General features: G+C 38.5%; 2 long non-coding RNA genes across 3 annotated transcripts; both read left to right on the forward strand.

Annotated features, from left to right (window-relative positions):
* The first annotated feature begins 15,703 nt into the window (after positions 1-15,703).
* LOC129643206 (uncharacterized) lies at positions 15,704-21,658 on the forward strand. Of its 2 annotated transcripts, none has more exons than XR_008710147.1 (3): positions 15,704-15,833; positions 18,321-18,470; positions 20,096-21,657. It is a non-coding gene; the product is annotated as an uncharacterized LOC129643206 (long non-coding RNA). The 2 variants fall into 2 exon arrangements; XR_008710148.1 differs by lacking the exon at positions 15,704-15,833 and adding an exon at positions 16,367-16,605 and having other exon boundaries at positions 20,096-21,658.
* Positions 21,659-29,414: 7,756 nt separating this feature from the next.
* On the forward strand, positions 29,415-32,598 carry LOC129643207 (uncharacterized). The gene is made up of 3 exons (XR_008710149.1): positions 29,415-30,817; positions 31,434-31,532; positions 31,910-32,598. It is a non-coding gene; the product is annotated as an uncharacterized LOC129643207 (long non-coding RNA).
* The last annotated feature ends 39,491 nt before the right edge of the window (positions 32,599-72,089 follow it).

Genomic DNA, 72,089 nt, shown 5'->3' on the forward strand with positions numbered 1-72,089 from the left:
ACCTATGAATGTGACCTTGTGGAAATATGGTCTTTGCTATGTTAACTATATTTAGATGAGGTCATACTGGATTAGCTGGGCACTAACTCCAGTGACCGGTGTCCTTACGAGGAGAGAGAGATTTGGTTACACATAGACACACCGGAGTGAAGGAGGCCATGAAACGACAGAGGAAGAGGCCAGAGTGATGCAGCTACAATCCAAGAAAACTGAGGGGACTGTCAGCAACCAGCAGAAGCAGGACAAGGTCAGTCTTCCAAGAGAGCATGACCCTGTCAACACCTTGATTTCATATGTCTAAGCCTAGAAAACCATGAAAAGATTTATATTTGCTTTAAGAAGTAAAAAGTTGAGTTTGTTTATAATTTTCAAAAAGCCCCCCTCCTGATTCCCGATGGTTTTGCAGTAGAAGCCAAGGTGTGCTTTGACATTGGGATCCCCTTATCTGGTTTAGCTTAAGTTGGAGCCTGTCTTACAAGAACTAAATTGTGCTTTTCACCCTCTAATGTGCTGTAACCTGACTTGGTATCAGTTCACTCTTCAAATATATGTTTAATTTTCAAGTAACATCTTAGCCACTGTGATGTTTAGAAAGTTAAATAAAAACGAAGAGGGTTAGTGTTAAAAAAATTTTTTTAAGTCCTTTACATCTTAGGGCTTAAAAAGAGGCTGGTAAATATTTTTACCTGTTTACACAAGAATTTCAAGACTCCTTGTTTAATATTTTTATACGAATTCAGAGAGCACCTTCTTTAAGAAGAACACAACCCTTGAAAACTGTTGCATGATATAATGTTATTTCTAAGTTAACATTTTAGTTCTCTATATTGGCATGAATCTCAGCATGATTTAGAGTATTCACTAAATCCACTTTGCTTTAGTTGAATTATGTTCCAGGGGTCTAGGTTATGTTTTTGATTTAACACTGGTTTTACCTCTGTTGATTGCAATGGTGCTTAAAGTTGTTAGCGGTGATGGTGAACTTAAGATGGGAGTTTATGCCAGTGAGTGCAACAGGAAAGTGTGTAGGTAAAAAATGAGAAAAAATGTGCTTGAATAAAGGTCTGCCTATCTGCAGAAAATTTAGAGAAGATTTTAAAAACATTAATGGCAGAAAGATTAATATTAATTTATTTGGACAATATTTCAGAGATGGCACTGTAGAGTTGGCAGTGGTTTAAGGCTGTGAGACATTACTTTGCCAACAAAGATCTGTCTAGTCAAAGCTATGGTATTTCCAGTAGTCATATATGGATGTGAGAGTTGGACTATAAACAAAGCTGAGCACCGAAGAGTTGATGCTTTTGCGCTGTGGTATTGGAGAAGACTCTTGAGAGTCTCTTGGACTACAAGGAGAGCAAACCAGTCCATCCTAAAGGAAATCAGTCCTGAATATTCATTGGAAGGACTGATGTGGAAGCTGGAAGTCTTACTTTTGGCCACCTGATGTGAAGAACTGACCCACTGGAAAAACCCAGGTGCTGGGAAAGATTGAAGGCAGTAGGAGAAGGGGATGACAGAGGATGAGATGGTTGGATAGCATCACTGACTCAATGGACATGAGTTTGAGTAAACTCTGGGAGTTGCTGATGGGCAGGGAGGCCTGGTGTGCCGCAGTCCATGGGGTCACAAAGAGTCGGACACGACTGAGCGAATGAACTGAACTGAATGAGTGCTTAATGTTGAGGGGCTACTTGGAGAAGAGATAAAGGATATGAGGATGGAGGGGACACCTCAAAGAAATTTTATACCAGACAATGAGTGCTGGGGGCAATTCCTTCTCTTCTTGGTGTCTATTAGCTAGAAAACCAGAGAATCTTTAAAGGACCAATGTAGAGTTGGAAACAAGTGTTGATACTGAGAACATGAGGGAGAATATGAACCTTCTATCTCTTGAGAAATTTGTATGCAGGTCAGGAAGCAACAGTTAGAACTGGACATGGAACAACAGACTGGTTCCAAATAGGAAAAGGAGTTCGTCAAGGCTGTATATTGTCACCCTGTTTATTTAACTTATATGCAGAGTACATCATGAGAAACGCTGGACTGGAAGAAACACAAGCTGGAATCAAGATTGCTGGGAGAAATATCAATAACCTCAGATATGCAGATGACACCACCCTTATGGCAGAAAGTGAAGAGGAACTCAAAAGCCTCTTGATGAAAGTGAAAGTGGAGAGTGAAAAAGTTGGCTTAAAGCTCAATATTTAGAAAACGAAGATCATGGCATCTGGTCCCACCACTTCATGAGAAATAGATGGGGAAACAGTGGAAACAGTGGCAGACTTTATTTTTCTGGGCTCCAAAATCACTGCAGATGGTGACTGCAGCCATGAAATTAAAAGACGCTTACTCCTTGGAAGGAAGGTTATGACCAACCTAGATAGCATATTAAAAAGCAGAGACATTACTTTGCCAACAAAGGTCCGTCTAGTCAAGGCTATGGTTTTTGCTGTGGTCACGTATGGATGTGAGAGTTGGACTGTGAAGAAGGCTGAGTGCCGAAGAATTGATGCTTTTGAACTGTGGTGTTGGAGAAGACTCTTGAGAGTCCCTTGGACTGCAAGGAGATCCAGCCAGTCCATTCTGAAGGAGATCAGCCCTGGGATTTCTTTGGAAGGAATGATGCTGAAGCTGAAACTCCAGTCCTTTGGCCACCTCATGCGAAGAGTTGACTCATTGGAAAAGACTCTGATGCTGGGAGGGATTGGGGGCACGAGGAGAAGGGGACGACAGAGGATGAGATGGCTGGATGGCATCACTGACTCTATGGACGTGAGTCTGAGTGAATTCCAGGAGTTGGTGATGGACAGGGAAACCTGGCGTGCTGTGATTCATGGGGTCGCAAAGAGTCGGACATGACTGAGTGACTGATCTGATCTGATCTACCTGTCTTTCCCCAGAGAGAACTGATTGCCATTGTGCCCATGAAAAAGCATCTGTGCATGAGTGAGTGAACTTTGTGTATTGTTTGTGATACGTATTTTTAGAAATCAGAGTCTTGTGTCCATAGTATATTTGGGAGGTGGAGGGGTGAGGAGTACCGCTACCAAATAAGCCAATGGCATGAATATTATTTAATCCTGATCAGGTTTCCTGGCATTTGAATACTGGGATATGGGTTGGCCAAAATATTCTGGTTTTTTCTATAGCATCTTATGGAAAACCTCAACAAAAATTTTAGCCAGTCCAGTACTCTTTCTGACCCAGTGTTCTGCACTAAACCTCAAGTGCCACATTCATTCTGTCCCTTTAGAACCCAGAACAGGTTTTGAGTAGCCACATCCTTGCTTCTTTTCCCTGGGATCCTACTCTGATCACTGTGAGTTCTTCAGGAACTTTACAAGTAGAAATGATATCTAGTTTAAAAACTGGTCACAGTTCCTCTCCTCTAATATCCTGGGCTAAAAAGTCTTTGCTTCAGCTGATTGCAAAATGTCATTGCTACTTTCAGCTAGTAGCTATGGAGAGAACTTTGGAAATATACACATCTTTAACAAATGCTTCTAATGCCTAAAAATAATATAATAGAAATAATCAAAATTCAGAGATTGGTATATAGTATTTTCAATATGAAAACAAAGTATATGCTATGAATTAAATGATAGCATGTTAGATTTAAAAATTGTAGCATTCAAGAAACTTTATAGCTATTCATAGTTATCTGTGGGGGGAAAAGGCTACCTGAATATAAAATAAAAGTTTCTTGTTCACTTAGGTGGTTTCATAAAGTATGTTAGTAGTACTAATTTGTAATCTCTACTTTTGTAAATAAGTTGATTTAAATATGCTGAAATAGGGTATTTTATTCCAAAGTTTATATCTCCAACAACAATTCTACTTCTTCCCTCCAAAACCACATATCACTTCCTATTTAATATTTCAATTTGTACATTCCATCCATGACCATAACTGTATGTATTAAAAATTGACCACCATTATGCTTTATTTCAGATACAGTACAATCATTTGCTTTCAAGACAGGAATCTCCACATTTATTTGTGCATTTATCCTAGTATGATTTTTATAGGATATGGAACATAGTTTCCTGTGCTAGACAATAAAACCTTGATGTTTATCCCTTCTATATATAATAGTTCGCATCTGCTAGTCCCAAATCCCCATCCCATCCCTCCCTTTACCTCCCTCTTCCTTGACAACTACGTCTGTCTCTATGCATGAGTTTATTTCTATTATGTAGATAAGTTTATATTGTAGATTCCACATATAAATGATATCATGACATTGCTCTTTGTATTCCTGACTCACATCCCTTAGTATGATAATCTCTAGGTCTATCCATGATTTTGGGAGAAGGCAATGGCACCCCACTCCAGTACTGTTGCCTGGAAAATCCCATGGATGGAGGTGCCTGGTAGGCTGCAGTCCATGGGGTCACTAAGAGTCAGACACGACTGAGTGACTTCACTTTCACTTGCCACTTTCATGCACTGGAGAAGGAAATGGCAACCCACTCCAGTGTTCTTGCCTGGAGAATCCCATGGACGGAGAAGCCTGGTAGGCTGAAGTCCATGCGGTCACACAGAGTTGGACACGACTAAAGTGACTTAGCAGCAGCAGCAGCAGCATCCATGATTTTGCAAATGACTTCATTTCATTCTTTTTTATGGCTAATATTCTAAGTATATATATATGAGATACACCATAGAACATGTATATTGTACATACACCTTCTTTATCTTTTCTTCTATTGAAGGACACTTAGGCTGCTACCATGTTTTGGCTATTATAAATAGTGTGCTTTGAACATAGGGATGCTTACATCTTTTCAAATTAGAATTTTCTCCAAGTATACTCCCAGAAGCGGGATTGCTGTATCATATGGCGACTCTGTTTTTAGTTTTTTGAGGAACTTTCCATAACATTTTTCATAGTGACTGCATCAATTTATATTCCTACCAATAGTATAGGAAGGTTTCCTTTTCTCTACACACTCTCCAGTATTTGTTGTTTGTAGACTTTTACATGATGGCCATTCTGACTAGTGTGAAGTGGTACCTCATTGTAGCTTTGACTTGTCCAACATCATTAATTAGCTAATTATTAGAGAAATACATATTTTCATTTGTCTATTGGTCATCTGTATGTTGTCTCTTGAGAACTATCTATTTAGGTATTCTGCCTATTTTTTTCATTAGCATTTATGAGCTGTTAATATATACATATATATTTAAAAGATTTTATGTTTACCATTTTCTTTAAATTCTTTATTGAATGTGTTACAGTATAGTTTCTGTTTTGGGTTTTTGGTTACAAGGCACATAGGATCTCAGCTCCCCAACCAGGGGTCAGACACACTCCCTGAGTTGAAAGGCAAAGTCTTCACTGCTAGATCACCAGGAAAGCCCCCATTTGTATATTTTGGGTATTAAACCTTTGTTGGTCACATCATTTATAAATATCTTCTCTTGTTCTGCCGACTGTCTTTTTGTATTGTCTATGGTTTCCTTTGCTGCACAAAAGCTTATTAGTTTGATTAAGTCTCATTTATTTTTGCTTTTATTTTTATTGCCTGGTAGACTGACCTCAGAAAACATTGGTACAATTTATGCCAGAGAATATTTTGCCTATGTTCTCTTCTAGGAGTTTTATGTCTTATACTTAAGCTTTTATGCCATTTCAAATTTATTTTTGTGTATGGTATGAGGGTGTGTTCTAACTCTTTTGATGTACATTTGGTCATCCAGCTTTCCCAACATAACTTGCCGAAGGTACTGTGTTTCCCTCATTTTATATATTCTGGCCTCTCTTGTTAAAGATTAATTGACCATAGGTGTTTAGCATCATTCTTGATTCATTGCTATTTCTTACTTCCCATACCCAAGTAGTATACATTGTAGTTTTGGCTAGAATTTTGTTATGGTAATAATCCTGGTCAACAACCAGTTCTCGGCATTACTGTTAAATCTAAACCTTAACCCCCACATCCAATTTTGTCCTCCTGAAATTAGATCTTAATTCTAAGTAACATTTTCAATGCACTTCATGTAAATGGACTTTCAATTTATTTTAGAAGAAAAAGATGAATCTATAACATTGTATGCTAAACTCAGCCTTTGGGTTTCCTACTTTCTCTTGCAGCCACTCTGCTTCTTCTTACCCCAGGGATGTAATGCTCTTCTTTATGTAACAATTTTCTCCCCACCTCTTCTGCTAATCAGTTAACTAACTCCTACTCATCCTCAGAGGCAGTAGTGGGCAGTCAGGATGCAATTACAGATGGGGATCCATGTATTTGTATCATGGTTAAGGTTAATGGCACCTTTTGGAGTTGAGAACTAAATAGCGGTGGAGCCATTACCGAGAACTCTGCTCCATGCTTCAGGTTTCTGCCTCAGTGGCAGTGCCTGCAGAAGCTTTCTCCCCAGTCCCTTCCGTGCTCACCTGTCTGTTTCACTTCTCCACAGCAGCCTGGCTTCTCCTCTATAGCACTTAACATCCACAATTATTTGTTTAATGCCTTTCTTCCCCATTATACTGAAAGCCCCATAAAGTCAGAATCCCAGATGTCTTGTTTGCTGGATTCCCAGAGCTGACGACAATATCTGGAACTGGTGGGCGCTCAGTAAATAACTGGCTAAAGTTCACACCCTGTATGTAAACTCGTGGTTTAAAATGTAACAGGGCTTTTCATGTGCTCCCTCTAAAAGACATTGTGTGTGGGACAGGAAGAGCAGGGAGCCAACCGTGTCGGCAGAGATGGACTCGGGGATGTGTATGCGTCGATCTCTTGACACGTATTAGCATCAAGGCTAAGCCCAAAATTGAGGAAGGCAGAAATTTCCTCTGGCACTTGTCTTTGGAAGTCCCTCCTGTACCCATCCCTTCTTTCTCTTCTCAGATGATCCCTGTAAATCTGTCCCCCTGCCCTCTTTCTTTTCTCTATAATTCAGACCACTTATCTTGTATGGGTCAGTTCAATTTAAAGTCACTCTGGTTCTGATTGCTATCTAATTCATGAGGTAGTACATAACCACATGACATTTAAACATGTAATTGAAGGAGAAATTGATGGTTATTTTGAATGTAATAAAAATTGATGCTAATAGTCATTCATTACGGATAAAAAGACATGATACACTCTAAAAGTCATTGGGATGGTATCAGCATAAGACCTGAACAATAGACCTACCATTAAAAAAAAAAAAAAGGTAGCAAAAGCTACTTCTAAAAGCTACTAATTTGTGAAACACGGAACTGGCATGATGACTATAGGCCTTAGGAGAAATAACTTTTGAGACTAGTTGAATTTTTATAACTGTGTAACACACGCATATGGGAACACACACACAGTTACCCCTCCAAAGGATATAACATGTGAATAGGCGATAACTTTGTTGTTAAATCAGTATCCATTAATGATCAGTTTTGCTTTAATGGTTATGTCTGTTTTGTAGATTAAATTTTTTACAGAATTTGACAAAAATGATGCATTATTTTCCATGTTACACAGTATGTGTCTCCTTAAAACTCATTATCAGTTGTTTGAATTAATAACTTCTATGCTTGGTAGCAATGAGGGGAAAAAAAAAGCCTTTTTATATTCTGTCAGCAGGATCAACCTTAGGATCAGCTTGGTTTGTTAAAGTGGATGAATTATCTGTAAAATAGTCTTAAGAAAAATTAGTGAGAATTCAGCTTTGCCACTTTATGTACGTGATAAAGGCTGGCCACCTTTCTTTACTGACAGCTACTAATGAGGGATCACTTCCTAAGATCATTACTGGAAATAAGTTCCCTTGCAAAAATTAATCTATGGGTGCCACATAATGCAAAATTTCAATTATTCATTTATCTTATTTATAACCCTATATGTAGGACTTTTAAGCATCTAGCTGTCCTGATTTCAGAATGCATGTTTTTATGATCATCGAGAAAGAAATAATAGTTTAATATGCCTTTCCTCTGACACTTAAAATGCTACTTTTAAAAAAGTACTTTTTCATTTGCAGCATAAATTAAAATCTAATTGTACACAGTTGTTCTTCTAGTTTATGAAGATCACAGTATTAAGAGAAGAGCACATCTTTATGGTATAAATATGATTTTTTTTGTGTGTCCTATTTCTAATTATTATTTGTTTTTTGTTTCAAGACAAATTTGTGGTAACTTTGGTCTAAAGGCTGTGTAGAAAGATCGCATTTTGGAGGAAGAGAACTTCTGTGCATGGACAACCTCATGAAAGTTTCAGTCCAATTGAACTTAATTCAGCAAACATTTTTCCTGCTATGTCCTCAGCACTGTGACAGCTGAGCTCTGGTCCCAAGTATTGGGCCTATCAATGTTTGCCTCTGGCCACAGGGGTGGGTAAATGCGCCAAGGAACCACTCAGTGTAAATGCAGTGCCTGCGGCCTTATGTTATCTGATCAGTAAGCAGAATCTTCATTTCCAGGTGAGCTATTATCACAGCATCTGTTTACCTAGTGTCATTAGAAATAATTTATATTATACTGTGATTAATCACAATTACCCCATCACCACCAAATGTGACTATATTTATCTAAGGCTGTCAGTTGTAAGTTCTCTTGTTTCTCAAAAGGAATTCAGACTTTGGTATTTAGCTTCTCACTTCAATTTTCTCTGTTTTTTTGTGTGAAGTTAAGCCTTCTTAGGGGAGAGAGTCAAGCAAAACTTGAAGTGAGTTCTTCCTCCTGTGTTTTCTGTTCATCTTCAGAAAAGCAGTTCTGCCATTCCCTCCTCTTTTCTAAAAATGTCTAGATCTAAACAGAGGCAGATCCTTTTCCCTAACTGCTGCTCATTAGTTTCTAGTCATGTCTTTGGATACTTTAGAAGAGGTGGGTAGAAGCAGCTATGGATTTAAAGTCAGAAGATGTGGGCTCTAATTCCCACTCTGCCTCCCCAGCTCTCAGGTGCTGGGTATGGTAATTTACTCTCCACGAGCTTGTTTTTCTCACCTGTACAATGGGTTCAATACTCTCTACTGTGCCTTCCCCATAGATGGGGTAATGTGAGTAAAACTCCTTAAACATATCAAATGGAATGATTATAGATGTAAAATAGTTCTTATATGTTTATACTACTTACACGTAATTAAATGTATACCTATATTACATATACATAATGATATGTACATTATATACACACATACCTATACACGTGTGTGTGCATGTGTGTTTGACTACATATATTATGAAATATAAGACCCTTTCACATCTTTCAGAAGGAGCAGCCTCTGATCCTATGAACATTTGTCACACACACACACACACTCTTATACTGGGGCGCAAGACTGTGTAGTGGTAAAAGCACAGTCTGTGAGCCTAGACTTTCTGGGTTGAAAACCACTCCTTCAAACATTGTTCTTTGTGAAAGTTACTTAACCTCCCTGAGCCCCACCTTCCTTATTTGCAAAAGGGGCTCAGTAATTTAATCTTCCTCATCGGATTATGAGGATCTGATGGCTTAATGCATTCACAACACTTCAAACAGTGCCTGATGCTCATAAGAATTCAATAAATATTAGCTGTTATTAGTGTTGTTACAAGTGAAAAATCCAGGTGCTTAGGCTTTCCTGTGTTTTGTGAGCCACATTTATACAAAAAAGTCATGACTCCCTCCTGTAAATATTTTAAATTTTGTTTGTCAAAAGTCTAGCACTATGCTAAAGGTTACCTTTTCTAGTTATCAAAGTAGCACTTATTTTTAGTAAAGACAAGACTTATTTTTTCAGGATTAAGAAGAATGATTTTAAACCAATACTTGGACTGAAAGTTATTTATTATAATAAATCCTTTGTAAATGAGGATAAATGCATGGAAATAAGCCTGGAGGTAAACTTATCAACTCATAGCAGTAGTTATCTTGGGTTGGTTAAGAAGAAAAACTTTGTCCATATTTTTTGAAATTTTAACACAAAGTATGTATTTATATATAACTTTCAAAATTAAAAAAAGTAAATATTTCAAAAGGAAGTAGGCTTACAAATTTTATTGTTCAAAGTAAAAATATCTTTTTTAATTGGTAAAGCTTATCCCAATAAAACTCAAATAATGTAGACTGAATAAAATAGAAAATGAAAGTTCATAGCTACCTAATTACCCTAATAATTATTAGCAGTTTGCTTTATATTTTCCCATATTTTCTTCTAAATTCAATAAATATAAATGAGATTCTGTTGTTAAAAAATGCTGTACTTTGTAGAAATTAAATGACTTTATTTTTAATTACTGTATTAGGCAAGATATATATCGAAAAAGGAAAGTTTGACATAACAGAGCATATGTTATATATCTAGATTGTGAAATTATATTTGAAATCAGTTTGTTTTCATCTGACAGAATTCTATTTTAATTTTTTCCTAATAATTACTCCTAATATTTATTTTATTCCTATAATTAATTTTTTCCTAAAAAAGATATGTATAAAGATTAAGTATTAGGTTCTTCATTTTAAACCTACCTCTCTATACAAAAATAATTTTTTCAATACATTATAGTACAGTTACACAATAGAATATTATTCAGCTTTTAAAATCATATTTTTAAAGAGCATAACTCAGAAGTATAAGGCTTAATATAAGGCTAAATAAAAAGCAAGGTAATCTACAAATTACTTTATAGTTGAAAATGTCAAGTGTATGTACATATATCACATTAAAAATATTGCAAGCAAATATACCAACCCACTCCAGTTCTTGCCTGGAGAATCCCATGGACAGAGGAGCCTGGTGGGCTACAATCCATGGGGTCACAAAGAGTTGGACACAACAGAGTGACTTCACATGTCACATACCATATAAAATGTAATATCCCTGGTGGTAGAATTCTGAATGTTTTTATTTATTCTTAATATGTATAAACAAACATATATATTTATGTTTTCCAACTTCTCAATTTGTTATTTTACAGCAGGTTTTTTTTTTTTTCTTAATTTTAAAAGTGTATTTCAACGTTTTAGCCCATCACATGTTGAGACAGATAAAGTGCTTACTTGGGACTCCATTCGCAGTAAGCCATCAGCAGAGTTGGTCAGATACTTCTAAAATTTTCTCTTGGAAAATCACATTTAACACTTCCCAAACACAAAAGCTTTCTCTGCAAACACAAGAGTGCCAGTGGTAGAAAGGGGTCAAGGAGATATGTTTCGGCAAAGGTATTCTTGGAAAGGGAATCCCGGGGCTCTGTCCCTGAGCCAGGATGACCGAGGGGGAGGGTCCCGGGACCACGACGGAAGCAGCACTTGGAACCAGACAGTCATCAGAGTGGTACGCTTTTACGACTACTGGAAAGACAGAGATGAACGAACTGACTTTGAACCTGAGAAAGAAACACACGGGAGAGAAGGTGGGAAAGAACATCCAAAGGAAACAGGAGGAAAATGACTTACACTCAAAGAACTTCGTCCACTATACTCATTCAGTTCCTACACCACCCCTACTGTAACAATACAAAGAACACCTACACACTACCACCTTAACAACACAGAGAGTCTCAAAATGCTGTTGGTTAGAAGTCCTTGCACAGAGAAAGAAGAAGCTGTGTGGCCACTAAGACGGCATGCAACGGATGGGTAAGAAAAGCCCTTTAAATACATGGCGATCAGACAAAACCTGGGCTGAGCTTTACTTCTGAATTACATTATAAAACTTCCTAACCTCTTCAGGCTACAGGTTGAGCACATCCAGTGAAGTGGAATTTACACCTGAAGAAAAAAAAAAGGCATGTTGCTTTACCTGTCGAATAAAAAACTGTGACAGGGTCAAAAAATGCAGGACTGGCAGATCTCATATGGGGAGCCCTCTGGGGCTTTAAGACGGATTCACCAATTTTCTATTCGGTTTCTTGTTTAAGTGATTTCTTTCTTTTCCTCCTTGCTTTTAGGTGGCTTTAAAATTATCAAGCCAAATGGATTAGATTCCACAGAAATCATTTTCTCCGAAGGTTAAAAAGAGTGATTTCCTGCAACCAGGGAAAGGAACCAATCCTGTAAATTCAAGACTATGCCAAAGGTATATGACATTAACTCCACTCTCTGACCTGGGTTTCCTTGAGCTTGTTATAGTAATGCTCCCTTTGAGGATTTTGGTTTAGGACTGCTTGGGAAGGCTAAATTCAGAGATCTTGGGAAACAGGCTTGCTCTCAAGTGCCCTGGACTTAACATTGTTTGGTTAAGACCTATTGTGCTATTCTCTCTTCCACTAGAGAAAAAAGAAATAATAATCAACCCAGGAGTAGGGCTGACATTTCCTTAGCAGGCTGGAGCAGTGTAGCACTTAATTACCCACTGGGAGATGTGAGGAGAGGACAGTTCAGCTCTGCCTGAGGGCCCTAACCCAGCTGCTCCTGCGAGTACGTGGCAGAAATGACCTGCCAGGCCCCAGCCTTTGACTGCTGCGCTGGAGACAAGGCAACCCCTATTCAACAAGCTGGTCAACAGTAATTTGGTTCTAAAATATCTCTACAATGGAAATACTCAAGTCTTGGAAAAACGGAAACACAGGTAAACAGGCAGAGGGATATTACAAAGACTCAACCTGTCAATTTCTTGACAGAAATGTGACAGAATGTGAGTGAGGGCTTCCCAAGAATGAGACACAATAGAAGTAGGCCCCGTAAACTCAGCTAGTAACTCTCCAACCTCGACAAAAGTCAGGGGCATGCGCAGAGGTTTTGCAAGCTTTGCTCTGTGCCCTGTGTTTCTGCATTCTTGATTAGCAATCCAATATGTCAAACTTTTCAATTAAAAGGAAAATTGCCTAAAGATCAGCCTTAAACAATGGGTTAAAATGTAAACCATCTAAGTCACAGGCAAGCAGTTTCTTCCAGTCATCTGATGTTGGAGAAACACGTATTCAGCTCCAAATGAGAGTTCTATGCTCCGGGAATACCCAAAGCTTGGCAAGTCAAAATGAGAACTTCTAAGCCCTCCAGGCTTGCCAGAGCTTCAGGGCTCCTGGTCCAAAGAGCAGGGCTGGCTGAAGGGAACAGTGCAAAATCCTGATACACAGTTCCATCGCCCGCCTCCTCCCATCCACTCCCCAACTGCTCCATACCCCCTACCTGGTAAACCAACCTCCAAGCACTGAAAACAAAACAGAACGAATTAATGGCCCCTGTTCTGTTTCATTATTTATGCCCTTCTCATGTACCACACTAACCAAAGGATGCTCTTTGATGATTATATCTCCAAAGAACATTACTGTGATCATGGTATGTGCTGGGGAACCATAGATAATTAATCAGTCAAACTGAGAGATATGGATAAGAATAACTTTTGGATTTTGTAAAAGTAAATTTAATGCATAAAACCTGCTATGAACTGATGAATCAAATAGCCTCTTTTCACTCCTAGTTAAAGCAAGGCATAGACTACAGCCGCCTGCAAACCTGTGGTTTCATCCCAAAGAAGAGGAAAGGAATTGTGAGTTTATTTTTGCTCCTTTTAAATCTTTCCAATGACTTATGTATTTGTTAAACAGGTGTGCTTGGTATGGAATTGTTTCCTAGTAAACACCAAAAAATAGGAAATGAGTCACCGATTTGACATATTTTCTACTTGTCCTGTGATAAACTGGTGACTCATTAACCCATTGAGATCCCTATTTGTAAAGTTAGGGATGAAAGAATTCCATACTCTTAAAACCAATAACACTGTGGAAATGCCTTCCTGTACTGTCCCCTCACACTGTCCCAGGTGCATCTTTCCAAAGAAAATTGTGCATGGTTTTAAGAGGTCTATGTCGTGAGTGACAAGGGACCTAGCGGCCTTTGTCTTCCGCCGCCAAACCATGTGGAATTCTGGGAGTGTAGAATGGAGAGGAAAAAAGAAAGAGAAAAATCGAACCTTCTTTTGTTTCTTAAAGAAAAAAAGAGGGCCACCAACAAAGACCTGTTTCCTTTCCCCTTTTGTCAAATGAAAGCTCTTCAGAGATGACTGGGCTCTTGTCTGTCACCGTTTGAATCCTGTAGGATGTGACTTCGTGTGGCTTTGCTCTAAGTACACCAAAGCATCTGATACTTTTGAAGGTTGAAACCACTTTGTGGCGCTCAAGGGATGTCTGTGAAGACACCCGATCCCTGGGAGAAGAGCACCATACTCTCCTCTCAGTTAGAGCTTGCTTTACAGACACACGCTGGATGCCAATTTATCCATTTATCATAGACATGGCGGGGCCAGGACATTTGGGAGCACGTGAATCAAGTTCCAGAATTAACCAAAGAAGAATATGCAGATAATGTACAATCCCATCTCCCAGGGATGCTGGATTGTTTATCGCTAGGAGAGCACTGATGACTGCATCAGAGACCCTTCTGATTTCTGGTCGTTTCCCTCTCTCTCCCTCTTGCTTCTGGAAACAGTTCTGAAAACCACCTCCTCCACCGTAGTCTGAGATGACCACAGACTGGACAGAAGAACAGACACCAAACTTGTTTATCCATGTCTTCAAAGGTACGGGTTTTCTTATACATAGGCTCAGTGTTCTGAGGAGATTGGGTCTCCTCCTTTCTGTTACTAATGAAAGATAAACTGAAACTGTTCTCCTAATAATTACCATTTTTTAAAAGAAAGATGTTGCGAAAAGGTTGGAGGCTCTTTCTGGAAGATTAGCTCCACTAATCAGGGTGCAACAGAATAATTTTCCTCAGATTACTCTAATCACGTCAGAACATTTAAAAAGCTCAAGAATGGATAATAAAAGTAATCTCCTTCTTGGGATATGTGCAGAAGCACAGAACGTCTTCAGGCTTTAAGGAATACTATTAGATTTTTGCAGGACCCTCTCAGTGAGGTAAGAGCATGTCCACCGTGGCACACTGCTATGTTAAGTATAATGATGTATTCTTTCCCCTTGGAAATAACACCAAGCCAAGCACTATACTCTCCTCACATTCGTTACTTACGTTACTTTCAGCACACATGGGGTCGGATGGACCCTTTCATACTTGCTTGATAATGGCTGGTGGGGGAATAAGCAGAGGAAAACGGCAAGTGAAGCCGTCAAATGTTGAGAAACGGACAGTACCGCTTCCCATTTAGCTGGAGATTCGTTTCGCCACCGGGACAGGCTGAGTCCAAGTGCCTCCAATGTTTAAGGATGTTGCTGTATACAGTAAAATCATTTGCTATTGAGTTAGGATCACACATGCCAAGCACCTGCATCCTGCAGTAGAGGGAATATCACACAAAGCAACGCGGGAAGCTTCCGCACCAAACCCACCATTCATTGCAGGGCTCATCAAGAGAGCTTCACGTTTTCCCTTTCCCTGTGCGAGGAAAACTATTTCAGGTAACCTAACTGCAAGCAATTTTTATACACCAGACAGCACTTACACAGCTTATATATTTAACGAGACCAGCAAGAAGCTCATGGTATTCTTAAGAGTTATTTTTGCTCAGAATAGCTCATAACAAAGCGTGAGAGAGGCACGTCTGGCATGGAGACGCTTTCGTGCAGCTCCGTCCAGGAGGCACGCGTTTTACGGGACAAGTTCAAGTGCAGCCCGAGATGTTCCAGTGACAGAGCACCAGGGTCTCAGACATAAAGCGCTGAACGTTGCTTTGGGCCCCGGGCTGCTCGGGTGAAGCCCTTTGATTTCATTTGAAGCATTCAGAGAAAAAGCCCTGGTGGTATCGGCTTCCCATTTCGCAGCGCTCTTTTTCCGAAGCAGCTGAGTGTGCTGGAGAGACAGACTCGCAGCGCAGAAACACTTGGGGCACGCCCTCTGGGATTTTTCCGTTTCCTCTACATTAATGAAGATTAAAGTGTAAGAAAGGGCAGTCATCAGTGGAACGGATAATTAATGATGATTGATGATTTACTTTTAATTTAAGCCCCACCATTAATTCAGGTAAAGCACACAGATGCTTGAAACTTCTGGGGTTGTGAAATTGTTTAGCGTTCAGCGTGGACCGATGGAAGTCTCCACCTGCATGGGAGGGTGGGGGAGGGGTGATATTATCCATAAAGTAAGTTTCATTGGGTGAATATTGAAAGAGAAAGCTCCATCTGTTAGAAAAATACTTTTCCGTCTTTCTTTCTTTCTTTCTTTTTAAATCTCTGCCACTCTTCGCTGAAAGCCTTTGCGGCTTTCTTGGACGCAGCTACTTAGGCAACTATCGCTTTTGGTTTTCTTAGAGAAGTATGGCTTTTTTGTGTTTACATGTAGTTATTTGCTGCTATTACAAAATACTCTTTCTCACAACTCTTGAGATATCACATAAGCAAGTACCCTTTGACAGTGGCAAAAGTGAAAAAAAGTGACAGCAGGATCGGGTGGGCAGAAATATTCCAAAATTCAGGCCATAAATCCAGCAGCAGGATGCACATCAGCACTTTCTCCCTTTTGCCAACACAGCACAGCATCTCCAGACGCCGGTCCTTGCTGTATCGTGCAGAAGTGGTGTGTCAGTACCACATTCAATGATAAGGCTGTTTACAAGTGGCAAATTTAAGGCACTTACGGTTCCCCAGAGTTTATCTCCCTAAGGATGGCAGAGCTCGAAGAGAATGGAGGTTGGGGGGTTTGCCAGCGTATTGTAGAAAAGCTTAAAGCTTCATTTGCTGACCCAGACTTACAAAGAACTTCAGAAATCAGGCAGCCTCATGGGCCCGAGTTCCAGGTGAGTATTTATTACCATGTGTACTAGGAACTAAGACATAAATTCTGACCTGAGCAATTCTGACGCCTCCATGTGCCAAATGGGTCAGGTGGGTGCTGTCTGGGTTTGAATCCTGGAAGTTTTGCTAAACTCCTCTCACCAAGGTTTGTGCTCCAGCAGCCTCTGCTCCTTGTGGTATTTCTAGTTTTCATACCGTGATGACAAAGAGATATGGATCCAGGGAGTTCAATGGCTAATATTTCCTCCTCTTTGCAGAAACAAAACAAAATTATTCAAATTATTCAGGAAAGCTATTAATATATTAATATATGTTAATATTCCTTTTAATATATGTTAATATTCCTTGATGCTCTTAATCTCCGTAAGTACAAAAACAGTCAAGCACTGAAGAAAAATAGTGTGCCACAACCACCTGTAGGCATAAAGTCACAAAACAGAACTGCTGATCTAACCTAGCGCAATAATTACGTCTCTGTAAAAAGTTTAAGTAGTAATTATCGAAGTTTTATTTTTACGTATATTTGCGTCCTTTGTTTTGGAGCAAGCAGTAAGATGGAAATAAGACATTTTGCTTCTACTAGAGGCAGCAAGATGAACAAAGGGATTGAAGGAGACTAATGCTTCTGTAAAACTGATGGGTACCAATTATAAGCAAAGCTACAATGGCACCTTAATATGCTTCATTTTCAGAGAAGAAAGAGCAAGTATGCATGAAAAATGCATTCATAATTAAGTTACAAGGTGCAGCGCCCACCCCCACCCCCCGACCCCTGCAAGCAAGCACACATTTTAAAAACCCGAGCACTGCACGGTCTCTGCCTCCCTCAGTTTTCCTTTGACTTTAAGCCTTTGCTTTCATTGTTGTTCTCTCTTCCCGCATCCTGCTGGTACAATAAGCTCTCACAGTCAGAAGGTGGTTTACCACCGATGTGCTTGACCAGCTGCAGACTTCAAGTCTAAATCGTTGCCGCAAATCTCCTTTGTCAGTGCTAGCAAATATTTGCTTTTCCTCATGTTAAATATCTTTTTTGCTCACCCCGTCTTGAGGTTTAATGCAAAACAAACTCTTTTATTAATTCTCCCTGCCACCCCCCACATTGTATCTTCATGAATTACACCATGTGTTTAAGCAGATTGCTGTGGACTCTGTGCTGTGGGCAATTAGAAGCCCAGCACTTTGTTACACAGCTGGCACCCTGGATGGCAGAGAGACATGCTACTGTGTGGCAAGAACCACAGAGCGCTATAATTCATGGATGTACAGGAATACATTTATCAGCGTGGATTATTTGTGGCTAGGAAGGGATTTTCATAAACACATCAGCATTATAAAACCCGAGCCCTGTCTAAATCTAGGAAATGCCATCAGCAAAGAATATAGAACGTTTTGTCAAATTCTCAAGTCTAATTTTATTTTTAGCAGCTTCAAAAGACCCTACATCCTGACAGTTTCCATATCTGTTAGTAAGGAATACCCAGTCTAAATTTTTACCATGAAAGCTAATGACCCTATTAACTGTAATTTGTTTACTCACTAGCCTGGAACAGTATTTTTTTTCCACAGGTACCTCTTTGATGTTCAAAATTAAGCTTCCTAGAGGCTTGAGAAATTAAATGCTAAAAGAGGTCAATTATACAACTGTTGCCTTAAAGACAAAGATCGCCACTCCCTTGTTGCTTTAAATTGACTTTTTTTTTTTCTCCTTGATGAGCAGATGAACACAAATACAAGATCACTACTCAACACATGTTAAGCTCGCCTCCTGATTCACTTGGATGTGATGGATAGCTTTGAATGAGAGCACCTGAGCGTGCTGAAAAGGGCTTAATTAAAACCAGCAAAATCACCAATGCCTGTTCCTTAGGTAACGTATGAACTCTACACCAAAATAATACTCAAGCTGGACAAAAAGAAATCAAAACGAAAGGGCGTGTTTTATAAAAACAGGGAATTATTCTATATCACTTGCAAAGCTCCATGAGGTAGAAAATGTACCCGGGATAGTGTATGTAAACCATTCAGAGTTCTCCCTATGGTTCAAACATCAGCATTATTATGAAATGGTTGTGAAGTGGAAAAAAGCATTCTGGTTACCAGAAAACAAATGAACAAGCTGATTGTAAGACAATGGGAAGATACTAGGGGACGAAACCCTACCATAGACGTGTGTGCGCAAAGAAAGCCTTTTTGGTTAATATCCTGGGTCCAGTAGCATTTCTGTGATAATAGGTAACAAAAGCATTTTGCAGAGAGGCAGCCTTGCTCTGCAGGGCCGATGCTAACATTTATGCTCTCCTTTCATGCCTGACACAATCTCTGTGTGCCTACCATAGATATGCATAGATGGGTACCTATTCTCCATACTCTAGGGGCATCTCCTTCCATGATAGGAGTTTTCTTTGACGTTAGAAAAGATTAATGACTCAGAAATACATAGATAATGTATCTACAATTCCAGGTGCTGAAAACTAAGTAAGAGAATACAAATTCCTCAACTTGAAAGTTGGTCACGAGTTGAAATGCCTCATCATCTGGTTTGAGAACAATTTTCCCCTCTATCTTATACTGGCCCTATGACAATTTTATTTTCGAGTTCTCTCCAATTTCCTAGTTTCCATCCAGTTACACTTGTTAAGAATACAATTATAGCTCTGTGGCTGCTGAATACGTTGGCGTATACAAAGCAGAAGATATGCCCCGGATTTTAAGGATGCTTAAAATGACTGCATGGGGACTCAGTACAAAACAGGTGGTTGAGTGCAGGACCTCAGTTGTGGGATTGGAATCCCTACCCTGTCACTTATTAAGTGGGTCTCTGTCTTATGTTATCTCTGTTTTGAAGATAAGGAAATGATCTACTTTAAATAATCCACATAAAGTGGTCCATACTTAGAGCCTCATAAATCATATTAATTTTTATGGGACTGATCAACTACCTGTCCAGCCAATGTCCTTGTTACCAGGTAAGATCGGATACCAGGCCTGCATTGATCTGGAGCAGCGCTGTGCTAAAGTCCTCCTTAGGAAAAAATCAGTAAAACTGATTTTGTGCTTAAAATCTTTGAGTTCTATTTACTAGGCAATTTGGGCATTAATTTTGATTTTAAAAAACCCACTGTTTTAATATATAGTTTGATGACTTGGTGGGGTGCCTCTTAAATTTTGTGCCTGAAATGAATGCTTACTTGCTTCACCCTAATCCTTAAAAGCACATGTGGAGGCCCCAAGCATATGCTTTTAAGAGAGCTTTATGAGCCTGAAGAAACCTCTGTGTGTGTGTGTGTGCGCGCGTGCGTGCGTGTGTGTGTATGTGCATGTGTGCATGCGTGCTTAGTCATGTCTGACTCTTTTGAGACCCCATGGACTGCAGCCCATTAGTCTCTGCTGTCCATGGGACTTCCCAAGCAAGAACACTGGAGTGGGTTGTCATTTCTTTCTCCAGGGGATCTTCCTCACCCAGGGAGCTAACTTGCGTCTTCTGCATCGCAGGTGAATTCTTTACCACTGGTGCAATCTGAGAAGCCCTGAAGAAGCCTGGAGAGGCTGCACACACTCAGAGACAGCAGGGGGTATGGCATATCCAGTTTAAGGATGGTTGGTTATACTTGGCACCAAGGAGCAAGTAAGATTTCTCTAAGCTATAAGCAGAGACCCTGAGGCTCCTGTTGCCTGGTGCCCAGCCTGCCTTGTTTGGCCTAGGACCTGATAAATTGTCCTCAGAATGCTGTAGAATTGATCTACTTTCAGAGTTTCAGATCTCCTTAAGGTCTGTGAGCATTGACCGAAGAGAGATGGAGCCTTCAACAGTGTAGAGAAAGAGCTGGAAAGGCTCTTTGTAACTGTGTAATGATTGACTTAAACTTAACTCTTTCTTTACAAGGTTCAGAATAATTTCTCATTACCATTTATGCTAACAGACCATGATAAGGACATGGAGATATCTAAGTCCACTGATTCACTGCAGAGAAAGGGGTATTGGACAGTGCTCCAGAAGGAGTACCATGTGTATTTAAACTGTAATCGGAGACATCTATTTTCAACCTCAACCACAATCTGTGAGTACATTTTAAAGTCCCCTTTTGGGGCAGAGAAACTGAACAGACTTTTTTTTCCAGAAAAGAAAGAGATTGTCAACAAGCATATGAAGAGATGCTCCATATAACTCATCATTAGGGAAATGCAAATCAAAAACCACCAGGAGATATCATCTCACTTCTGTCAGAATGGCTATCACCAAAAAGACAAGAGATAACATGTGCTGGTGAGGGTATGGAGAAAAGGGAATCCTCATGTATTATAGTGGAAATGTAAACTGGTGCAACCACTACAGAAAACAAAATAGAGGTTTCTCAAAATATTAAAAATATAACTATCGTATGATCCAGCATTTCTATTTCTGGGTATTTATCTGAAAGAAATGAAATAATCATCTCAAAGTAAGATCTGCATCCTCTTGTTTGTTGCAGCATTGTTTATGACAGCCAAGACATGGAAATAACCTAAGTGTCCTTCAATGGATTAAAGAAAATATTATATAAATGTCTCCATACTGGAATGTTATTCAGCCATAAAAAGGAAATTCTTCCATTTGCAAATACATCAATGAAACTTGGGTGCATTACTCTAAATGATACAAACCAAATGGAAAAAGACAAATACCAAATTCATTATATTCTCACTTATATGTGGAATCTAAAAAACCAAGCTCATGAATACAGATCACTGGTTGCCAGAGTTAGGAGATAAGAAGGTGGACAAAATGGATGAAGGCAGTCAAAAGGCACAAACTTTCAGGTATAAAACAAAGGTTAAGGGACTGTGATGTACAGCTGGGTGACTAAAGTTCATAATACTGTATAGAAGATCTTAAAAGTTCTCATCATAAGAAAATAAAACTTTATCATTAGGTGTTGGGTGTTAACTAACCTTATGTGGTCATCGTTTTTCAATATAAACATATCAAATCATGATGTACACCTGAAACTAACACATTGTATATGTTAATTACATGTCTCAATAAATCTAAGGAAAATAGTCCCTTTTTACCATTTCTGTAGGGACAGAACATGAGAGGCAGAAAACAGAAAATAAAGAAAAAGAAACAGAGAGCAGATGGGTCATTCCTGGCTTCTTAGTGGCAGATATTTCCAAAGCTTATTGGAGAAGACCCTTAGAAGTACACCTGCTAGAAACTTCCTGCTTTAAGTGTGAAAAGAAAAGAAAGTGAAAGAAAGTGTAGTCGCTGAGTTGCATCCAACTCTTTGCAACCCTATGGACTGTAGCCCACCAGGCTCCTTTGTCCATGGGATTCTCCAGGCAAGAATACTGGAGTGGGTGCCATTTCCTTCTCCAGGGGATCTTCCTGATCCAGGGATTGAACCTGGGTCTCCTACATCACAGGCAGATGCTTTACCCTCTGAGCCACCAGGGTGGGCATTGAGCAAATAAGAAAGACAGTGGTGTGCAGTTATCGATATAAACTGTAATGCAGGAAGGGACAATTCCAGCCCAAACCAGTTGCCATGGCAAGGGCAAAGACAAAACCACAGTGGAATGTTGGCCAGGCAAGTATAAAAATACCGGCCAGAGAGAAGAAAAGCAATTCCCTCATCACTGTCAGATAACCATAGAATCCAGCAATCCCACTCCTGAACATCCATTCAGAGAAAACCATAATTAAAAAAGATACATCCACCCCGGTGTTTACTGCAGCGCTACATAAATATCTAAGACATAGAAGTAAGCTAAATGTCCATCAAGAGAGGAATGGATAAAGAAGATGTGGTACATATATAGAGTAGAATATTACTGAGCCATAAAAGGAAGAATGAAATAATGTCATATGCAGCTGCATGGATGGACCTAGACATTATTAGTAAGTTAGAGAAATACAAATACTCTGGGATATCAGTTATATGTGGAATCTAAAAACAAAATTTATAGAAATGAACTTATTTACAAAAGGGAAACTGGTCTACAGACTTCAAAAACAAACGTTTGGTTGCCAAAGGGGAAAGGTTGGGGGGGATATAAATCAGGAGTTTGGGACTAACATATGCACATTTCTATAAATAAAATAGATAATCAGCAAGTACCTGCTGTATAGCATAGGGAACTCTGCTCAGTATTCTGTAATAATCTATAAGGGAAAAGAGTCGGGAAAAGCATCTGAAAAAGAATGGATATGTGTGTATGTATAACTGAATCACTTTGCTGTACACCTGAAACTAAAATAACATTGTAAATCAACAGTAATATTACATAAAAATTAAGAATTCTCATGCACTGGGACATTATGTCTCAGCCCTACCACATATTATATGTAGTTGCTTGTATACAGCCATGCTTATGAAAGGGTCAGACCATGAAACAAGTGCTGGTTTTAATGCAAAGCTGACTTGGATTTCAGCCTCGGCTCCACCACTTATTAACTGTCTGTGTCCTTGGGGAGTTCACTTTACCTCTTGGCTTCAGTTGTGCGTGTGTGCTAAGTCTTGTGCACTCTTTGTGACCATATGGACCATAGCCCGCCAGGCTTCTCTGTTCATAGGATTCTCCAGGCAAGAATACTGGAGTGGGCTGCCATTTCCTCCTCCAGGGGATCTTCCCAACCCCAGGATCGAACCTGCATCTCTTATGTCTCCTGCATTGGTAGGAGGGTTCTTTACCACTAGGGCAACTTTACCTGATCTATGAAATGGGAATCTGTCTCCAAGATCTGTCTCCCAAGTCTGTTCCAAGTAGTGTCATAATATGTAGGAAATTAGGTTGCCTGGAACTTTTATTCAATAGCCAATCCTTATCTCCAAAGTGTCTACCAGGCAATGGGCTTTGCATTAGTAAATATGAGAATGTATATTCAGTTCCTTTAATTCATACTCTGAAGTGTGTTTTAGCCTTTCTAAATAGACTGTCTTACTGCTTTCTTAGATTTCGTTACAGTGACAGGACTGAGCCATCGATGGCAGTCATGCCCGACAATCCAGAGCGGACAGATCTGGCCGGACGCCCCACCTTGCCCCCAACACAATGACACATGCCACCCAAGATGACTCCCTGCTGTCTAACATGTTACACTTTGTGCGACTTCAAAGCCATTGTCTAATCACAAATTTCTGCAAAGTGAGTGATCTAATGCAAACCTACTCCATAGATGGAAAATTTGTCCTTTTTTTTTTTTAAATTCAGGAGAACAATATAACTGTTTGCAACTAAGTGTGTTTCATTTTTTTCTGTAAGAGAATTCACAGCAAAAGTACAGATTCAACTAAGCTGAAGAAAGAAGTGAAAGCTTTGAATATACGGCCTTTCCTCCAAATCTGGAACTTTTAATATGATGATAACAAGGTAGGCACAGACTAAGTCAGTGAACCAGAGCTCTAAAAAAACTCTGCTACTACAATTTCAAAAATGGAATTACGAATCCTATATCCTCCTAGGAACATACACCACTGCTCCAGAAATGGTCTGAGTTGAAAATGAGAGTCAAACCTTCATTTTCAAGAACCTTATCTGTGTCAAGTTTTTAAAGTAGTAAGAGTGTTTACTTTTTCCAAAATCTGATTTCTTGTTTCATGTTGCAGCTGAAGGGCATATTACTTACTAAGGGTTGACAGGATTACTGCTGGTGTACTGGTGGTTTTTCTTGATTACACTTGTTTTTGAATGTTTCTATAAATCTCCTAGCTGATTCTAAAAATAATTTTCTAGTAAACTAAAAAGTCTTTTTTTTTTTTTTTTTGCAGAATTATCTAAAAATAAGGGGGGAAGAAAGCTTGTTTAATGCTATGCTCTGAAATACCCACTCATATGGCCAGTTTGAAGTTTGTTGGACTTGCGTTTAAAGAAGATGAAATTTAAGTGGAAACAATTACAGGAAAAAGAAAGTATGCAATGTGATGATATGAATAATATGCAGGGAGAACGTTCTATTAAAACTTGTCTATTCTGTACTTACAGAAGTTTTACTTTGTATGTAAGCTATTTTTTTTTTTTTTTTTTTGTATTTCATTTTGTAGGTAGTATGGAAACTGAGATTTCGGGTTATTGATTGTATTTTTCTTTTATTATGCCAGGAGTTTCCCATGAAAATCTCTCCTATTCTTATTAGGTTTACAAGATTTACCTACTGAAAACTTTTTGAAACTATTTCTTTTATTTCACTGATACATTTTTTATCATGACCAATCCAAAGGAATAACATTTGCTTTTATTTGAATTTTCTAGGTTGTGTTAGTAAAGAAACGGACTTTAAACTCTGAGGGCTGTGGCTAATTTTTGTTTGTTTTGTCTAAAATTTACTTATAGTTACTCTGCTTCTCAACAGTTAAGGTAGAATATGTAGCTTCTACAGAACGTCTGAAGAATAATAATATTTTAAAGCCTATACTATATGCTTATATTTGCCTTGCATGTAATGTTATCCCACTCAATTAAAAAAAAAAATGATGTATGATTGAGAACTTGGCCATAGGAACCCTGTAAACCAAGCTCAGCTCAGCAGGCTGAAGACACCCAGCAACAACTGACTAAGTGATTCAAACCGGGGGTAAAAATGCTGCAGAGATGTTTTAGAGGAATCTTGACACTATGCAACTTTTTGTAAACCGTGGTAATGTCTTCCTGAAATATGTAAGTTGCAGGAAAAAATGTAAGTGGTCAATTTTTTACCTTTACAATAGAGATTTAATGTAATCAAATACCCCTGCTACTTGTTTCCTTCCATTTCTGCCTGTTCCAAAAACAATTATAGTCTCAAAAAGAAAGCATAGTCACTTAATTAGCATCATTCTACAGCTGCTCCTTAATAAATCAACATGATAAATATGTGTATCACCCACATTTTGGGCTATTTCTAATCTAAATGAGTCTGGACTCAGGCACCTGATACATTATATAGGAACCAGAGGGCAAATTAACACCGTGATGGAGGAATAAAATGTACTTCACTATTTATTATTTATGTTTGGTTGTTTCCTATGAAAACACTTTTAAGTGCAATAGATAAGCAGGCTCATAGACTCTGCAGCAGAAATATGTCCTGGTTTCAAATGTAGGTGGAAGTCTAGGAGCCTGTGTGATAAAGGGTTTAGCCAAAAAGTCAAGTTTAGATGTGTGTAAGCATTGAGCTTTTCCTATAAAGAAATAAACTTTTGTATTGAAATACAAGGGAGGAAACTATGGCTGACCACCAGACAGTACAAAGGTCTGCGTCATAATAAATTCATGAATGCACACTTTATGTTATAAAGATACATCAATTCCACGCCTTCCTCCCCTCTTGCGTGCCATTTGCTTCTTAAGAAAACCAAAAGGCATCGGTTTCCGCTGCTGGCACTTCTCAACTACTGCACAGACTTCCTCTAGGGGACACAGAGGTAATAATACAGTCCTTAGCCTTAGGGGAACGTGGGAGTTTCTTCTCCAAGAGAAACATTAGGCAAACAGAGGACAACAATACAGAATAGTGGCTACAGTAGAAACGGTGGGGAGAGAGTGACTCGGGCTGACCGCTTAAAGGAGCAAAGTGTAGGTAGGGGAGTAAAAATTGCCACCCGCAAAGGTCTCTCTGCCATGTGGGTTATTTCCAACTGAAAACAGTCAAGGCCCCAAAGACTTGGAAGAATCTTCAATTTTCCCCCAGCTGCCTATGGAGATGGCATGGCAACCCACTCCAGTATTCTTGCCTGTAATATCCCACGGACAGAGGAGCCTGGCGGGCTACAGTCCTTGGGGTCGCAGAGAGTTGGAACAACTGAAGTGACTTAGCACGCACACACACACGCCGACTGCCTAAAGAACGTAGACAGAGGACCTGTTCAGAAAGGAAGTCATCACTATGGATCACTCGATACCTGTAGGAACAGGGTGTGTGAACATGTAGGAATCCCTCAAAGTCTGTTAAAATTTTTCTCTGGGTCTCACTGTTTCTGCCCGGCCCAGCAAACACATGTTTACCAAACATTTGCTTTTCCTTCTCTGTGTCCACTGTCTTCCTCGCCTTCAAAGTCCCAAACCTCTACCCTCAATGTCCTTTGTCTTTAGCTGAGGGTGGTTTTTAAGGTGAGAGTTTATGCCATTTTGGTGATTTACTCAGTTTTCCTAGGTCTCACCTACACACACATAAACTTCCTTTTGATTTTTCTCCTGTAATCTGTCTCCTGTGAGTTTAATTCTTTGTCTGGACAGAAGCACCTAGAAGGAAGGATGAAAATGTCTTCCTCCCCAACAGAACCCAGCAGGGGCCACCATGTACCAAAAGGAGTTTTCGTGGCTGGGACATTGGCTTCAGAGGATGACTGTGAGCCATATATCATCAGGACTTTATAGGGCTGGGCTGCACGGCGAGTGCTCTGTCCTGAAGCCAATGGAGAATCCACTTAACGGCTGTGAACGAGGCGGGCCCCTTGGTACCCAGAGCAGACTCCCAGAGGCAGCAGGTCACTGCTCAGCCAGGTCTAGGCAATAACGGACTTTAGGCCAATTTTGTCTCTGCCGCATCCTAGTCTTGCTTGTCACTCCTCTCCGTGGCTGGATGCCACCCCCTCATGTTCTGACCAATAGGCTGCCCAAAATCCTCCACTTCAGAACCCCTTGACTCCCCCTTGCCCACAGCATTTGACTCCCCGCAAATGGCTTGTACTCACTCATTACCCCTCATCCCAGAATGAAAGCAAAAATAATGCCTTTGTTGAGGAGACAGTCTCCTGCGATGGGGCAGTCCTATGGCACCAACTCAACTTCAGTTATAACAGCAACAACTATCTTGATCAGTGTAATCAAGAAACTTACACTTAACCATTACAAGTGGTTAATGGTTTTAAAGCATCACAATAATAGCCATGATGGGAGGTGTTTTGGAATCCCCACATCCTAGACAATAAAGATATGAAGAAGTGGCCCATATGAGAGTCAGGCATGCTGGTCTCTGAGGTCTTAGCACCCTCCCTGGCCCCGGAAGGGCTGTGGTCACTGTACAGACTGGGAGCTACTGTGAATGCATTCCCTCACACCTGCTCTTCACCCTCTCATCTGAGATACTTTTTAAGGGGTTAAGGAGCTCTTTAAAAACAGAAATTCTCTCCCCTCACTTCCAGACTATTATATGTATCTTACTCTGAGTTATTCAGTCAGATTTTTTTTTATTTTTTGCATTCTGAAGCTATTTATACATACATTTACTTATTTATGTACTTGCTTCTTTAAATGTTAGTTTATTGATTAGTCATTTGAATACTCAATGAGTATTTAAAAAATAACATTTTTCAAGTAATTGTAATTTATCTATCTAAGGCAATGGCAACCCACTCCAGTACTCTTGCCTGGAAAATCCCATGGACAGAGGAGCCTCGTAGGCTGCAGTCCATGGGGTTGCGAAGAGTCGGACACAACTGACGGACTTCACTTTCACTTTTCACTTTCATGCATTAGAGAAAGAAATGGCAACCCACTCCAGTGTTCTTGCCTGGAGAATCCCAGGGATGGGGGAGCATGGTGGGCTGCCGTCTATGGGGTCGCACAGAGTAGGACATGACTGAAGTGACTTAGTAGTAGTAGTAGACTTTACTTGTTTAGTAAAAGTTTATATATTTTGAAGTTACCATCACAAAATACTTTCAGTTCTCTGGAGAATTGGTGGGTGGATGAAGCAGAAAGTTGCACAAAGCTCTGGGGGCAGTATGGGACTCTCTCAAAGGCTTTTTCTCCTCCTGTTTGTACCTCAGATTATTTTTCCCACATGTTTAAAGGGTTTTAAGCCTTGACTTTGGCATAAAGTGGCCGTAAATATCATATCAATGTTTAAAAGGAGAGAAAATGTAATTTAAGATATTTTCAGCTGTGAAAGTTAACCACCAATAGACAGTGATGCCTCCGTGTCAGTATTTCCACTTCTTGTAATAAGCATTGTATACACTCCCACAGAAGACACTTATACCAACACTGGACTTGCATATGGAGGAGAGGGTGTTGAGCTCCTAAGAGTGAACTTGTCTGTTGATGTAGATAAAGCTTGGAAGGAGGAAAGCGAGCACTTAATTGGGGGGTATGCTGGCATCTGTTCTCTGGCATTTGGTTTTATTTTCCCACCTCACTCTGATGATCATCTACTCCAACGAAATAAATTATAGACTTACCAAAGTCCCCAGCCTTCCCACTACTCCTGATTTCAGGAGAAGGACTGGGCCTGAGAAGTCACATGTGCTGCTGAATGAACTACTTGATTGCACCCACTCTTTCCTAATTTGTGTCAACTTTGTCTAGAGATCGCTCACCCTTAGCCCCTCGGTAAATTCCTTCCCCCCTTCTCTGCACTGTTTTGACCGAAACTGACATCATTTCCACATGGACTGAGAGCAGGGCAGCTGCCAAGTTCCATTTCAGACCTTCTGATTTTGTATTGTGACCTTCGTAAGACTCTCCTGCTGGGTGACAACCACCAGCAAGAAGATCAGTCCTGTGGGTGAAATCTGTAAATGGCAGTGATACTGCCCTAAAATGAAACGCACAGGCTGTAAAGCAAGGTTTCTCTAAATGAGGGAAACATTTAGAGACAAGAAGGGAACAGAGTGGGAGGGAGGTCCAAAGCATTGTCGAGAGATCTAAGAATTACAAAACATGTTTTGTTTTGTTTTTAAACAGGAATGAAGCTTTAGCTCTAAAGGCTAAATTTCATAAACTTCAAACTCCATTCAAGAAAGCACTCATTTCAAATTTTCCATCCCACAGAACAAGTCAGACCCCTCCTCAGTAACTGTCTCAGTTAATTCAAGTGTATTCCACTCACTGTGCGACTTCATTGCCTGATCTTGACCTCTATAAAACAGAAGGTTGTCAAGAGCTAGGATTTCTTTAGATCACAAAAATCACCTTTCAGTTTACCCCCTCACTCAAGAGTATGTGAAAGTTCTGTGTTCCATGCAAAATTTCTTCTCTCCCCTGTTTTTGGGTGGACAGTTTAATTAACAATTATTATTATTGCTTTTATTACCTTTGAAACAAATGTAACATTCTTCCATGGCAGGAAATTGCTACTCAAAGAAGGGCAAGTGTCAGGGGGAGGTTAGAGTCCCTGTAGATGCTGTTCAATTTTTGTTCTCATTTCTCCCTTCCTGACTTCTTTTGTAACCCTGGCCAAAAGAAGTGAAATAATCCCAACCACCACTCTCTATGTCCGAAGTGCTTTCGGAGTCACTGAAAAGAGTTGATTAGTGGCAGTAATGAGAGTGCCAGACAAATTTGACCTTCCCGGCATCAATGGGACAGATGACACGAAAATAGACCAAACTGCATGCAACATGGGGAAAGTGGGGCAAGATAAGGGATTGGGCCATCCTTGGTGTTTTCAGCTTTCTCCCGTGGGACACTTAGCGGTTTAAAATAATTCGCAATGTCACCCTTCATCCTCGGATGGATGTATCAGCATTTTTTTTTTCCCCATAAGTGGACGCACAGATGAAGCCTTCTGCACAATTAGCAAAACCGGTCACATCATGAACATCGCAGCAAACAATGAAAAAGCTCGAGAATTCCTCCCTTGCCCCGGCATCCTCCCACCAGCCAGCCTCAAAATACTGCTTGTAAGGCATAACACCCACTTCAATCATGTCAGCTGCTAATCATTAATTGCTTCAGAAAAAGACAATATTTTACCCATCCTCTTTGGAGTTCGAGTGTGAATGGGGAAGCGAAAGAGAGGGAAAGTGAGTGAAACATGAAAAGCTTGATTTGTTAGGACCCCTGCTGTCTGAAAGGAGATCAAAGCTCAGAGGGAGGCTGTAAAACAGCAGAACGCCCAGGACTGAAACATGGCCCGTGGCAGCTGCTCCGGGCGCAGACTCGCAACCCAGGTGTGCCCCGACTCCACTCTGCCAGCTGAATCCTGGGAGCGGGCTACTGCGCTGTTCCTTCATTATTTCAGAGGCAGTCACGGAGGAGATGCCGGCTCCATCCATCACAATGCACAAATTCGCAGCGCGCGGATTCAGCACAGGCCTAATTAAAGCTTTTCCTTTCATTTGTGGAGATAATTAGACTTTCATCTCACCAGGAAGCTTCAGAAAGATCTATTTCTTTCTTCAATAAAAGCTACATCAAACAAAAGCAGATTTTAATCGCCTTTTCTTTGGGGCATGAGTCAATAATGAAAGATGTCAGGGGTAACAAAAAATTGTGTGCAGAGGAAAAAAAAAGGGAGAGGAGGAAAAAAAATGCGTAAGCAATGTTCTTTAATTAACATCATGTTTGCAAACACCATTAATTTCTCTCATTAAAATGATTTTTATCTGCAACTGATTGTTGATAAAACAATCGATTTGAGCATCTCATCTGTTTCACCGCTATGCAAGAACCCCATCTGCTGTGCTGTAAGCAGTAATCATGCAGGCTGTAAAGCAACATGTGAGAACAATAAAAAAATGCGCGCGCGTGTGCGTGCGTGTGTGTGTGTGTGTGTGTGTGTGTGTGAGGGATTTGTGAGGCTGACTGCAGGGCAAGCACCACCTTTCCACAGGACATGTATAAAAAATGACTCGTGTTGGGCTATAGGACAACACGTCACAAAGATCAGAAGTGCATAAATAAAAACACAAATTAATATGTGCAGGCAGAAAAGACTCCATCTGTGTTTAGGAATAATTCTGTAAACAGATTCTGAAAAGGAAGGCAGGGAATTTTGATGCATTTAATAGTGTGCCATTGGCTGCTGTGATGTAATTGTAGATGACACACGTGAGCTTCTCTACTCTTGATAGCTGTCTCAGTTTTGCAAAAGGAAAATGCTCACCTGGACCACTTCTTGACTTTAGCTTGTTCTCTCCCCAAACTTTAGAGATGTGAGAAAAAATACTTCTGTGGGACCTAGATGAGCCAGCATGTGGAACCAAGGTTGGAGGCAGAGGATTCAAGAGCGAGTCTATCTTGGAAGAAGGTAAGGCTGGACCAGAAGCCACTCAATCAGGAGTGGGGACCAAAGTGTGTTTGTTCACAAAGAGAAAGAATGTGCGTAGATCACCTAGAAAAGCAGAACTCAGCCTTTTGGAAGGGAACTTCAAGGTGATCGGGTCCAAGTTCTCACCTGCTTCTACACCATCAAATGGTTCCCGTTGCTACTTCTGAAATACCTATAACTGTGACCATGCCTATGGAATGCTGACGCATACACCCACTTACAATTGTTCTAAGAATTAGAAACTTCATTCCTTTAGTAGATTAAAGACTACCTTTCTCTTCATTCTAATCTGTGGTGAGAAGTGTGAATTGCAGAGTCCCAGTCTGAGATAAGAACCTTCCTGTCTGGTCTTTCAGTCCTGAAAGCAAGTCTGTGCTGCCATGCTGCTGCTGCTGCTAAGTCAAATCAGTCGTGTCCGACTCTCTGCGACCCCATAGAAGGCAGCCCACTAGGCTCCACCATCCCTGAGATTCTCCAGGCAAGAACAATGGAGTGGGCTGAATTCTCCATGCTGAACACCTACTTCCTGCAGGCAGTCTTCAGATAATAATATTTTCCCCAGCTTTTTCAAGACCCCAGTCTTTTTCATTGATGCATCCCAGGGTGTCAATTTCCCAACTAAGATACAGAAATTAAGAGACAGAAATGAACTGTAATTCACATAGTTCACATGTGGGCAGGGCTTCCCTGTGTATGTTATCAAGTAATAACAAAATGTCAAAGATTGAAAATGGACTATTATAGGAAATAAGAATAATTTTGTGATAAATCCAAACAGTTTTGTACACAGAAGTTCCTAACCATTTATGGCATGCTGAGAACTCAAAGTTAGCAGGAGAAATATGACCCTCCATGGATCCTGCCATTAATTTAAAACTGTTGTTGTTAGCTCATCACTTATTGGGTTGGCCAAAATGTTGGTTCAGGTTTTCCATAACATCTTATGGAGAAAGCTGATCAAATTTTTTATCCTATTCAGTACATATTTGTCTTTAAGACTGTAAATTTTCTGCTGATGATAAAATCTTGTCTTATATTATCAACCCAAGTCATTAAAAAGGAAAAAAAAAATCTTTATCAATCCATCAACAATTCAGTTCTCAAGACTGGAAATAATTGGTTGACTTATTAAAGAAGTGCTTAACAACCAATAGAAAATGTGATTTTAATATCTTATACATACAAGCAGAGAAATGATGTTCTCTACTTGTTAGGTTTAGTATATGAGAGTGTAATTTTGGCTGATAATATCTGATTTTTTTCAGCAAAATATAGAAATGTACTAAAATCAACTTGAGAAAGTTAGAAGAGTTTCCTAAGTAAATGCCTGGTACTTTGCAAAACACTTTGTCATTGGGTCGTTAAACTTAGAAAGCTCAAGCCTCTGGTTCCCCCAATTTTCTGACTAAAAGAAAAGCATACACCTTTCCCATATAACCGATCCTACTAGAAGTCACTGAAGATTCACTAGAAATAAATACAAAGACATTATCATTATTCATTGATCAGATCATAATGGTGTGGCATATCGCTACAAAATGTACTTAAGTTTTTTTCAAGGTTTAACAGTGAAAAATAAGCAGATTTTTTTTTTGAAAGAAAAGAAAGAAAGAGAGGGAGGATGAAAGGGAGGAAAGATGGGTATCAACAGTTTGAGTAAATATTAAGCTCAATCCTTGCACACTGTAGGCACTCCAAATGGTACTATTTATTTGCTGTTGGGTGCCAAACTTGCAACTACAAAAGAAAAAAAAAAACAACCTCTTCAATTATCTATTCAGGATGTACTGCCACACCTGCTGCCTGCTAATGCTACCAGCATTTTAACAATTTTTTCCTGTTCGAAGAGCAAGCAGCGCCATTTCCAAAGAGAGTGCTGTCCATTAGCGCACGGATGAGGAGGGCTCAGAAGTGGTGCTGGCGGTCCCCAGAGGCTGGGCGCCTCACCGCACACCTGATAGTGAGCAGAGCAAATTGGTGTCTCGAGGTCATTTCAGAAAATCAGATTACGTGCATGACAACACAAGGCACCGCTGCTATGCCATCTGCCCAGCCCACACCTGGCGCAGTTAACCCCAAATGCTTTCTCTGGAGTCAAATCAGTGTGTTGTCTTGAGCCAGTGTTTCAGGCTCTGTCAGACAAAGATCAATTGCATGTCGTTGCTTGGGCTGGCAGGGCTAAATAAACACATTTATGATGTTATTAGGGATTAATAGGATTTAGCAAAATATACAACTATTTGTGACTTTCATACTTGGGGATTATCTTGATTTCTTAACTCCAGGAGACAGAGGTCCCAAATATACACAGACTATCCCCTATTTAAGGCTGGGTCGAGGTCCTAACATGTTCAGTGGGTTGTTTGGAATTTAAAGTGTAGAAAAGGTGGCTTTGTTCCTAGTCTCTCCCCCATAAGCTTATTTATTCCATTGGCTGAACTCTACAGCTACTAGAATTATCCTGAATTCTGGGTCTTGAGAATGGGGGGCAGGGGTCACATGGTCATGTAGTAGGAGTGGACGAACAGGATGAAGATAAGGAAGAAGTGAAGGAGAGGAAAGGAGAAAGAAGAGGGTGGGAGAAAATGCAGGAGAAGGAAGAAAGGGGAATCAAGCCTGAACACGAACATGACGGGACTTCCTACCCTCTACAGCTGGGAGCTGATGGCGGCCATGAGGCTCATCTGAAACTTGGGTGCCTCCAAGTCAAGGGCTTGCTTTCATTCAGAATGGCTGCCTGGGTTTCACTGGACTTGACACTGAAGGCCACAAGGTCACATGGTGAAAACGCCTAGTTAACAAGTTCCGTCCTTGCTCGAGTGCAGCTCAAGAGTGAAGCAGGTAAGTAAGCTAAAGCGTGCTGAAGGCGCAGTGCTGGAGTGGAGCCTGCCTTGTCACTAAAGCCGCGGATTAAACAGCAGGATGAGTGGGAAAGCTGCTGGCACTTTAGGAAGAAGAGGAAATACACAGTGTACTGCTCCGTTTGAGAACATTTTCAGCCAAGGAAGGGTTGGTTTCTAAGGAGCCCGACAGCTATTTTTCAGGCAGGGGCTGTGAGGCAAATGCTACCCTCAGAATGGAATGGGTGGAAAGATTCAGATGCTAAAATAGCAGCTGAGAACTGGTAGGAAGGACATTTCTGTCCCCACTGGGATAAACAGATCATCTGGGGGTCATGGATTCTGAGTGGACAAAGTTCGAGATGAAACAAGATAACAGGGGTCCCATCAGATGCCCTCTGTCTTCAGCTGGAGGGAAGCCCACTTTGCCTTTGGGCCAGAAGAATTTGTTAAAAAAAAAAAAAAAGAAAAGAAAACAGGTTGATTATCTGCCTCTCACTAGATTGGCTTTAAAGACAGTACCTGATCCCTTTCATCTTGGCAGAAAATTCTTTTTATTTTTTTATTTTATTTTATTTATTTTTTTAAATTTTATTTTATTTTTAGACTTTACATAACTGTATTAGTTTTGCCAAATATCAAAATGAATCCGCCACAGGTATACATGTGTTCCCCATCCCGAATCCCCCCTCCCTCCTCCCTCCCCATTCCACCCCTCTGGGTCGTCCCAGTGCGCCAGCCCCAAGCATCCAGTATCGTGCATTGAACCTGGACTTCTTTCTGAGGGTAATTTGAGTCCTTTCCTTTTGCTGTCTGCAGATAAAAATGGAGAGAAGCAGGAAGAAAATGTATACCTGTAAAATATATTTATTATACAAATGATCATGTTTCATCTTGGTATTAGAGTCCCCAAAGTGCCCTCACATTTTAAAGAAGTCACTGGAGGTCAGAGAAGGGAAGCTGTAAGCTGTCACAGCCCACAAGTGGTCCAGACCCAGAGGTGGCCTCAGACCTCATTCCACAAATGTAATACACGCTCACTACTGATTATAGCGGACGTCAAGAAGACACTCCTCACGCTGCTTTGTTAAGATCAGTGGCGCTGGGGGTCTGTTCCCTAATGATGCCCCCTCTGTCAGGGCAGCACGCCTGAAATGTTACCCCTGACTCCACCCTGGAGGAATTTCTGAAAGAACTGAGCTTTCTTGAACCTGAATCCCAACCCATTCTTAAGGTAGAGTCAGGCGTACAGCAATCAATGAAACCCAGTCTCCGCCACCAAACCAAGCTGGGCTCATCCTGGCCATTGGCCCACAAACTAGGACACAGTTGTGGGGAATCCCCACAACTTCTGGTCCAGTGTTCCCAGAGTCCTTGGGGAGCTAAACATCTATTCCCTTTAGTTGCCTAACTTTCTTGACTTTTTTTTTTTTTTCCTCTTTTATTCCAGAATCTCCCATACTAGGAAAGGGGCCCAGCTTGACCGTGACCCATACAGCTTTCTGTCTGGTCCCTGGACCTAGATGACAAAATTTAGCTTTTTAAATTATTATTATACTTTATTGTTTAGAGCAGTTTCAGGACTGTCATAAACTAAGCACAAAGTCTAGAAGGGTCTCCTATACCATTTCCCACACACATAGCCTCTCCCCATCCACATCCCACACCACTGCAGTCTATTACAATCGATGAACCAACATTGACACATTGTTGTCAACCGGAGTCCATAGGGTTTACTTCCTCTTATATATTCAATGAGTTTTGACAAATGTATCCTGACATGTATCAACCATTCTAGTATCAAATAGAATAGTTTCACTCCCTAAAAATCCCCTGTGTTCCACCTACTAAATGAGAAAAGAAAAAATCAAGCAACCCAATAAAAAAAAAAAACAAGGACAGAAGACCTATATTGACATTTATCCAATACAGATGACCAAAAACGTATGAAAGATGCTCAGCATCATTAAGTGTGAAAGAAATACAAATAGAAACTACCATGAGGTATTACTTCACACCAGTCAGAATAGACACATCAAAAAATCTACAAACAATAGACACTGGAGAGGGTGTGCAGAAAAGGAACCCTTCTTGTACTGTTAGTGGAAAAGTAAATTGATATAGTCACTATGGAGAAAATTATGGAGGTCCTCTAAGAAACTAAAAATAGAACTATCATGCTAAGTCGCTGCAGTCGTGTCCGACTCTGTGTGACCCCATAGACGGCAGCCCTATCATATGACCTAGCAATCCCACTCCTCGGCATATACCCAGAGAAAACCATAATTCAAAAAGACACGTGCACCCTAATGTTCACTGTGAGTGAGTGTGTGTATATATATACACTATTGATAGTATGTATAAAACCGATCACTAATGAGAACCTGCTGCACAGCACAGGGAACTCTACTCAGTGCTCTGCGGTAACGTAAATGGGAAGGGAATCCAAAAGAGAAAAGATAGATATGTGTATGTTGTGGCTGATTCATTTTGCTGTCCAGTAGAAACTAATAAACAAAGTATTGCTCAAGATTCTCCAAGCGAGGCTTCAACAGTACGTGAATCAAGAACTTCCAGATGTTTAAGCTGGATTTAGAAAAGGCAGAGGAACCAGAGGTCAAAATATCAACATCTATTGGACCGTAGAAAAGGCAAGAGAAATCTAGAGAAACATCTATTTCTGTTTGATTAACTACACTAAAGCCTTTCACTGTGTGGATCACAACAAAGTGTGGAAAATTCTTAAAGATATGGGAATAATAGACCACCTTACCTGCCTCCTGAGAAACCTGTATGCAGGTCAAGAAGCAACAGTTAGAACTGGACATGGAACAACAGACTGGTTCAAAATTGGGGAAAGAGTACATCAAGGCTGTATATTGTCACCCTGCTTATTTAACTTATATGCAGAGTACATCATGCAAAATGCTGGGCTGGATGAAGTACAAGCTGGAATCAAGATTACTGGGAGAAACATCAATAACCTCAGATATGCAGATGACACCATTCTTATGGCAGAAGGCAAAGGAATTAAAGAGCCTTGATGAAAATGAAAGAGGAGAGTCAAAAACACTGGCTTAAAACTCAATATTCAAAAAACAAAGATCATGGCATCCAGTGCCATCACTTCATGGCAAATAGATGAGAAAACAATGGAAATAATGACAGACTTTATTTTTGTGGGCTCCAAAATCACTGCATATGGTGACTGCAACCATGAAATTAAAAGACGCTTGCTCCTTGGAAGAAAAGCTATGACCAACCTAGTCAGCATATTAAAAAACAGAGCCATTACTTTGCCAACAAAGTCTGTCTAGTCAAAGCTATGGTTTTCCCAGTAGTCATGTATGGATGTGTGAGTTGGACTATAAAGAGGTTGAGCATTGAAAAATTGATGCTTTTGAACTGTGGTGTTGGAGAAGGCTCTTGAGAGGCCCTTGGACATCAAGGAGATCAAACCAGCCAATCCTAAAGGAAATCAATCCTGAATATTCATTGGAAGGACTGATGCTAAAGTTCCAATACTTTGGCCACCTTATGTGAAGAGCCGTCTTGTTATAAAAGACCCTGATGCTGGGAAAGACTGAAGGCAGGAGAAGGGGATGACAGAGGATGAGATGGTTGGATGGCATCACCAACTCAATGGAGGTGAGTTTCAGCAAGCTCCCAGAGATGGTGAAGGATAGGGGACTCTGGCATGCTGCAGTCCATGGGGTCATGAAGAGTAGGATACGACTGAGCAACTGAACAACAAGAAACTAGCACATTGTAAAGTAACTATACTCCAATAAAAATAATTTAAAGAAAAAGCTTAGTCCCCCAGAATATCAATACTGTTGCCCCCAACTCTGAGACTCAGCTGGCCCTGAGACCCTGCCTGCTACACCCCACTGTCTTGAATTCCACTTAATGTTCTGAGCTTGAAACAGATGCAGGTCTATTACTCTGGATGCCTGCAATCATTCAGGACTGGTCCTGCAGCTGAACCTACAGCTCATATTGGTTTCTTTCTCTTCTGACTTATTTGGGCTTCCCAGCTGGCACCTAGTGGTAAAGAATCCACCTGCCAATACAGGAGATGGAAAGAGAGGTGGGTTTGATCCCTGGGTCAGGAAGATCCCCTGGAGGAGGGCATAGCAACCCACTCCAATATTCTTGCCTGGAGAATCCTAAGGACAGAGGAGCCTAGCGGGTTACAGTCCACAGGGTCCTAAAACAACTGAGTGTGGCATCTGTGTCTTCAGATCCCCAGCGCAGACCTGCAGTGACAGAGTTCAGCATCACAGGCTCAATTTATTTTAATGTTGAGTTGACTGGATTGTCTGATCAATTCATTAAACTGCTGTTTTCCCCTTGGAATTCACAGTTTTCAGGGAAATAGTTTGAGGTACTCATGGTCATGAGTTGTCCCATGCATAGACAGGGTAATTAATACCTGTACCATCACTGAGAGAACATTGTAGGGCTTGGAGCCGCAGCAAGAAAATTGACTTCAAAGGATTGGGACATCTCCCAGATCTTGGCTGCCTCTGTGTCCCAAAGCCATCGCTGAGGGAGGTCTGACAGAGCTGCTTTCTCTTACCACCCGCCACTACCAGCAAGGCCCAGTGAAAGTGAAGTCGCTCAGTCGTGTCCGACTCTTTGTGACCTCATGGACACCAGGCTCCTCTGTCCATGGGATTTTCTAGGCAAGAGTACTGGAGTGGGTTGCCATTTCCGTCTCCAGGGAACTTCCTGGCCCAGGGATTGAACCCAGGTCTCCCACATTGTAGACAGACGCTTTACCGTCTGAGCCACCAGGGAAGTCTAGACATGGTGCCAAATCTTTAAGTCCCCACTTGCAGCCAAGTCCCTAAGTCATTCTCCACTGTTCTCATTTCTTTCCTTTGATTGGCCCAGAGAGGGCAGCTGGCGACTCTGTGAGGTGGGCCAGGAGCCAGGCAGGGGCAGGTAGACAGTCAGGTCACTGGCTGGGAAGCGCCCCCAGTAACAAATGCCAAGAAATGAGGGGTCACTGAGAGGTGGGGTAGAGATTCCTCATGTCCGGACTGTCCTGCCAGCCCTGCATGTTTAGGTCTGTCTCTGAAAATAAATCTTGCGATGACTGAAGAAGGGTCAGGTCCTGCCAGGGTTGTATGAGCTTAACAGAACAAACCAGCAGTCTCTGGAAGATTCCCAGAGCAAGTGAGTTCTAACCTTCTCTGAGAGAATAAAAAAATATTGCACTTCGGAGTAGAGTAGCTTTGACTATTCTACATAAAGGTAAATGCCTGTGAGGGCAAACAGAGGGTATATACCACAGATAAGATCTCTGTGCTTTCAAATTTGATGATACAAAGTAAACTGGCAAGGAAGACTATTTTATGTTTCCTGTCTATATAGACGTTTCGGTAATATACGATAAACATTTGATTTACAAAAGAGAAGCAACTGAAATTTACGGGGTATAAACATCTCAAGTGTATGAACATCTGATTGATGATACAGAGAGACCAACCTGTCCGGATTTGCAGTCTTTTCAACCATGGCCATGAACCACCTGGGAGTTTGGGAGTGTGACTGGGGAGTGTGTTTGTTTTTTAAGAGCTATCTGCCTCAGAGAATCTGCATAATTTTTTCCTATAAGGAGTGGATTTTGTTTCTTCAGAAGTTTCAGTGAAAAATGATCTCTTAAAAGAAACATAAGTCAAAATCACTAATCCCCAATACAGAAAGCATTTGGAAAGATGTGTTTAAGTAATAAGATGGGTCTGATTTTTTTTTTTTATACCACATCACTTCTGGCAATTCTTTTTTTCATATCTCTCCTGAAAAAATCTCCCATCTGAAAAAAGACTTATTCTGTATCCCAAGGAAAAAAAAATGAGGCATTTAAAGAATCCAACCAAGCCACTATTTTTTTTTTCTTTTTTAAAAAATAATGTTCTTAATGGTACAAAAATTATACCAAGTTCTAGGCAAGTCCCTCTACTTCACGAAGCCACTTGTATAAGATATTCCTTGGAGGACTGTTATAATTGAATAAAATATATTCACAGAACCCTGTTGGTAGCTAGTAGGAGTCAGAGGTAGATTTTCAAGCCTTGCTTTCCAGTTTTCTCTCTTCCACTTCCTCTCTCATTCTGGTAATACGGTGTTCATAGGCACTAATCCTCTTCCAGCTCTGCCCCTTCATGTCCTAGCCACAGTCTCTCACTACGGCACATTTTCCTCATCAATGGTAAGACGAGTTACATGGATTTGTCGAGAAGCAGGCAAGAACCTCAGTTGCACCCCTTTCTTTAGATGTGAGTCTCTGTTGCTGAACATTATCATGAAATCAAAATAGGTTCTGTCTGTGTACCTAATAAAGTGCTCAAAAGTACTATTTTTATTACTGCATTTCTAAATGTAAATGAAGTCAAAATTGTGAGGGAATCCCAAGAAATTCGTTATCATGTTTTCTATTTCCTTTTGACTGTTGGAGGGAGCATCTATTTCTGACCATTGGGTGGTCAGCCTTCTCCATCACTTCTACCTGAATGAGAGACTCTTGGAGATGAAAGCAGTCATTTAGTTCAGTGTTTTTCAAATTTTGGACCACATTCCATTAATGAGATATGAGGTCAATCTAGCAAGATGCAACTGTATTAAAAAAAAATGAAAGTAGTCCAGCCAGACTAGAAAGAATGTATGAGTGAATTATGTATAATAAGGGTAAGTATTACTTTGAGAATATATTATTTAAGTTATACACAGTGATGTGTGTGAATACTCATAATGTAAAATGTCTTTCTTACTGTGAGTTACAGCTTAAAAAAAAAAACCCAGAACTGAAAGTCATGATCAAGTCCATCCCTCTGGGTGATGTTCCTCCCTCCTCCTGATAGAATGGTTTTTAAATATCCACTTAAATCCCACCAGCGATGACGAATTTATCTACTCATGTAATAGGTGATTCTATGTTCAGCTCTAATTGTTACATTTCTTTCTTTCAGTGAGTCAAAAATCTGTATCTGATTAGGTGAGATTCTAATCTTTGGAGTACCACAGACTAATTTTTTACCCCTTCCACATGTCTGTCCTTTCCGTATTTGAAGATGCTATAATTTTCCCACTGAGTTTTGTTAGTTCTATTTTCTTCAGTAGCTTCTCTTATGGCATCTTATAAAAGCCTCTTAAGTATATCCTACCCCTTGTCTGGAAGCATCAAGTATGGCAGTGTCTTCCTGAGCCAGGATATTTAGAGTTGAGTACAGCTCTTCATGTTTGACCTGCCAAACCAGGGTATTTAGGAGTTATCAACTCCTTGATTTTGATATTATACCTCTATTAATCTGGCCCCCAATAATATTAATATACAGTTGACTATTATCAAATCTATAGTCAACTAAAATGTAATTTCCATGGCTCTTTCTGCCAAGCCTCATTGAAATGTGCTTAAATATTTTTGGTGGAGAGAAGGAATGTAGGTTTTGGATTACATCTATTCTTGTTAAAGTGTATACCTATTGTTCAAGACCGTGCAAATCTTTCTGAATCTACATGCTGCCTTCTTTTAAATTGCTTGTCACAGTTCCCTATTATCTAAAAGCCTGAGATGCATATCACTCATGACATTGAAGGAAGTAACTGAAATCTTGACCAGAAAGGAGAGTATCCATTTTTGAAATGCTGTATTGCTAAAGAATGCTTGTGAGTTGACTATTTGAAATTCATAATATTTTCTATTAGGAAACCTATTCCAAATGATGGGTTTCCAAAATATTCAGTTCTCTTTAGAGGAGTACCTACCATTGAGATAGAAACAACACTTACTGAACTTCTTTTTGGTCAGAAACAAGAAGTATGAAAGAGTAATGAGTAGAGAGGAAGAGGTGGGGAGGGAACTTGCAGATTTACTAAGATTGATCATTAAAATTTGCAAGCAAGTCTGCTATTTATTGAAGCATAGAAGAAATGAGATATCACTGCTTCAAGGCAAAAGAACATGAGAGTACTACAGGTTCCTGGTTTCTATCTTATACAACGTGAAGACCTTGCCTTTATTTTTTTCTTCCTTTGCATATGAAGGTCTGAACCTCATGATTTCTTTAGGAATTAAAGTAAGATTTATCCATTACTTCTTGCTGCAGCTGCAACAGCCTTAAATTTCAACCCTTTCCTCTTTATCCATCCTAACACCTTCAAGTCCAACCAGTCATCACTAGAATGAAAAATAAAAAGCTGGGTTAGGAATGGGAGGAAAGAGAAGTATTATGCACTATATATGTTGTTGTTTAGTTGCTAAGTCACGTCTGACTCTTTTGAGACCCCGTGGACTGTATAGCCCACCAGGCTCCTCTGCCCATGGGATTTACCAGGCAAGAATACTGGAGTGGGTTGCCATTTCCTTCTCCAGGGGATTTTCCTGAGCCAGGGATCGAACCCTCATCTCCTGCACTGCAGGCAGGAGCCCTTACTGCTGAGTCAAAATTCACTAAATTTTGACTGAATCAAAATTCACTAAAAATGTATATGATAGGTAGGTTCCTTATAATTTTGCTGACAAGGGAGCCACTGTTCCAGATAAAATTATTCCAAGATCAAGCATGTGACAAAATGACTCTGTGTTCCTCTGTATGTGTTTATCAGGATGGAGAATCAACATGAATATATGTGCTTATGTATAATGAGCTGTCAATTGTCAAGTAAATAAAACAAAAACTCCCAGAAAAAGTTTAGAGCAATTTAAATTCTTCTTTTTAAATATTAGTCACAGAAAACATATGTCTAAAAGGCTGTAACATTTCAGTGAATGTGTGGGAGGTCTAGTATAAATGCCATTTCTAATTGGAATCTAAAATATTGAATTACTCTTCAATGAAACATATACATAATAGTAATTTCTCCACGTATAGGGGGTAGAAACTTTTACTGCCCATGAGATTATTAGAACAACCTCTGATTATCAAGAAACAATTAACATACAAGGATAATATGTGTGTGTCACTTATCCTCAGGACTCATATGTATAAAACCAGCAACACACTGTGAAAATAATGGTAATACATAGAGGTCCCATTATTATTAATTCATTTGACATTCACTGCGATCACACTGGTCTTAATGAATTCATTTGGCATGTGCATATTATCTGTACTTTCTAACGTGCTCCATTGTAAATCAGTACTAACGAATGTGTTGAAAACAGAAAAAACTGTGACTTTTTATATTAAAAAAAAAAACCCAGGAGCCTTTAGAATCATACGATGAAAAGCTACAGATTGATATTGTATTTTTATGGCAAGAATGAGTGGAGAGCGGTGAAATAACTTTGTCTCATCTTAAAGATATATTTTACTAAATCTTTAATGGCATGTGGTCTCTGAAGAACACTTCAGTAGATATGTGTACACCAGGACATTCAGGGGAAAAATAACATGAATAAATGGATGAATAGTGAGGAATTTTAATCATAAGGACATAAGCATGGCCAACACTGAAGGGAGATGTATGAGTATTGACTAGTTTTCATCAAACACTGTATAGTCAAAGACTGAATGTTGGCTCCAGAACACAGATACCACATCTGCCAATACCAGTCTCTTTTTCTTTTCCCCAAGTGTACAGACTTCTACTCTGTTATGTTTTTCCCTTGGGCCTGTTCAGATTTCTTTGAGGCTCGGTGTTCATTTTTGTGATAGCTCTAAGTGATTAAAAAAAAAAAAAGTTCAATTCCTGCTCACTAATGGCCAGGACTTAGTATCCAGATTTGGTCATTTTCTGGTCATTTGCCCTGGCAGCTTGCTGACATTTTATTTTTAGTCACTACATTTATTTGGGGGATATAATATCTTCAAAAGTAAATAGTAAGTGCCTCAAATAAACTAGGTGAGCAACATTTCATATACATATATATATATATATATATATATATATATATATGTATTTGTCTTGTCCTACCCGTCCATGCTTCCCTGGCGGCTTAGACGGTAAAGAATCCACATGCAATGTAGGAGACCTGGGTTCGATCCCTGGGTTGGGAAGATCCCCTGGAGGAGGGCATGGCAACCCACTCCAGTATTCTTGCCTGGAGAATCCCATGGACAGAGGAGCCTGGTGGGCTGCAGTGCACGGGGTCGCAAAGGGTTGGACACGACTGAGTGACCATGCACAGCACAGCACCCTTCCACAGTGCTTGGTGCATTGCTGGGCATTTCCTAGCTTTATACTAGTTCCACATGACTTGTGTGATAGCTACGTGGATTTCATCTTTAAAAATCTCTCAACTACACTTGTTTTTTATGAGAATTCTCTTTGCTGATGATCTTGCTCCTTTTCACAGATCTTTCCCCTTTCTCATTTTACATGCACATGAGGAAATCACAAAATCTCTTGTACCTCCTCAATCTCCTTAAATCTATTGTCTGATTTTTTTTTTTTGTTCTACATCAACTTTATACACAAAGCCTCATCATCATACAATGCTGCTGAGATCTCAGCATCTTTTAAAATCAATCCATATATCTCTGAAGTATATGCTAAATGTTTGCAAAGGACCCGCCATGAAGTGTGCAAAGAAAGAATGACTGTATCTGGTGATCCTGTATCATGATGGAATGAAACAGGGATGGATGCTTTGAGACTTCATTGAAGCAGGGAAAAGGGGAGTGCAAGGGAATTCTAGAGAAATTTCACTTTTTAACACATTGTTTCTCCTCTAAGATCCCAAAGACCTCCATGATATTATAGGCACTGTTACTGGTGCCAGAACAACCAAATTTATGACTCTGTGATGAATTTCTATTACTCCTTGAGTTTGCAACCTGGACATAATGTATTCCTGAAAGTCTTCAATTTCTTCTCCCGAGTCCATGTTTAAAGAACATAGTTCCTCTGTCTTGTAGTTCTTATTCTCTGAAGACTTGTCTGTCTTGATAGTTAACTAAACCATAAACTCAGGGAAGAAACAAATTATATCCATGTTGATTATACTTGGGTTTCTAACATAGGTTTCTCAGTGCCTGAACACTTAACACATTCTCAACGAATCATTTTCAATGGATGAATAAAATAGAGATGGCATTTGAGTTGAACATCCAAGGAGGGGCGGGAAACAGAAGAAAATTGTTTAGAACAAGAAGTTATGTGAGGTTGACATTAAGGAAGGGGATGAGAGTTGGGGATAATCTGGAAAGATGGGACTGGTGTGACAAGTGAGAGTTTCTGATCATTTCCTCTAAGATCAGGGACAAGGGTGTCCACACTCACCATTTTTATTCACTCTTGCCACTTTTGTTCAACACAGATTTGGAAGTCCTAGACAGACCAATCAGAGAAGAAAAAGAAATGAATCCAAATTGGAAAAGAAAAGAAAAAATTGTCAGTATTTGCAGATGACATGATACTATTTATAGAAAATCCTAAAGATGCTACCATAAAGAAAAACTAGAGCATATCAATTAATTCGGTAAAGATGCAGGACGTTTCAGCATCTTGAAGATTAAGAAGAACCATTAGAGCACTTTAATAGAGAAATGACATGAGTACATGTGTATTTTATAAAGATACCTCTAAGCACAGGCTTGGAAGATAGATTGGAGTGTAATGAGTAACAGTCTGATGACAAATCAAAGTCTATTTTACCAGTTTAGGTGAAAAATTATGAAACTTTTAATGAAAAGGCAAGACAAAAAGAAGATGAGACAGATAAAGAAATTTTGGCAGAGGGAAACTCCTCAGTGCCTCATTAAATACTGAGGATAAAGAAAACAGATGAAAATACCTTTATGTACAAGACCACAAATAGAACACGATTGTAAGAACAATGAAAAAAATGGAAGCAGACTTTGGCAGGTTTGGATTTTCAATTGTTGACCTTCTAGGCGGTATCCATGGCATTTAAGTGGAGATAGCCTATGGACAGCTGAGAAGGAATATAACACAGTCATAAGGAGCACACCAGACTGTTGGGTTCAAACACTGATTCCACCACTTAACGATGTGTGTAAGCTTGAACAAGTTACTGAACTGTTTTGTGTCTTAGCCATCTCATTCACAAAATGCGAAAAATAATAGCATCTACTTCACAGGGGTTCTTTGAGGATTAAATGAGGCTCGATCCCGCCTTCCTGGCAATTAAATACTTCACTTGTGTAGGTAAAGCCTCTTGAATACTGCCTGGTACAGAGTAGAAGTGAGAAGTGAAGTCGCTCAGTCGTGTCCGACTCTTTGTGACCCCATGGACTGTAGCCTACAACGCTCCTCCATCCATGGGATTATCCAGGCGGGAGTATTGGAGTGGGTTGCCATTTCCTTCTCCAGAGGATCTTCCCAACCCAGGGATCAAACCTGGGTCTCCTGCATTGTAGGCAGATGCTTTGCCATCTGAGCCACCAGGGGTACAGAGTAAGCTCTATATAAATATCTGATGTTGGTATTACTATTGGTGTTCTATAGAGATACTGAGCTCTATAGAAAAATCTGGGGTGGATATGTAAATTTTCTAGTATTGACAAATATGTAAATGTCAATGTTTAGAGGTGAAATAGATCAAAACATGTAAAAAATAGCCTATCTCTTTACCTCTAACCCCCCCTTCTCTCCCGGGACAGCAAAGCTCCATGTGTCAAGTAACCAGTGACATCATCTTCTCTTGGTTACCTTCCTCTTCTGGGATGCTTGCAATTGCAGATCTCATCTGTGATGTATAAGTTCTGATTTGGAAAGACTTTTTACACATTTACACCAAAACCTCCCTGGTGCCTCTTTTTCATTAAGCATTTTCCTCACTATTCAGAGTTCAAGCATTCAACATTTTCTGGACAATGCACTAAACACATTCTTACTTTTGTTTATATTTGAATTTTTTGGAGGGGGACTTAGAAGTCATCAAATAGATGTATACAAACCATTTCTTTTTGGTTATTATGGCCAATATATTTAATCTCTCTCCCTCCCAGTTTCTCTCACACACACACAGTTAAAAAGAAGTAAAGGCATTATCTCCATAACTGACTAGATAAAGTAGCATTAGATATGTGAAATGCATAGTTTTATGAAATGTATAGTTTTAAGAGAACAAAATATTGTCTAGTCTAGCCCTCTCACATTACAGATGCAAACAGTGGACCCAGAAAGATTATTTGATGCGCCTCTGATCACACAAGAATTTGTTTGCACACTGAGTTTTACAATACAATTTAGCGAGAACAGAAAATCTATAGTACAGAGATAGACCCTATGCCAATTGTGTCGTTCAAAGTACTCACTGTGGAAGTCATGATTTTTATCACAGCTGAATTTGTTCACTAATATTTTAATAAAAGACACTTCTGTGCTAATATAAGACAGACAAACTTGCCAGAACTAGATCCCACTAGTGCCCAGAGTTATTATTTACACTCATAAAAGCTTTAATAATAAGACAACCAATATATTGGGCTAGCCAAAAAGTTGGTTCGAGCTTTTTTGTACCATCCTATGGAAAAAACCTGAATGAACTTTTTGGCCAACCCAATATTGTGTTTGTTTTTATACTGTCAATACATCTACACATATTATCTCATTTTATCCTTAGAGTGTCTCTGGATGAAATGAATTTCTACAAACTGTTCTTTTGGGACTTGTTAAAACACATGGTGTTTTGTGAAAAAGTAGAAACAGTATTTATATTTTTCCCAAAATTGTGTACAAGCTTAATTTTACCACCTTTAAAGAATTCTCTAGTTAAATACATCTTTTAAAATAATTGTGACATACTTTCTTACACACAGACACACCTGTTTGTCAGACTACAAGAACTTAAAAGGTATTATTAATGACTGTCCAAACATTATAGATGCAGCTGTGTTTATGTAATAGTAAGTGACGAATAATAAAGCTGCAAGGAAGTTACTTTAGCATCACAAAGGAGAAAGACTATTACCTAGGTTTATTCAGCCAAATATGCTTTTGCTTCCAAAATGACATTCACTAGATAAGGAGAAATGATGAAAGAAACATTATCATATGATTTTCAATTTTTAAAAATTCATACAATATGTTAAGGAAGTGGTATTCATTTTTTCTTCGTTAAGACCAAACTGTCAGAATATATTGAATGGATTGATTTACATAAGTAGATAAATTACTAATGTAGAAAACTACAAATTAATGTCCACTTTTCTGACTTAAAAGCAAAGTCATACCTAAAATAATATATTTTAATAGCTCTCATCTGTGTGAACTTCCAACAATGAGTTTTAAGAGAATCATTACTTAGTACCATTCAACAGCCTTCAAAAATGATTAATTGGCAGTACTATCTCTGTATCTATTTTTTAAAGAAGTCTTGAAATACATCTCTCACATAATGGGAAATTCTACCTGTTACTTACTTTATCAAGGCATAATATTAAAATATATGTCTATGTATATAATACATTTCCGAAATGTGAGAAATAACCCATCTATCATCATCTGTTCTTAGGGTTTTTAAAACTTTTATTTTTTTTTCCTGAGAATTGGGGTAAGTGAAGCAGACAGAAAATATGTAGAAGTATATGAGAAAAAAAGATAAAATAAATTCCTATTTTATTTGGAATAATCCACATATATTTATTTCACAGTGATTTTATACTTCATAATGTGAACATGAATTTTCTGTTTTTTTTATAGTGAATTCAACTTTAATTTCAATTTTGTAAAAAAGAAGAGCCTAAGAGCAATAACCAAATAAAACTGAAAGCGTGAATCTTAATATACCCTTTCCTGTTTATCCGGGCATGTACCATTCCACTCCATCTTGACGAAGTGAACAAATATGTGTCTGACTTATCAGAAAATTCAAAAATCCAACTTTTGTCAGAAAGACTGTAAATTGCATTTCTAAACCATAAAATCTTGGAAGGCATTTTAAAGAAACTTACAGAGAGAATCAAAATTAATTTGCAAGACATTAACAAATAATTTTAATTTTAAAATATGTTATATGGCAGGTTTGTTTTATGTGCAAAATGTAAAATTACATTGTGGCGGAGGAGGGGAGGAGGCATGCCTTGACAGTTTCAAGTCATCAGAGAGCCTGATACTTGAAAAATCTGAAGACAGATGGAAAATTATTTGCTCCATAGCACAAGATCTAGAGACTCATCAAAGGGTGAAAGTTCTACACAGCATACGCCACATGATAGGTTCTTATTTTTAAAAATAACATGGCTGATGATAATAACAGAGGTGATCACTGCTACTAACAATAGCCACCACAGATGTTATTCTAATCCTTACCAATATGCAAGGTGTTTCTACCAAAATGATTTTCTGTACTCTTTCTATATATCAGCACAAAGAAAGGAAGATTTTCTGTAGTCCTATGTGAAAACTCCATTAAAATGACCACAATTAATTCTTTCCTCTTGCCCAGATGAGGGCAATTTAACACAGTACCTTCTTTCTGAACGGAATGCCATGCCTTACTGTATTGACCAATTTTATTGGAGTGGGACAAATGGATGCATTTGAACTCATAAAGATGTTTGCTGCATTAATGCTGTCCCAGACACATTATTGACTGGACGGGTGACTCAGCATGTCCCTGCAGACTGTCACGAACTTGCAAAACAGGCAAAGTGCAACCTGTGGATGGCAACCTACCATCTGCTGAGCTGACTCATCCCCAGATACACACTAAAAATATTCCTACATCAAAGTGCAGACAAAAAAGAGGTTATCTGAACATAAATCACAATCTTAACTTGGAGCAAGCATACTACAGTGCAAATAGCTAAATTAAGACAAAGAATTTTATTGAACCTCATCTCAGATCAATTGTTTCTGAAATACTACAAATGGCATTACTGAACCCAGAAGAGTACGCCGATGGATACTTTACAATTGGACCATAATTACAAATGTGGACTATGGTGAGCTGAAAATAAACTTTTCCATGAACTTTGTTTAAAATCAGGATTGAAAGAAGGTAGAAATAGTTATCTGGAGAAACTTAACAAATGATAGCTTCCTATATCTGGAATTTCTAATTATATGCACACCTCCAAGCACACATATATATGTTATAAGATTGTTTTGCCTACTATACAATTCTATATGTGTCATCAAATATTTTATATAACTTTAGAAAATAAACAGTGAGCCTCCTCGATGATATAAAGAGAGCCTAGATCAAATGTTGAAATTCCTGAATTAGGATTATGACTGTAAATAAATTACTGAAAGTAAAATACAAAAACAACAACAAAAAATCTCACATGATTATAATTTAAACTATTTAATCTCAGCCTTATCTGAATTGATCCATCTCTCTATCCACACACATATCCACACACAGAGGCACACATATGGCAGTACTTTTTAAGCCCATTCTGATTTCTCTGGCTATTTTTGAAGTTGCTTCAGTAGCTTTTTCTGGAATTTTCTAACAGCCACTGCTAAGGAGAAGTTTGTCTAAAGAGCAGAAACATAAAGTAGACAGTTGTGATTCTTCTCGGGAGACGGTGGAGGCCTAACACCCAATATTGTCCATGGAGCAAAAGACAAGCTTTCAGGCCACTGACTGCCTTGGGAAGGATCATGGGTCCTTTTCAGAGTCTCAAGACTGTTGCCTGCAAATGAATGAATGGGCTTCTTAGCACTCCGGCAATTTTCTGTGAGGGTACCCTCTGTTCATGTGCCCTCGGTCTCCCAGTGTCCTTTAGAGGAGATTACTGTAAGACTTAGAGGACCTCGATCTAGGCAACAGCAGCTACAGAAAGAAGTCATCGCTGCTGGGTGATCTGCACCTTGTATATGATCCTACACTGGAAATTCTGCCCGGTTTCTGATGAGGCAAGCACCCTTGCCTTTGGAAATTCGGCAAATGGTTCCTCATGACAAATTTACCATTAAGTGAGATCTGGTGGCTCAAACACTGTCTACTATGTGCACTCAATCTGAGGATTAAGGACACTGAACTTTGTAATTTGTTTAAATTTATTATAATACGCATCTATACAAAACCACACACACACAAACAAGACAATAGTCAAGCCAATGCTTTCTGTCAGTGTACCAGTAAACTTGTAACAAACCCATGTTAATCTCTTATATATTCAAGATTGCCAAAACCCACAGTTATTTTTAAATGATTACGTATATGGTTAAATGTCAACAAAGGTTAAGAAAAGTTTTGGAGCTCAGTCTATAGCATGGTTAATTAATAAACATTTCTTACAGTTTTGTTTTCCAACCTAAAATCAAATTTCTGATTTTACTGGCTGAATGAAAAAATGAAACTCTTAGAGAGAATGAGGTGATGTTTACCCCGTGGCTTATCCTGATTTTGCCATCTAGTAATCTTGAAAATCCCACAGAGTGAGCATTCAGGGGGTTCAGAGATGAAGAACCTAGAAGAAAACCCAATGGAAACATAAAGACTTACTGTCCAACACTCGCTGGTTGTACAGACGGTGAGCATAATGATAACCAGCATCATGTCTGCCTATACAGTACTAAGTATGTGGTGTGTGTATAAAATTTGATTCAGTCCCTCAAATCACCATGCAAGTTAAATATCATCTTTCCATTTAGAAGAAACAGACTTTAGAAAAGCCACCAAGAAGCTCAATGGTGAAGCCAAAAATCCCCCTAGATGCCTGACTGCAAAGTTCAGGCCTGTTCCACAGCCTCCCCTCCAAACATTCTGCAATGATTGTCCATGATCATCTTAAGGAGACCAGCTTCAGCATGCAGTTCAATTCTCTTTGACAGAAGCCAGAAATTTTCATGATTTTTAGGAGTCAATATTATCTTTAGAATTTCAGGAGCCAAACTATCAGAGTGGGGAATTTTTTAATGTCCCTATTATTCTCCAGAGGCAGGTCTTGCCAGCAAGAGGTGTTCATCAAAGCTCAGAGACCGTATTGCCCTTTTTCTAGCATCCTTCAGGGACAAAGAAGGATCTGGACTCAATGGGACCAGAACTAACTGGGGTAGACAGATGTTGAAAGAGGGCTCCCAGATTTGATCTTCTGGACCTGGGCCTTTCACCTGATGAGCTCTAGATTGCTAGAAGGTGAGATATCTCCAGATGTTATGTTTCAGGTAACTGTCAGATGTGCTTGTATTGGTATCAATATTAAGAAGTAGAAACTAAACAGGAACAAAACAAAACACATACCGCTGATCTATGACTCTCGCCAACCAAGATTATAAATTGGAATCCCATTACAGCTCTTCTCTCTTCTCATTGAAAATGTTTGCATTGTCTAATTTTTACATCTAAAATTAGAATCATTTTCCTGGAGAAAGACATAACATTACACATTTTTATATTCCTAATAATGTTTTTATGGCAAGTACATAATCCATGAACTGAAGGCAACTTATGATTTTCAACAGTCTCAGACACTTCATTATTTTATTTAGCGAAATCCCATCAATAATGAGTCACATTTCAATTTCTCACTCATAAACAAACACGTCTCTCGAGTATATATTTTGGATAAATTGCATTTAATTTTCTATTAGAAGATTATATTTTTAATCTATAAGAATTCATTAACTCATAGCAGGTGCTAATGTAATTGTGAGCTATCTTGGCATTCTAATACTTTGAAAATTGCATAGATACTGTCTTTAGGTTTATTTTCCAGTTGTAATCTACTACATTGCTTTTCTTTCTAACCTGGAACACATTTTTATGTTAAGGTTCTGCACCTCAGAAAATAGAGGTTGGTAATGAAAACTGTAACACAACATTAGCTGTGGTGTGGTAAATAGCAGTGCTATAAACTTTATCGAGATGGATCTAATGTAAGTACACAAGAAAGGGCTCAAAAGCTTAAGAAGACTTAACTTACCCTATTTGATTTTATCTGCGATTCATTTAGCTGAAGATAAGACAAGTGCAAGCTAATGACCTCCTTTTTTATATATCTAATTTTCAGTTATGCTTCAGCATTATCATATACACTTCTAAATGAGCCATATTCTTCACAGCTAATTGGTGGGGCCAGTGAAGTGGATCAACATGCAATGGTACTTTGTCTTATTCCCAGTTTGAGTCCTTACTGGGTATTTAAGCTGACAATGTGAATGCGGCAAGCTTCCAGATTTCAGCTGTGCTGGCAGCGAAGGCCACTCTGAGAGATGGGCAATATGGCTGTGTGTGTGTGCCATTCATCAGTGCCCACATTAAAAGGAGAGGGAGAGTGTGTTGTGTTCAGCCTTCTGTACCTGGTGTGTATTGCTTTCATGCTGAGGCGCACTGGGGGAGTGAGGGCTAAAGCTGGTGTATTGTCAAGGTGGCGAAGTCTAGATCTGATGCATTGTCAAGAAAAGAAAGATAGTTTTGCAAAGTGCTTTCACAAATACAGTCTTAGACACACAAACACATATTACAGGTTCCCCACCTCCCCCAACCAAATTTTTGAGTGTCATTCTAATTTCTCTATGTTAGGAGTTTTAAATTTTATAATAATAATATTATTCACTTATATCTTTATATAAAAATTGAAGGGTTTAAAATGAGATATCTTTGAAATCAACATTTTTAATTTCAGTATTAATGAATTCATTTGAAACAGATGTTCCAATCATTTTAGGCATCAGTTAGTTTTATTTTACATTACTTAGAGTTATAGCTCGTGTGTTTTAAGACTAACTCCTTGTTGATCAAAACTGAAACGCTTTGTTCACTCACTATGATACTGCACAGCTGGGCAGCATTAATGAATTAGCCGTATGATTATCAACCCTTTCCAATTTCATCTATTAAGTACATTGTTCACGTTCTCTACAAGGTATGTTTAAAACTTCCCTATTTGAAAACATTTTAACATACTTAAAGATTTCACTTTAGAAATTATTTTTTGCTATCCAATAATGCTTTATGTTTTTCACATGAAATAGAAAATCAAAGAAACACTGTTTTTATTTTTTTAAGTCTCCTTTCACTCTACCTTTAGTACATCTAATATAAATTAGACAAGTAATGAAAAATGTGCCAGCAGGAATCTTCTTTCCTTTGGCATTAATCTCTTAGTTTTAGAAGGAAGCATGGCTATTTCTAGCTTCAAGAACACAAATATGTACTAAGAGAAATGAATTATAGACCTGTCAGATTATAGACAGGTTAAAATTCAGTTTAAAAGTGTCCTTTTTTCAATACTCTATTGTAATTCTCAAAATAAATTAGGAAAAATTAATGACTACAATTAAAATATTAATAATTTGTGTTGCTTTAGGTTTATTTCAAAGGAGATCATCAGTGATTGCAATTTAAAATCACTACAGTACATCTCAACTTATCCTTTAAGTTCTCATCTAGAAAATAAATTAATATAGCTGCTAAAAAGGAAGTTTGAGGCTGCCGATTCATATTACCTAAAGAAAAACAACTTCAGTGTTATTTTGGGTAATCTTTTATTTTTCTTTCTGTATCAAGACTCTTTCTGCTCTCAGTAGGTATGCATATTGTTTCAGCTTTCCATTTACAAAATAATCCTGGAAGAAATCTCATTGACTTTTAATTTTCATAATTCTTTGTATCAATATTTAACAGAGGTAGGTAATCATTTCCAGGATAGCTAGCCCAGCCTTACATAAAATTAGGCAGGGTAGGAAATTACTTTCATTACTGCCTCTTTCCCCTCTCCTTTCAAAGAGGAAGAAATTAATTCATCTGTTAGGCTACATGTAAAAAAAAAAAAAAAAATTAGTTCTGATCTTTATATAGTTGTGTAATTTAAATTAGTACCTGATTCTCTAAAGTCCACAATTTAGGACAGAACAGAATCTACTGCAGCAACTAATTAAACACTTACTGTAAGGTTAAGTTTTTCATTAAATCAATAGGCCCCTCGTGTCAGTTACAAAGCCCTAATTACTATGCAGTAAATTTAGATTGAATTTGAATTAAGGACTGATTTCAATCTAACCGCAGCATGTAAATATTGTAAATTACTAGAATTACAGTTCAATAAAATTGAATGGATTTCACTTTAGATAAACCAAATGCAAATGAGAAAAAAAAAAAAAAAAGACCTGATGAAATTTCTTCCAAACGTCTTGCCAAGAAGCATTACACATCACATATAGGATATTGTTTTGGCAATGAGCATGTCACAGCACAATAGTTCTACCTCCCTTTAACATGTTTTAATATTTGATTATCTATAGTAAAAATGAATAAATTTAATCTCTCCCGAGTGATCAAGCAAAATGATGGTTAATGTGACCGCTTACTGTGTTGCTTTAGTTTGATGACTGTATTGTTGTGCTAAAGCACAGTATGAAATCAGGTTATCAGGTTATAACTAGCTGGGATAAAATACACACACGCAGGAATGCACACAAGACCTGGGAAGTAACAAAACAAGCCGCGTTCTAAGCCTAAATCAGATCCTTTAAAGTCAAAAAAGAAAAATAAAACACAAAACTAAAAATGTACAGACACTAAGCTCTAAGTGAAAAAAAAAAAAGAAAACAGTTGAAAGTTTCTGAACCTTTCATTTTGCCTTAAGTAAGTATTCTATGCACAAGAAATAAACTAGAAAATCAAGGCACCGAAGACATGCTTTGACAACACAGAAAGCAGAGCTCAGTACTGATCAGAGGTAGGAGGGGGTAAGTTTGCTGATAAAGAATTGCTCGAAACACCTAACAATTTCTGCACAGCCTTTTAAAAGAAAAGTTGGAAAGATTTTTGTAATCAGATGAATCACACAGCCCAGACTGGTGCTGATCAACTTGTATCAACCTTTCTCTTGACTTGGCAAAAAAAGCCAATCAAATATAAAACATCAACACGACATATGTCATACAACCACATCTAAGAAAATTTAAGAAAAAACAATCTATCACCAGAAAAACAATTCACTTGCAATTAAACTTTAAATCAAAATCTTCTTAAAAAGTACCTGTGGTGGAGATAAAGCCCAGGATATTCCACATCTTCTGTTTTAATTCTTAACATTTATTTTGGGAAGACTTTCTCCCAGAATTAATTCTAAGACCTGCAGGTGGGTTTGAAAGAGTTCCACCTTATTACAGCTAAGGATTTAATCCACAGAGTGATTATGATTGTTTCTGCTTTCCTTTCTGATGAGGTTCACTCAATTAGCATCATAGTGTGAATGAAGTCCTATTTGTGACAACAAATGGTGAAATTATACTTCTCACTGCAGATACGTGTCACAGCGGTCTCAAGCTGTAAAAATAGTAATTAAAAAAAATACCTTTCCGAAAGCAATATTAACTGGCAAAACAGATACAGTTTCTGGACCATTCACTCTGAAATTAGCAGGGAATATTTGTCCAGACTCAACCTGACGGTTCATTTTAAGTCTTTCCAGGATAAGCCCCCAAATTCTCTTTATACTATGTCAAAGAAGAAATTCAGACTTAGTCACTCACAGTCGTATTTTTATAAAATTCTTGTTTTTGTGCCTGAAAAGGGCAATTTTATACACCCAAAATAGTGACAATCATTTTTAGCATACAAATTACTCTGTATCTTTGGTACAAAAAGTGGATTGTTTTATATTCTAGGTATTTGAACATCATATGTCAGGAAGAATCATTGCTTTTGAATGGCCTTTGCCTTTCTTCCATTTTATTTATGTCTGATTCTTTGAGATTTTAGTCAATACATGGGAATATAATTAAAGAATGGTAAATTTTACAGACATATAAAATAAAAGGTTGGTAAAATACAGAGACACAAAACGTCCAGCAGATCTTATGGAAACTACTTGGTAAAAGCTCAGGTAACAAAAAAACAAAGAAGAGACTATCTTTCATGTTGGTAAGGAAGCCTTTTTTGGGGAAGGTGAAAGAAACTTTTTCTGCAGTCATCAACAAAGTATCTATTTGATGCTTCATCTTCAGTGAATATATAAAAAAAAGAAAACAGACCAATGCCTCACACTTATGAATGCACAATATAAAACAAACACACTTTCTTCCCAGCAAGTCTATTGCCAATACCTATGCATTTGGAAACTGCAACCATACGTACACACTTTTTTATGAGTTTAATGATGAGGATGAACAAAATAAGCACTTGGACCACAGTGAAACAACAGTGGAAACCAAGTTTGCATAAATGACAAAATACAGGACATGGACGTTAAAGCAAACAGTGCTTAATGCTGGCGAATTAAGTGACAGGAGGGAGGAAACACGTGGAGAACAATTTTCAGGCTAGTTGTAGAAAGGAGAAACTTGCTTGCTTTTTGAAAGGAATCCATTACAAGTTTTCCCTCTAATGAGAAGGCAGTCAACTTGACTTTCCTAAGGACTGATTATCAATCAATACTTCTGAGTTGCTTTGATGTTCAACTCTATCCGAGCAGGCCTGATAGCTTTTCACTGCTAACTAACATCCTAATAAAGAACCAAATCGGAAACGCTGTGACCCGGCAGCACGGCTTCTAGAGATCTGTATTTTAGACATTTCGGGAAGAAGGTATGAACATAAAGATCAAATTCATTATAAGAATGATGATCGCTAACCTTTATTGAGCGCTTCCACTGTACTAGACATATAAAATGATGATCTCTCTTTTCGTACACGAACAGACTGAGGTTTAAAAGAGGAAAAATGTGCCCAATGCCTCACAGGGAGTTGGGAGTTCAGCTGGGGTTCTGTGTAGGCTGCTGGAATAAATTAGTCACTATGAGTGCAAATTCTAGAGCCAGATGGCCTGGATTTGCTGCTTTCTGCTTATGTTACTTTATTCAAGTTAATTAACCTCTCTGTGCCTTTAGTCTCATCTCTGTAAGAACTGAGATAATAATAAATACTCCATGGGCTTTTTGAAGATAAGAACAGGTGACAGCAAACATTCACACCAATTCCTTCCCTCAATGCATAAAATATATTTATCTGAACATAGCTGGGATGGGGAGGGTATTATAAACAACTCAAATACCCTCCAGTGTGGATGTCCATATGAATGGAAAGTATGAAACCTTAAAAAAAGAGAGATTTATATGGACTGTCACATTAAGCGATATATTTCTAGGAAAAAGAGCCTGGAGGAGGAGCACTGGCTGTTTATAGACGTTATCAACTGATGAGGGGAGATGCTGGTGGTGGGAAGTTTGACTTTTTATTTGGTACATTTCTGATTGTGTGAATGTGTTATAGGTAGGTTATGCTACTTCTGATATTTGTGTTAAAGCAATAAAGATGATTTAAAAAGCCATCTTTATTGCTTTAACATAAATAAAGCAATGCTTATGCATTAAATAAATACAGTTTATTTAAATTTAAAGCATAAATATTGCTTTATGTTTTAAATGAAGAAAAAGGTAAAAATATTCTTTGATTTTTATTTTTCTCTCATAAAACTCTTAATTGCAAAATTCATCAACTTTATCCTGAACTAGCCATACGTTCATTGAACTATTTAATGTTGATTTTTTACGGAGAATTGTTGAGATGGTTTTATTCCATTAGTTTAATGACAAATAGCTTTAAAAAAAAAATCTCCAGTACTATATATTTTTTCTCAGTTTTGAATCCTTATTTCCCTTATCTTTTATCCTTGAGATAATGTTGCTGACACTTATCAATCTTGGTCATTAATATTTTCATAAACCTCTCATTTAACTTTTAAACCCCAAATTTTGGGAACTTATTAATTTGGGCAGAAAGAAACAAAAGTAGGGGCCATCTAAGTCAGACAACCAACTCATTAACAGTGGACATTTATTCTAGAATAACATCACCAACTCATTCACAAATAAAATGTCCTCTTTATGTATATTATAATGATATGGCCTGCATGAAAATGTCCCTATACACTTAAGCTAACACTGAATTTTATGTTTGGTTAATGTTCAATATTGATAGTAAATATCCATAAAATATGAATCTATCTCTCAATTTAATGGTTGATTTTAATCTTCCCCAATTTAAATAGAGTTTATTAAACACACTTTGTTTCCATTATTGATAAAGAGACACATATATGAGCCTGTGCTCCCAACCTCACACTTTTTGTGACTTGCTACACAAGCAGCTTTTCCAGGTGCCAATCTGAATAAACAAAACATGCTATGTGTTTTTATTTTGTATGGATACTAGAGAGGGCAACAGAAACAGTTTAAATAAATGTGTTAGGTTTCTTAGCAATTCAATTATTAAAAATTGATCTGGGTTTCTGTGTAGGATAATCATGGATAAATAATTAGCCCTGTAAGAATACTGGAATTAGCTGTAACTTAATTTTATTTGTATGATCACAAAGTGATCATACAAAGTGATGTTGGTGAAATGTAAATACATATTATTGGTCACTGTGATTTCTAGGTAATAGTTGAAACTGGGTGTAATGGTACAGAGGTTAACATCTTACACAGGACTTTCAAAATATTCTCTCTCCCCTTTAACTTCACACCTACACTAGGAGCTGAGTTACAGAAGTTTTATTATTTTTACTTTAGAGCTGAAGGAACTGAACTTATACCCTGAAATGGCAATGTTTTGTACCATTTTAAGTCTGTTCAGAAAAAGGAAAAAATGCATACAGTATATACAGAAAACAGGTCAGAAAATATCTACTAAGTGTCAACAAAGTAGGATAAATCATGATTTCATGTTAAATGAGTCCTATTACATTTTTCCACACAGCGCCATAATGCCTCCTGGTTTCATAAGTGAGAGAGATGACATTTCTGAGAGTGGAACAGAGGGCCATTTTACAAGAGAAAGAAAGACTGGAGGGGTAGACAGACAGACAGCTCTGGTACTAAACTCATTTTGTTGAAAGAAAGGTTTTTTAATTCCTTTCAGCAAAGACTACAGGGTTTTGCTCTAGAATCCGGCTCCAAACCGTACAAGTAATTTGTTATTTGGTTTGTGATGTGAAGTCCACTGAAGCATTAGGTTCTGCAAGAAACGCTCAGTATTAAGTCTAAGCCTTCGGTGATGCTTCTACCAAGGAGGGAATTATCTACCTTTCCAATTAGCATTTTGCAAGGTGTTCATAATGGTTATCTCACATGATATTTGAAAATGTCACTGTTGAAAATAACCACATGAAATTAAAAGTTAATATTAGGAATAGATTTTAAAAACAATTTAAAAATTGACCTCATTAATTGGATAGCAGACAACACAGAGTTCATTTATTTAGAGTGGTCTCTGCCATGGGGTCAGATTCTGAATCCCTGCCATTTTGTCATTTCCCTCTCCTCCATGCAAAATCCAGAAAACAGAAACTTGCATAAGGATGTACAGGACATTACTTATTTATATGTAAAAGCTTTATTCTATTTTGTTATTTTAGATTAAATCCCGTTTCAATTCTATTCTCTCAGGGAAGCATTAACAGTTTGAGCTCAGCGTGAAAACCATCAAACACTTGAGCTGAAATTTAGATTGGGCAATTTTGTCTGGTGAAGTAGAAAAGGACATGTGGAATGGCAGGGAACAGAATGGCTTCTGGAAAGGCAGATGTTTTAATAACGTGTCATCAAGTGGGAGCTTCAGATATCTAAATTTAAATCTCTTGATATATTTAAGGAAGTATGCGGAAGAGAAAGGATGCTCTTTTACGGCGAGAATGAATAAACCCATCTGTCTTCTGGAAATGGCGAGTGCATATTTAAAAGCAATGATTAAATTAAAAAAGCAAAAAAACTATTATAACCTGAAGTTTGCATAGAGGGTGGACAGCATGGAAGTTTGGGGATTTGTGGTCTTTTTTGTTGCCCAGACAACATGGGACAGTAGGAGTATAATCATGTTGTATGTCTATTAGCCAGCAAAAAGAAATAGCACAATTACAAAAGAAATTCTGTGTCCACTTAAAGATGACATTTTAATGAGAGATCATACTAATACATGTCTTTAAATTTTTGTGTTTATAGCTTTTTCAGAAGGAACTAGTAAGGGTATTATCATACCCTATGATAATGTTACATTAGAATAAACTCCAAGCTTGTAGCACATTTGCATTTTATGGACTGATTTTCATGAGCAAAACTATAATTGTTGCTTTTCGAAGAGAATGGCTACACATAAAGTCCCTATAGTCTCCCAATATGCTCATTTATAAGCTCTGTTCCATTAAGGATAATTGAAATATTTGCCAATAGCATTTAATTGATATGATTATAATTTTTATGGAATGTTTGAAGACAACTTTTAATATAATCCAGTCCATTTCTCATGTGCAAGAGTGAACTGCAAATATTTTTCCATCATTAATGATTTAGACTATCCTCTTTTCTGCAAAGGGCAGAGGAATGATTAGGCTGGTAAAAAAAATCCCTCAGCCGACACTCAAAATATGTAAAACCGAACTTGTGGACTCCTGTTTTCCTCCTTGTGTGTACTCACAGGGTTCAGAATGAATAAATACATTTGAGTAATTGGAAACGTCATTAGCGACAATGAATCACACCCAGATACCTATGCTCCAATGCTTTCCAATTAGTTGCAGCCGAATTTTTTGTTGTTGTTGCTGCCAGCAATTTGGTGACTGAAGGTTTCAAGCTCTAAGAATATTATTTTACACATAAAAGACAACTCTTTTTAAAACAAAGGCTTTAGCTGGGAGCAAAACTCAGACCATATTTTGGGTGGCCTTGAATATTTGACAATAAATTTTTTTTAGATAGCTATGGTATATATGGGTATTTCTGTTTGTATCCCAAATATTTTATCAGAAAAAATACACAAAAAAAGTCACCCAATTTATTTTGAATGTTTCCTGAACTTTCAGGTATAAAATACACAATGAGATAGAAACAGATCTTGCAAGTGTCTGTTAGTAAGTCAGCGAGAAGAAGGAAATTTAAAGAAAAGATAAAATAATAATGGAAGTATAAATATTGAAACAGGAAGGCATCTCAAAAGTTCACTTATTCAAACCCCAATTTTCAGGCCTTTTTCTCTAATCAAGTTCTTACTTGAAGTTGCCCGAAATGGCAACCCACTCCAGTGTTCTTGCCTGGAGAATCCCAGGGACGGGGGAGCCTGGTGGGCTGCCGTCTATGGGGTCACACAGAGTCAGAAACGACTGAAGCGACTTACCAGCAGCAGCAGATCACTGAAGAATTTGGGGATTTGTTGAGGGCCCAGAACTAGTGAGTGGTGGAAGAAAATATAATGACACATAACAGAGAATTTAATATTTAAGTAATTCAATGGACGAATGAATGAATGAATGACCAAATTAGTTAGGTCTTAGTGTTTTCTCTTGGGAAAATTACCTAAACCTCTGCTAGCCACAGTTTCCTGGTTGGTAAAATGAGGCAAATAATCCAGAAGGCTCTGCAGCTCTTCAGATCAACGGGATAAGGCAGGAATCCCACGTGTGTGCCTTTTCAGGTGTTGTACACACATGAGCTAGTATGATGACTGTACACATATAAGCTCTTATCATTATTGTTCTTTTTTGTGGAAATGAGTATCAAAGTCCCAGCCAGAGACACGTACATCTAAGATAGAATGGGCTTTCTTTTACTTAACCACGTGAAGAGAAGAGGTAATTGTTGCGGCAGAAACCTTGACTGTCGCCATCACCAGCACATTCAAAACATTTACGGGTACATTCTTTGAGAAAGTGTAACAGATAGTTCTCTAAAATGAATTGCACATTCTTTTAAGTTTAGCACATAATTCTCTCGTAGCTCTCTTGAACAGGATGCATACTTTAAGATTATATGCTGTGCAGGGGGAAAGGAACAGTTTTCCAACCCCCAGGCCCTCAACCCTGCAGAACAGGGATCAGAGAACTTCCAAAAGCTGTGACTATTTCTTTTCCAGATGTTACTTTCAGGGTCAAAGTCACTCACTGAATATATTTATCACATCCTAAAATTTACCAGTCATAACCTGATCGCAATTGCTTGTCTACAGCTCACGGGAAGAAGAAATCTACAGAAAATTCCCAATAATCCTTTATCGCCAAGTGTCCCCGGAAAACAGGCTCCAGAGTGGGGTGTGACTGCACTCCGAGCCAGCCTGAATAACTTCCAGCCCACTTATCTAGCATTTCCATTTAATATTCGTTGTGCTAGGGTTGCCTATATTATCAATGTCAAAAAACTAAAAAGTCTTATCTTTAACTTTCATTCCAGGGCTTCAAAGAGCTTTGAATTTGCATCTTACTCTAGGGAAGATGTAGCTTAAAAACATTTTTGCCCAGCTTGCTCCATTAATTTCTGAGGAAAATGCACCTACTGCTGTGAATATGACAGTTCTCAACCTTGGTGTTTTCACAGGATGTCCCTCCCCAGGGAACAGGCTGCACCATCTTGCCTTCCCCGCTGGAACCGCACGCCTGCTGGGTAATCAGCTTCGTGGTCTGCAGGGGGGGACCTCAGCTGGATGAAACCTGTGCACCATGCCAGAGCCCAGGAAAAGGAGAATATCAAGCTTTGGGGGCAGAAATACATTTCAGGTGATCACCTACATTCAGAGTGAAGGATAATTTGCCGATGCCTCCACTGGCTTGATTATTAGTGGCACTTAGTCTCTTTTTTTTATGTACTAGAAAGCTTTAACTTAAGATAATTGTCATCATACCCATCAAATATGTCCCCCCAATTACTTCCATTGAGTCAGGAACAAAATTCATTTTGTAATGATTATCTGACTCAGGTAGAGCCGATTTTCTATAACTCTAGGCTGAAGCCAGAGACAAGGGCACAAAAAGGATTATTTTTCAGCAGTTTTCAGCCCAGCTAAATCAGCAGATAATGGCATCTCTGATGCAGAGTGATTCTGACCTAAAACCCCTCTCATTGTTAATGTGTCTCACATCTCAAATATGCCACAGAGGCAAAAATATTCCATAGACATCTCCAGTGTTTTCCGAGAGCAAAAGAACAGGGTTAGGAATTTCTGATTTTCACCCTTTCAGCCAATTAAAAGCAATCGCTCAATAAAAAACATTGGAACTCTGTTCCTTTCTTCACACATTTTCCTGTGGAAGAGCATCAGCTAATAAACACAGAATTCATCTGCTTGCCTTTGTTACCTTGTTAGATCCTAGAGTTCTACAGAAACCAAATAAAGACACCAAACAAAAATTCTAAATGCTCTGACAACAGGCAGGATAGAGGCTGCCACCACTGATATTAGAGCTTATTCAGAGATGCTCAGGTGCCCGTTTCATTGCCAAACTCCCAGAGGGTAGATTAGGCTTTGGTACCTAGACACATTTACATCTAAACAAATCATATCAATCTCATATAAAAATAGAGATAGGTGTATTATTTCTTGTCTTTTGATGATTACATTGGTATTTATTTTAAGAAATTTATTATACAATCATTTGTTTTGAAACTGTGCTTTTCAAACTTGAAGTCTATGGGCAGGGCTGTATGTGGAAGATTTCACAGTAAGGCAGGGGCCACAGAACACACTGTTTCTGATCCACATAGAGTAACTCCAGATCTATCTGCTTTACACCCTGGAGTTCCACATAAGGAAAAAACAGCTGAAGAACACTAGACAGAAAGATGGAACCTTTCATGATCGTATTCGGAGTCTGGCAAGGAGGAGCCACTCAATATATATGCACTGGATGGATGAATAAAACCATGTGACGTGTCTATGGGATCTTTGTCATAGAATCATCTTCTAGTCTTTCACAGTATATGAGTATTAACTGGCAAAATGTATTTATGTGCTATACATTAGAAGTTGAACCTATCGATATACTGCTGTTATATATACTTATGCACATATGTGGGCTTCCCAGGTGGCACTAGTGGTAAAGGACCCTCCTGCTAATGCAGGAGACATAAGAGACTCAGGTTCAATTCCTGGGTGGGGAAGATCCCCTGGAGGAGGGCATGGCAGCCCACTCTAGTATTCTTGCCTGGAGAACTCCATGGACAGAGGAGTCTGACAGGTTATGGTCCATAGGGTCGCAAAGAGTTGGACATAACTGAAGGGACAGTAGGTTAAGTGTTTGTATAGATACACATAACTATATAATTACAGTTGCAATAATGCCTAAATGATAAGAAAGTTGAAAATGAATGAGTAGGCATGTCTTGTCCCATTAGTGAATCTCAGCCACGATGGTCCAAATCTATTCAGGAATACTGTTTTTGTTACTCAGGTGCCCAGGCCCGATCCATGGCTGTGGAAAACATCTGTATTCATAAGCTGATGGATCTTTGCATTTATGTGAAGTTTTGTTCATTACAGGCTCTTCTGCATTAATTTTGATTTTAAAAATGACTTCAATAAAATATTGTTGATCTCAATTCCTGAATCTTTGGCACCTGCCCTTTATGTTTCATGCCTGATTCAAGAGCCTCAATTATAAGCAGGATTAAGCAAAATTATGTGTAGATAGGCAAAGTCCAAAATCAAAACCAGTAACCAGGGTTTGTGTAGGCACTATTCTAAAATGTATTAACTCACCTAATTCTCGTAAAAGTCTGTGAAAGAGGTATTATCATCTCCATTTTTCTGCAGGGAAACTGAGGCACACAGAGTGTAGGTAACTTCTTAGGATGTAACGATAAACAGGCTTGAGGGCCCAGATTCAACCCAGGCAGGCTATTCCAGGGCCCATGCTGTTAGCCATTAGATTGCACTGCTACTCAAAACACAATGAAACAACCAACAAAAACAAGAAAATAACTGCCCCAAGCCAAAACCTCCAAGAGCAAGAATATACCTACACTTATCCATTCGCATCCACTATCTGGAGAATTCCCAGCCCCCTACCCCCAGACTCCAGCGGTCACCACTCCTCTATGTGCAGGAACTACGCCCTCATCAGTAGCTGTGCTGGCCTTCTCATCTATGCAGGGGCCTGGAAATAGGTTCTGTGGCAAGGGTACCCTCTGGAGCCCCTCTATCCTGCTCTCTCTTCTCTGTTAAACTGACTCTGTATTGCATATTGAACAAAGGAAAACATCCTTTCTGCTGTGGGTGTCATTCTTTGCATACTGGAAAACCAGGGCCCCACGTTTTCCAGTCAGTCGACTTTGTTAGGTGGTCCCTTCCACCTTCTGCCGTAATGCTATTACCCCATCAGGTCTCCAGTTCCCAACTCCACCTTCATGTCTAAAGCACTTGTACCCCAGCCTTCCACCTCCTCTTATGATTCAGTGACTATGTAAGTAAATGAACCAATCCTAGAGCACATCACATTTCAGATACATGCCTGGGCAGGTGGCCAAGGGCCTTCTATATCCAAAATCATTTAGGGTTTAGAGGATACCTCCCCCTATAAAGGCTTGAAGAGGAGTGAGATTAAGGGGCTTTAAAAAACAACCCTAGCATCTAGGATTCCACAAATCCACTTTTGCAAACTTTGAACCCAAATTCAAAGTTTGGTGGGTTTCATTCTTTCTTTGTGGTCTTAACCACTCACGTGCATTCTCAGTCAAGTCTGACTCTTTTCATCTGTGGACTGTAGCCCACCAGGTTCCTCTGCCCATGGGATTTCCCACAGAAGAATACTGAAGTGGGTTGTCATTTCCTCCTCTGGGGGATCTTCCTGACCCAGGGATTGAACCCATGTCTCCTGGAGCTCCTGCATTGGCAGACAGATTCTTTACCACTGAGGCACATGGGAAGGTCCTAACTTCCCCAGAGCTGCACTGAAGTGCCACCCAGCAGCCCTTACAATGGTCAGTTCTGCAGCTGAAGGGAAGGGTGGATTCCTGCAGTTCCTGAATCTTTTTATAGACTGTGTCAAAATAACATTCTAATGGAAATACTAAAAGAGTCATGTTAACAAATGTCAATAAATCAATCAATAATAAAATAAAAAATAAACTGTGATATTCTCAGACATAACAGATATACAATTTGAATTCCATTTTGAATTGAATTATCCATTTATCTATAATGGCTTCCTGTATAGCTTGAATTTATGTACTTACATTATGAGAAACTTAGACTCTAGTTATTCTTATCTTTTTCTTTTTTAAGATACTATTTTCATTAATTATTTAAAAAGACACATTTAGTTCTTTAATGCATTTTGAGTTTATTTTTGTGGATGGTGATAGGAGGTATTCTAATTTCATTCCTTTACACATAGTTGACCAGTTTTCCCAGCACAACTTGTGGAAGAGAGAGTCTTTTCTCCATTGTATGTTTTTGCCTCCTTTGTCAAAGATAAGGTGACCATAGGTTGTGAATTTATTTTCAGGCTATCTTGTTCCATTGATCTATATTTCTGTTTTTGTGTCAATACCATATGATCTTTATGACTGTAGCTTTGTAGTATAGTCTGAAGTCAGGAAGGTAGATTCCTTCAGTTTCATTCTTCTTTCTCAAGATTGCTTTGGCAATTGGGGTCTTCTGTGATTCCATACAAATTGTTAAATTATTTGGTCAAGTTCTGGGAAAAATACCATAGTCAGTTTGATAGGGATTGCATTGAATCTCTAGATTGCTTTGGGTAGTATAGTCATTTTCACTGTATTGATTCTTCCAATCCAAGAACATGGTATATCTCTCCATCAGTTTGTGTCATCAAAGATTTGATTTCTGCATACAGGTCTTTTGTCTCTTTAGGTAAATTTATTCTTAAGTATTTTATTCTTTTTGTTGTAATGGTGAATGGGATTGTTTCCTTATTTTCTCTTTCTGATTTTTCATTGTTAGTGGATAGGAATGCAAGGGGTTTCTGTATATTAATTTTATATCCTGTGATTTTACTATCATTGATCAGAAGAATGAAATTAGAATACCTCCTAACACCATACACAAAAAGACTCAAAATGGACTAAAGACCTAAATATAGGACCAGAAACTACAAAACTCTTAGAGGAAAACATAGGCAGAACACTCTCTGACATAAACCACAGCAAGATCTTCTATGACCCATTTCTTAGAATAATGGAAATAAAACCAAAAATAAACAAATGGAACTGAATTAAATTTAAAAGCTTTTGCACAATGAAAGAAACTATAAGCAAGGTGAAAAGGCAACCCTCAGAATGGAAGAAATTAATAACAAATAAAACAACTGACAAAGAATTAATCTCCAAAATATACAAGCAGCTCATGCAGGTCAATACCATAAAAACGAACAACCCAATCAAAAAGTGGGCAGAAGACCTAAACAGACATTTCTCCAAAGAAGAGATACAGATGGCTGATAAACACATGAAAAGATGCTCAACATCGTTCATTATGAGAGCAATGCAAATCTAAACTATAATGAGGTATCAATTCACACCAGTCAGAATGGCCATCATCAAAAAGTCTACAAACAATAAATGCTGGAGAGGGTGTGGGGAAAAGGGAACCCTCATGTACTGTTGGTAGGAATATAAATTTATACAGTCACTATGGAGAACAGTGTGGAGATTCTTTAAAAAACTAGGAATAAAACTACCGTATGACCTAGTAATCCTACTACTGGGCTTATACCCTGAGGAAACCAGAATTGAAAAAAGATATCCCAGTGTTCATTGTAGCACTATTTACAATGGCTAGATGTCATTCAACAGATGAATGGATAAGGAGGCTGTGGTATTTATACACAATGGAATATTACCTAGCTATAAAAAGGAATGCATTTGAGTCAGTTCTAATAAGGTCGATGAACCTAGAACCTATTACACAGAGTGAAGTAAATATACTAAAGAAAGATAAAGACAAATATTATATATTAACACAAACATACACACATACATATATGTGGAACCTAGAAAGACAGTACTGATGATTCTACTTGTAGGGCAGCAAAGGAGATACAGACATTTTGGACACAGTGAGGGAAAGACAGGGTCAGATGATATGAAAGATCCACATTGAAACATATACATCACCACATGGAAAATAGATAGCCAGTGGGAGTTTGATATATGATACAGGAAACCCAAAAGCCAGTACTCTATGACAACCCAGAGGGGTAGGATGGGTAGAGCTATGGGAGGGAGGTTCAAGAGGAAGAAGATATATGTATACCTAATGCTGATTCATGGAGAAGGCAATGGCACCCCACTCCAGTACTCTTGCCTGGAAAATCCCATGGATGGAGGAGCCTGGTAGGCTGAAGACCATGGGGTCGCGAAGAGTCAACACGACTGAGTGACTTCACTTTCACTTTTCCCTTTCATGCATTGGAGAAGGAAATGGCAACCCACTCCAGTGTTCTTGCCTGGAGAATCTCAGGGACGGGGGAGCCTGGTGGGCTGCCGTCTATGGGGTCGCACAGAGTCGGACACGACTGAAGTGACTTAGCAGCAGCAGCAATGCTGATTCATGTTGATGTTTGGCAAAAACCATCACAAAATTGTAAAGTAATTATCCTCTAATTTAAAAACAATTAAAAAAGATATATTGCTGTGCATACCTTAATATTAACCAACAGAAAAATCAATATCCAATGCTTCTACTTTATTTCTCATTAGTCAGGGCTAATGGAATTTTTATAAGATTATACACAGTTTTGTTTTGTTTTTAACTAAGCAAATTATCAAATAAATAAAAAACTCAATTATGTCAAAATGTATGATTGGAACTGGGGAAAATGAAAATAAATTCATTATTTCATGTCAAGATGTAAAATTAGCAGTATTTAATAAAACTTTTCACCATCTAACCTGTAGTGTTGATACTTGGAAATCATTACAGTTCTACAATTTGGTTTTCTAAGCCAATTATTGTAAGAAATTAAAGAAGGTTAAAAGTACTAGCAAATACTTTTAGGAAATAGTATTACTCTGGGCTGATTAATTTTGATGTATTTCTAAAGAAAGCAAGGTAAAGCAAGTTTAAATTCAAGATCTTTGACAGAGGAAATATTTGGTATTTAAGCTTAAAATGGAAATTGAGGGACAGAGAGCTTCACTAGATTTCCATTACTGTGAGCTCATACGCTTCCATTGCTCTAGGAGAGAATGGATTTAGGGAACACATTATTTGAGGTGGGGAGGGAAGCTTGCCATTGAGGAACCTTATAAGGTCAATTTGAACACCTAGGACCCCTTCTTATACTGACAACAAAACAAAACAAAACTGTGCTTCAAGATTAAAAGCAGCTTATCATCAAGTTTCTGATATGAAACAAATACACCAGGTATATATTTTAGTTTGTTATAAAGGCTGAAAAAAATTTTTAAAGAGAACTTCAGGGGAAAAAAAGTTTAAAAATACCTCTTCTTCAAAATTCATCCTCTGGAAAGATCCTACAAATTGAAAATGACCAATCATACTTTAAAATAGTTTCCTTCTATATAAGTTTCAAATTCCTGCCTTGATCTTGAAATAATTTATTTTAGTCATTAGTAAATAGGATACTTCCTCCTGAATACTTTGTAATCTTTCACAGTGTAAGCCACTTTTCATTTTTATCAATTAGTAGATCTGGCACTATGAATTGGCAGAAAGAAAACACAGTCCCATGTTGAGAAGAGAAACATTTCACTACCCCATGTGCTATGTTCTGAGATGAATCAGATGTCCTTGGGTGATACCGTGTGCCGTGCACAATAATTAGACTTAATGATAAAATATCATGGAGGTTTTTTGTATTATATTTGTGACTCTGGGGTTGTGATTAAATATTATTGATTACATATTATTTTAAGGGTATGACTGTAAAGATAGCAAGTCCCAGGCATAAAATTTTAACAAAGTATAATTTTAAGAACTTGTTCATGTTTGGCTGAGAACTAATACAATTAATAGAAAATATGTAACATTCTGTAATTTTAAATAGCAGAAAAAGAATCAGACTAATTAGTTTTTCACTTAATTATTCACAACAGCATTCTTGAATTGGTATTTCGTGATATTCATGTAACAGCACAGACATTTAGAAATGGCTCACAATTTTTCTGTCAGCTTTACTGTTCTAGCCATGAACGGAGACTTACTACTCTTAACTCTAATGTTATTCAAAACTGCATCTGGATCTAATTTCTGAGGATAAAAATATACAAGTATTTTTTAAAATAAAATTTCAATGAACAAATATGTTGAAAGCTGACTGATTATAAATAAGCTACATTTCTTCCCAAATAACAACATTACAAGATATTTGGGTCAAAGTTAGAGCATTGTTTCCTAATGGCCATAAAAATTTTTAAATATAGAAGTGATCATAAGTTATATTATATATATATATGGAGGAAAAAAAGAGGATTGAGTAATTCTATGTATGAGGCTAGAATGTTACATATTTCAGTTCAAATACAAGCAAAATCATATAGTACTACTATGCAACTAAGTATAACATCACTGCAAGCCTAAATTTATGATACACCCAGAGCAAACCAATGAAAAAAGTTTGCATGACAGTTTAGAATTACAATAGAACCATTTGACCAAAAAAAAAAAAAAAAAAATACATTTTAGCTCTTTGAATCCAAAACCCATAGATCTATTGTTCATTAATTTTATAAAAATAGTGAGCAACTGATGTACAGACTGAAAGAAATTCTGACATCCCATTTAACATCTGAGACTTAAAAACTGATCTACCATAAAGAAATAAAAGGTAAATTTACATAGGGGACAAATAGGTGTGGTGGAATCAAGAGAGGTTAGTAAAATAGCAATATTTCCAAAAGCTGTATTTGTAAGGAAAGCTGAGGATAACCATGTGAAAATCACGTTAAATCAGCAAGTGCAAAGGCAAAATTCTGGCAAAAATAAAATGCATATAAGAAGCTGAAATTTAGGTTGGAAGGATGAAAAGATAGGCATTCACATCAGGGGCTTGGCAGCAATATAGAGTGAGAAACAGAGCTCAAGGCTTCATTTGTCTGCACTGGATCCTAGGCATAGTAGCCCAAGAAAAAT

This window comes from Bubalus kerabau, chromosome 2 (assembly GCF_029407905.1).
Source record: "Bubalus kerabau isolate K-KA32 ecotype Philippines breed swamp buffalo chromosome 2, PCC_UOA_SB_1v2, whole genome shotgun sequence".
In the NCBI taxonomy this organism is placed as follows: Eukaryota; Metazoa; Chordata; class Mammalia; order Artiodactyla; family Bovidae; genus Bubalus; species Bubalus kerabau.